The sequence below is a fragment of the Sorex araneus genome, chromosome 3, assembly GCF_027595985.1.
Source record: "Sorex araneus isolate mSorAra2 chromosome 3, mSorAra2.pri, whole genome shotgun sequence".
NCBI classification, from domain to species: Eukaryota; Metazoa; Chordata; class Mammalia; order Eulipotyphla; family Soricidae; genus Sorex; species Sorex araneus.
Window position 1 is genome coordinate 139,167,277 of NC_073304.1, and position 71,815 is coordinate 139,239,091.

At 47.3% G+C, this 71,815-nt stretch overlaps 1 protein-coding gene and 1 pseudogene across 2 annotated transcripts; both read right to left on the reverse strand.

Annotated features, from left to right (window-relative positions):
- Window positions 1-240: 240 nt before the first annotated feature.
- OVOL2 (ovo like zinc finger 2) lies at window positions 241-36,554 on the reverse strand. 2 transcript variants are annotated; one of them, XM_055132361.1, is made up of 4 exons: window positions 36,473-36,554; window positions 35,086-35,306; window positions 17,596-17,785; window positions 241-973 (listed from the first exon to the last, which is right to left on the reverse strand). In XM_055132361.1, exons 1-4 carry the CDS (start codon window positions 36,525-36,527, stop codon window positions 663-665), a joined length of 777 nt encoding a protein of 258 aa, XP_054988336.1. In that variant the 5' UTR covers window positions 36,528-36,554; the 3' UTR covers window positions 241-662. The 2 variants fall into 2 exon arrangements, with proteins under 2 accessions (XP_054988336.1, XP_004614460.2); XM_004614403.2 differs by lacking the exon at window positions 36,473-36,554 and adding an exon at window positions 36,045-36,266.
- Window positions 36,555-67,559: 31,005 nt separating this feature from the next.
- Window positions 67,560-69,610, reverse strand: LOC129403640 (craniofacial development protein 2-like; annotated as a pseudogene).
- Window positions 69,611-71,815: the final 2,205 nt, after the last annotated feature.

A 71,815-nucleotide genomic window follows, 5' to 3' on the forward strand; every position in this document is an offset into this window, starting at 1 on the left:
CTCTCTCTCTCTCTCTCTCTCTCTCTCTTCTGTCAAGGATCATACCTGGGCCTTATGCATGCAAGGCATGTACTTTACCACTGAGCCATATCCCCAGCCCCTGTGCGTGTGCGCTCGTGTGTGTGCATGTGTGTGTGTGTGCATGTGTGTGCGCACGTCTATGCGCATGCACGCACTCTGTCCTAATTAAGAAATATTTCACAAGAGCGTTTCATTTGTTAAAATAATTCCTGCAACCGCTTTCAAATAATAAAATTCATTTTACTTGCTCGTGTAGCATTTCAAGTGGAAATACAAGGCACCATGAAATGATGGTCTCTCTAAGAACATTTCCACTTCTGTGTGAAAATCCTAGACAAAACAAAACAAAATAAAACAAAACATCGCCAGTGCTCACAGGCAGCCACTGTAGCCAGTGCAACCAAGTCCATGGACTCGACCGTCCAGCCGGACAGAAGCTGTGTGGCCTGAGGCTATTATTATAATGGAAACGTCAGAACACACCCAGACACCGGATACCCCCCACCAGACAAATGAAACACTTGAAATCAGAGTCAGTGAGGGGGACTCTCAAACCCCCTACCCATGTAAACGCTGGCAACGGTTAGAGTCTCCTTGCCCCCTCCTCTTTTTCTTCTTCTTCTTCCTCCCCCTCCTCCTCCTCACTTGTCCTCCTCACTCAGGTTGGCATTCCCCTGGAAGGTGGCGGTCAGCTTGTTTTGCAGGAGCGCCGCCAGTCTTTTGGACGTCTTCTTGAGGAAGGCGCTGCCGGGGTGGGCCTTGTTCACGTGCAGGTACAGGTCCTCCTGGGCGGGGCCCGTGTAGCCACAGTCCTCACAGACGTAGAGCTTGTCCCGGCGCTGCTTGTAGGCGTACTGCTGCTGCACTCCGTGGATCTTCTTCAGGTGAGACTCCAGCGAGCAGCGCTGGGTGAAGGCTTTGTTACAGATGTCACATTTGTAGGGGCGGATTCCTGCAAGAGAGAGGGCCAGGCATGGTCACAGTCCAATCACACTGTTCCAACGCAGGAGCTAGTCAAGGCATTGTCTGCATCTCTGGAGACGTGATACATAGTGATATTTCAATAAATATCAACATAGTCTCAAACACCTTTTCAGTCCTCACTGGTATGAAGCTAAAAATCAACCATGACAAGAAAACTAGAAAAAGAAAACTACAAAAATCCCAAAATGTGGAGGGAAAACCACATGTGAAGAAATGGTCCCATGCTGATGAACAATTCTTGGATAAAGAAAAAAATCAGTACTATCTGGAGACCAGTGGAAATGTAAAGATGACTGGGGGGAGGGGGGAAGCAACAGTATAACAGACAGGGCACAGGGCAGGCCCAGGTTCGATCCCCAGCATCCCATATGGTCACATGGTCCCATGACCACCATCAAGAGTAATTTCTGAGTGCAAAGCCAGGAGTAACCCCTGAACATTGCTGCATGTGACCCAAAATGAAAGAGAAAGATAGAAAGAGGGAGAGAAAGAGGGAGAGGGAAGGAGAGAGGGAGGAAGGGAGAGAGGAAGAGAGGGAGGAAAAGAGGGAGAGAGAAAGAAAGAGAAAAAAAGAAAGAAAAAAGGAAGGAAGGAAGGAAGGAAGGAAGGAAGGAAGGAAGGAAGGAAGGAAGGAAGGAAGGAAGGAAGGAAGGAAGGGAAAAAATGAAGAGATGAACTATCAGATCCTATAAGATACAACAAAAGGGGCCAGAGCCATAGCATAGCGGGTAGGGCACTTGCCTTGCCCACGGCAGACCCGGGTTCAATCCCTGGCATCTCATATGGTTCCCCCAGCACTACCAGGAGTAATTTCTGAGTGCAGAGCCAGGAGTAATCTCTGTGCATTGCTGGGTATGACCCAAAACGCAAAGAAAAAAAAAAAAAGTAGTATTAAGAGAAAGTTCATAAAAACGCAAGCCCACGAGTACAAACGTCTCAAATAAACCATGTAACTGGAAAAGAAGCCAGTGGGCTGAGCACGTGCTCTACTGGTACGAGGCCAGCGGCTGACCTCAGGCACTGCACCGTTGGGCACACAGCAGCCGCAAGCACTGAGTCAGAAGCCCCTAGCACTGAGTCAGAAGCCCCTGAGCACTGCCAGGTTTGACCCCAAAATGAAACAATCAAACCAACAGCCAATCTCACCTCAAAGTTCAAGGGACAGAAAAGGACAAAACTCAACAGGCTGAGGGGCCTGAGCAGCAGCAGGGGATAGGACTCCCGTCATGTGCTTGCCCATGCGGGTTTGATCCCTGGCACCCAATCCAGTCCCTGACACCCCTGAGCACGGGCCCAAACCAAAAGCAAAACAAGATAAAATTTCAAACACTCGCACCTCAGACACAGTTAGAATCCCACAATCTTCCCAGGGAGCAAAGAGAGTGTAGCATTAAAAGCCTTGCTCGTGCCAACCCAGGTGTGGCCCCAGCACCACACACGGCCCCTGAACCTCTCCAGGAGTCCTGGGCAGACTCAGAAGAAGCCCTGATTGGGCTTAGGCATGGCCCCCAAACAAACAAACAAGCAAATGAAAAATCGAATCTTCCTAGGTTAGACGAGGGAGAAATACATAACTTAAACAGATGAATCAGAAGCACAAAAACTGGAAAACAGTAATCAGAAATCTCCCTAAGCACAAAGGCCCAGAGACCTGGAGATGGGACCGAGCTGCCCGTTCTCGGGGGAAGGAGCCCAGCACTGTCCCACGACCCCAGTCTGAGAGCACCGACACCAAGCGCACAGCCCCCCCAAAAAGGGGGGGCCAGAGCAATAGTAAAGCGGGGAGGGCACTTGTCTCGAGAGCACAGAGCTGGGATTAAATCCTCAGCAAAAAACCCCAAACCAAACAAACAAACAAAAAACCAAAAATAGTCCTAAACCGGCAATGGGAGATAGCAACAAGGGGCTAGTGCTAACACTCAATCCCCCAGCACTGCCCCCAGCAGTGAGCCCCGGAGCATTTCTGGGTGTGGCCCCCAACAAACAAGCAAATAACAAATAATGGCACAGACATGGAGAAAGGAAACCTTTTTTTTTTGTTTTGGGGGGATTAACACCCAGCAGTGCTCAGGGTTTACTTCTGGCTTTGTATTCAGACCTCATTCCTGGTGGGGGGAGGGGGGGCAGACCCTGGGGTTGGCTGCAAGTAGGCACACGGAAGGCAGCCTTTGTGAGTTGTGAATGGTTCACCAGCACAGAAATGAGTACAGAAGCCTTCCTCTCCCCACAGCCCCAGTCAGCGTAGGAACTGATGTGACTGAGCAGTGTGACTCTAAAGTGTGGAAGGTGACACCAGGAGATTGAGGAGAGATGTGTGGCATCACCTCCAGGAGCACGGAAACAACCTCCATGTGTGACTATGGCCTAATGGAGTGGCTGTGCATCAACTGCTCTCAGAACTGACATTTCAGCTCTGACGGAATGCACGAATCAACATGCTCTTTGTGGGCTACAGTTTGTTCTTTTTAAAATTTATTTTTAGGGGATGGAGAGGAATAAGCCCTGAGGATCATTGGGTGTGCTCCCCTCACCTCCACCAAATAAACAAAATTAATTTTTATTTATTTAGTTTTGGATCACACTTGGCAATGCTCAGGGTGTACTCCTGGCTCTGTGCTCAGGGATCACTCATGGCAGTGCTCAGGGGACCATATGTGGTGTTGGAGATTGAACCAGGGTCAGCTGCATGCAAAGAAAGCACCTTACCCCCTGTACTCTCTCCCTGGCCCCTTCATACACTATACTTTGCAGCCTACGTATGTGGTCGGCTACATTTTAAGTTTGTGTAATTGTATTTGATGACACTTGCACAAACAGATTTGCCTAACAATGCATTTCTCAGAACTTACCTTCACCATTAAGCAACACAAGATTATGTAGATACAATAAAATATTAGTCATCCATTAAAACGAAAGCCCTGCCTTCAGCAATCATATCGATAAACTTTGAGGGCAGTGTGCTAAGTCAAACGATGACAAAATAATGTGATTTCCTTCCATATAGAATCCAAAAATGTCAGTCAGAGAAGCAGGAAGTAGGAAAGTTACTGCGAACTGGAGTGGGAGACAGAGGCTGAGAAGTCAGCACGGCCAAGGGCGCACTGCAGGAAAGTGACCAGGGCACAGAGGGTGCAGACACAGCTCTACCAGCCAACTGGACAACAAAGAAAACACAGTAACAAAAGCTTACAAGCTGGGCTGCAGCAATAGCACAGCGGGTGGGGCGTTTGCCTTACACTGGTTCATTCCCAGCATCCCATATGGTCCCCTGAGCACCATCAGGAGTAATTCCTGAGTGCGGAGCCAGGAGTAACCCCTGTGCAATGCCAGGTGTGACCTCCCAAAATAAATAAATAAATAAACAAACAAATAAATAAATAAATAAGAGCTTATATGCCTTGGAGAGAATTTTTCTTCTTCATACTTATAAGCCCTCCCCCACTACCCTTTTAAACCAATACACTGAGATTTGCAAAGTTGTTCATAACAGTCATGTCAGGCATACGATGTTCTAACCAATCCCACCACAATGTCCCCTTCCCTCTCCAATCTCCCCAGGTTCCTTCCCACCCCCCTCTCCCAAGTTGATCCCCTTGACAGGCATACAACAAATTTATTTCATATTAATTGGTTCAATACAATTTGTTTGGTTGTTTTTTTTGCTTTCTGGGTCACATTCAGCCACGCACAGGGGTTACTCCTGGTAATGCTCGGGGGACCATATGGGATGTTGGGAATCAAACCCAGTTCAGCTACGTGCAAGACAAATACCCTTCCGGCTGTGCTATCGCTTCAGCCCCTGGTTCAATAAAATTTACTTTTTTGGGTCACACCCAGCAATGCACAGGGGTTACTCTTGGCTCTGCACTCAGGAATTACTCCTGGCAGTGCTGGGGGACCACATGGGATGCTGGGAATCGAACCCGGGTCGGCTGAGTGCAAGGCAAATGCCCTACCCGCTGTGCTATTGCTCCAGCCCTGGGTTTAATAAAATTTAAAGGCATGTTTCTATGCCTTTATGTCTAGGTTTGACAGTCATGAAAATAAACATGGTGTCCGACTGTTCCCAATATCAAACCCTGAGAAAAAACACCCAGTCGCAAGAGTTACTTGGGCGGTGAAACAAGTGCCTGTAGAGGAGTTAGGTGGCTGGTGCGGGGAAGGAGCCCGGCTAGGGCCACCATGCCAGCTCCTTACCGCAGGCAAGCAGGCAAGGGGCCAGAGCTCGAGGCCCACAGGCCAAGCCACTGATGCTCACGCTCAGCCTCATGCAGGGCAGCCCTGCCTGGCACCGCGTCACCATCGGGCCCGTCTGCCCTGCCCCCAGGAGGGAGCGAGGGTCCGGGTGAGAACGCCTTCAGGCAGCCACAGGTGGAGGCAGCTGCCACACAGGCAGGGATGCCCAGGAACCGCTGAGGCTGGGGCGTAGTGTCTGCTCTGGTTTGAAAAGCAGTTCCAAGTGCGCCTGATGCCTGCGCTGGCCTACCAGCAGGGCGGCTGCCTCCTAAACGGAGCCTCGCCTCCAGGAGCTGGGCCTTGTTAAGCTCGTTCCGGGCTCTTCAGACCCAGCTCCTCCTCTGAACATTTATCTCACTTGCTTGTCTCGATGTTTGCTTGTCTAGTTTTACTATAGAGAAGCCCGTGTTCCCTCTCAAACATGTACTTCTCTTTCTCTCTCCCTCACATCTTTTTAAATAAGTTTCAATAAAACCTATATAGCTATACACACACACACACACACACACACACACACACACACACACACACACACACACACACACACACACACACACACACACACACACACACACACACACCCTCAGTTCTGGGGCCAGAATGATAGTACAGTAGGAAGGGTGTTGGCCTTGCATGTGGTTGACCTGGATTTGATCCCCAGCATCCCAAATGGTGTCCAGAGCACCACCAGGAGTGATCCTTCAGTGCAGATCCAGAAGTAAAACATGAGCACAGTCAGGTGTGGCCAAAAAAAAAAAAAAAAATTATTATCCCTATTTCCACCAGGCAAGGGGGACTCACCTGGGCTGCATGAAATGGGAACATCAGGAGACACAAAGGTCTAATTGAGACTCTAAAAGGACTAATGGAGCCAGAGGGACAGTTCACTGGATAAGGTGCTGGCCTTGCTCACAGTCGGCCTGGGCTGGAATCTGCACACTGTAAACGGTCCCAGAGACTATGGTCAGAAGCATACCCTGAACTCCTTCAGGTGTGATCCCGAAACCCAAAGAAGGTTCAGGGGAACTTGGTGTCACATGAGCATGGAAACCGTGATGAGGGAAATTCTGCTGGGGGAATACGGAGCATTCAGCCCATCTAGGAACAGAGGAAAGAGGACCAGGGCCTGTAGGATCCCCCAGACCCTGTCCAGACCCCAGTGCCGCCCTGCCGGGAAAAACCCTCACCCCAGGCCAATGACTGGCTGCTTGGGCAGTGGGATTAGGAACTCCCGGCTCCATCTCTCTGTTCCCACCTTCCAAGTGCCTGGATTAGGGAAGATGGGTGAGGTATTCATCTCAGGCAAAAAGCTTAAGAGCACACCAAAACATACTGATCAAGATACACGTTGTCTGATAAATACTATCTTAAAAATATTATCAGGGCCAGAGAGACAGTGCAAGGTGAAGGCACACATGCAGCAGGCCTGAATCTGCCCCCAGCAGGGTGGATGGCCTAGAGCCCCACTGAAAGGGTTCCCTGAGCAGAGAGCCAGGGGCAAGTCCTGTGAAACGCCAGGAGAGGCCCCAAATCAAAAACACCCAAATACCTCCAAAAAGACTATGGTGAATTTACCAAAATTGTAAATAGAGACCAGGACCAGAGAACAGAAAGTCCTGAGCACGCGCTGTGTATTGGGAGACAGCTCTGTCCATGGCACCCAGGGTTCCTTAACACCGTCCAAAATATAAAGACCAACAGGAGAACAAGGACAGGGTCCATCACCAGTATGTCAAGCCATGCACAGTGTAAGGTAAAAGGGAAAATGCAAACCCATAGAGATATTGGTAAACACTGGGAAAAGGCGGGAGAAGGTCCTGGCCACACAGCACCCCATGCTCACAACCACTCCTGGCAGGGCTCAGGGACCAGACAAGGCGCAAGGATGGAACCAGGGCTGGTCAAATGTAAGACCAGCATCTTAATCCCTGTACTCTCTCTCTCTCTAGTCCTTAATAGCAGAATGGGCTGAGCTTGTGTTTTCAGGGTGGAGACTGGGGTTCTACTCCCAGCACCACATGGCCCCTCCAGCACAGAGCTGGGCGGTGCCCATGAGGCTGCTAGGTGTGCTTACTCCCCAAAAAGAGTGACCTTTGAGAGCTTAGGTCACACCTTGTGATGCTCAGGGGTTATCTTTGCTCTGTGCGTAAGAGTGAGCCTGGTGGTGCTTGAGGGACCTTCTGAAGTGCTAGGAACTAAATCCCAGGCTCTTATAAAGTATGGGCTCCAATCCTTTGAGCCACTTCCCCGCCTCTCCCGAGCCTTGTTTCTCTATACTCCATCTAGGAGAAAGAACACCCAGAATTTGTTCTCCTTCTGACTCATTTCACTTAATAGGACAGCCACTAGTTGTATACAAGTTGTAGCAAACTGCAAGATTTCATCTTTTCCTATAGCTGAGTTGTATTAATTGTGGATATAAATGACTTCTTTATCCACTCATCTGTTATTGGGCACCTGGGCTGTTTTCAGGTTTTGGCTATTGTAAATAACACTGCGGTAAATGCGGGAACCCTTTCTGGGTAGTACGGAAAGGAAACAGATGTCTTTCTATTTTTCAATTTTATCTTATTCTTTATTTTTTGGTCCCCGGCCAGTGGTGCTCAGGGCTTACTCCTGGCTCTGCACTCAGGGTCACTCCTGGAGATGTCAAGGAATCATATGGGGTGCTGGGGGACAAATCTGGTGACCACTTGCAAGGCAAGTGTTCTACTCGCTGTTCTCTCTCTAGCAGGAATGTCTTTCTATTTTAGTCTAGTTTATTTTTCAGTGCAGACATTTTTTAGTTTGACGTAGTCCCAAATATATTTTTTTCCTCTAAGTTTCTTTGCCAAGGAAGTCAACTTGAAGCCATAAAGACTTCTGAAGCCATTATCATGAAGTTCTGCCTATTTCGCTAAATGCGTTTTTTGGAGGGGGTGGCAGGTGGGGGATGTGGGGTGAGGAATGAGGCGGGTGAGGGGTGTGGGGTGGGGAGTGAGGTGGGTAGGGGGTGCAGGGTGGGAATGAGGCAGGTGGGGGTACGGGGTGGGGAGTGAGGCAGGTGGGGGTGTGGGGTAGGGAGTGAGCAAGTGGGGTGTGGGGTGAGGAATGAGGTGGGTTCTGGGTGGGAGTAAGTGGGTGGGGGTGTGGGGTGGAGACTGGGGTGGGGACTGAGGCGGGTGGGGGGTGTGGGTGGGGAGTGAGCCACACTCGGAGGTGCTCAGTGCTTACTCCTGGCTGTGCATTCAGGGATTGCTCCTGACAATGCCTGGGAAGAAGCACCTGGGGTGCAGGGTTTGAACCCAGGTCAGCACCACGCATATTAAGCACCCTTTCTGCTATATTATCCTCTAGCCCCATGTCTTTCTCCTTTTGTTGATGTGATACGTTGTATTAGTTGACTTAAGTGCATTGAACCATCCTTGTATGGCTGGAATAAATCTACTTAATGGACTATGACCTCTTTAATTCTGTTAAGGACTATCAAATTCAGTTCAGGAAGATACTGTTGAGGATCTCTGCATCTATGTCCATCAGGAATATTGGTCTGTAATTTTCTTTTTTAGTGTTGTTTTGGCCTCAAGGTAATACTGGCCTCTCAGACTCTGGAAGAACTTCTGTTTTTTTAACTTTCCAAAGAGGTTAAGGAGGGCTGGAGCGATAGCACAGCGGGTAGGGCGTTTGCCTTGCATCCGGCCGACCTGGGTTCGATTCTCAGCATCCCATATGGTCCCCTGAGCACCGCCAGAAGTGATTCCTGAGTGCATGAGCCAGCATTAACTCCTGTGCATCGCCAGGTGTGACCCAAAAAGTGAGAGAAAAAAAAAAAAAGCTTAAGGAAAAGTAGTAGGTTCTCTCTGAAGGATTAGGAGAATACCCTAATGAACCCATCTGTACTGAAGATTTTATTTTGGGGTAGACTTTTGATTATGGTTTCAATACCAGTAATTAGTCTATTCAGGTTTCTTACTTCCTCCTGATTCAGAATTGGGAGGTTGTAAAACTCCAAAAATTACCCATTTCTTCCAGGTTTTTCAAATTGGGGATATAACATTGTTCATAGCAATCTCTATGATCTTTTCTACTTCTAGGGTACCTGGTAGAACTTCTCCCCTTTCATTTATGATCCAATTTATTAGTTTTTTATTTATCCCATGTATTTGTCTTCATGAGTATAGCTAAGACTTCCCTGGCTTTAATGGAAGAAAACTTCAAGAGCTGGATCCAAATCCCATACCTCAGACTAGAGATGGAGAAAGCCCTGCTTCAGCTCCCACCCTCTCGTCACATCACAGTCCATCTAACTTGGGTCTCATGAAGGATCCAAGGACAAAGGTCAAACTGGGATTTGCTTGTTGAAAAGGAAGCGTCTCAAGTCCCACCTCTGGTTTGAAAACACAGATTTCTGGGCCCATAAGTGTATTCAGGCTCTGATAATTTTCATTTTTTGTTTGTGGGCTACACCTGGCAGTGCTCAGGAGTCACTCCTGATGGGGCTCAGGGGACCATACGAGGTGCTGGGGATCGAATCTGAGTCAAGTGTGTGTAAGATAAGAGCCTTACCTGCTGCTGAACTATCGCTCCAGCCTGGTAATTTACATTTCTAATAAGTTCCCTAGTGCCGAGGTGAAGCTGCATGTAGGTAGCTAAACCCCTCTAAGGACTACAGGTCCCAAACAATGGAAACTGGGTGTACCAACACCACTTTGGCATCAGAGGCAGCGGCACACTCCACCTGTTTCTTTTCTCTTCAAGGCTCAATGCACCCGTTCCTTAATGGTGACTCACGGAGGCAGGGGTGGGGAGGGGTAGGAGGAGAGCCACTTTTGTACTGTATAAAGATGATAAAAGAAGCCAAAATGAGAGAAAATTATTCCCCCCACTCCCACCCAGCCCCTTGAACAAATCAAGTGGCTTTCGTTCCCCTCGGTCTGCACCGAGAGTGCACACACCGTGCCGGCGATGCTCCTGGGAAAGCCACTGCTGGCTGACCGTGATGCGAGACTCCAGCCACTGGAGCAAAATAAAGGCCTGCACTCAGTTCCACACATTCAGAAGAACTGCCAACGCCTAAGAAACTCCTTCCTAAGCCTCACCATGAGGCACATGATAGGTGCTCGGAAAAGACACGCTGAGGGCTGTGGGCTACCTGGCCTTCCAGCTGGCGGCTGGCTTCCGCTCTCTCAGTAGCTCCAACAACAAACCTGATTCCAAACCCACAGCCCACCGAGAAACAGAAAGCCACTAGCTGGTCCTCTGAATAGTTCTGGGAAATAGCCCCGTAGTTTCAGAACATCTTCACGGAGAAACTGGCACACACTGATGCCAGGCTTTAGCAACTGCCAGATTCCTAGAAACGGACATTTCTAACCTTCAGGCCACCCCAGTGGTGACCTTAAAAGGTGACCTGGAAGTTGTTGCACTGCTTCGCCTGCCCTTTGTGAAGGGGGGCTGCCAAGAACGAGTCGGGGTGTTTACATTCACCCTGCCTGCCCCTCCTCACTTACTAGGTCTAGAGACAGAGCGAGTGAAAAGCTTGGACATAAACAGATTTCTTCGACAGGGGGTATGGGAGTGATGACAGTGGTCGGGGCCACATCTGGCTGTGCTCAGGCTTACTCTGATCTTTATGCCCAGGTATCACCCAAGCAGGGCTCCACGTGTGGCACTCAGGGATCTCTCCTGGCTATCATTTGATCAAGCCCAGGATCAAACCCAGGCTGGCTGCAAGCAAGACAAGAGAAACCCAAAGCGGCTATACATCAGAAATCAAAGTTAAATTTCCGATGGGGCTGGAGAGATAGGACCCGGGCCCAATCCCCAGCACTGTCCATGATCCCTGGAGCACCACTAGGAGTGACTGCTAAGTACAGAGTTGGGAGTAAACCCTGAGCATTGCTGCACTGCCAGGTGTGTCCCCCCATCCCACCAAAGAGTTAGACTTCTGAGACCATCTTTGAACTGACAACCCAGGGGAGGAGAGGTGGGTATAACTCGGCTTGAATAATGGGTGAAGCAAAAACCGAGATGGAAATGGAGAGAGCAGCCCCTGAGGACACGCCCTCTCAATCAGGGCAATTCTGACTTGCAAATCTGTACCTCATTCAGCTGCCCCTACTTCCCGGAGGATCCCCGCCCCCGGCTAAGACCGCAGAGGACAGGAAGGAGTCCTGGACAAGTGGGAGTGGCGTCACACTGCCGACCCACCTTAGTTCTTGCCCTTTTCTGGAAGGAGAAACCAGAGCTAAAAAACACCAGCCCTGTGCAGACTCCCATGACCTACCTGCGCCCACAGAGACAGGCCCGAGACCCCAGAAATGCCAGGCCAGGCACCCATTCTCAGATGCTCACCTATAAAGTGGCTCCCATTTGGCACAGGGAGAGAGACTTCCTTTGGTTTTCCCTTCATGACCCTCTCCCCCCTCCCCCCGCCGCCCCCACCACACTACTTTTAAGCTAAGAAGTAGAACAAATAAAAACCAGACAAAGGAGAGACCGTTAGGGGCAACTCCCAAGAGAGCAGTCCACTGCTGGGTGGGAGTGACCCCATTCTTCTCCCCTGCTGCCCCCTTCCAAATTTCTCCCAATTTGCTTTTTCCCCAATCCCGTCAGTCCTTCCACTAGCCGCCAAACAAAGGCAGCATTGTCTTCTCTTCTCCAATCAAGATGGATTTGTTTGCCTTCTAGGCCTTCTCAAGGTAGCTGATGGAAGATAAGGCCAGAGGGCACTGGGCGGGCGGGGCAGAAGCTGAAGCTTGGCCGCAGTCCCCGCCTCACTTCTCTGACCTCCTGCTTCTCTCTCTGGAATCTAGAAGCTTCCTTTATTCCAGTCAGAGCTGTACAGGGGTTGTACCCCAAAGGTGTCAGCCACCAGGAAGCATAAGCAACTATAAACAACTGGAAACGGAACACACATCCAGGACTCCCAGCTCACTCTCCAAGTGGCACTGCAGCACTGTAGCACTGTCGTCCAGTTGTTAACCAATTTGCTCGAGCGGGCACCAGTAACGTCTCCATTGTGAGACTTTTTGTTACTGTTTTTGGTATATCGAATACACCACAGGTAGCTTGACAGGCTCTGCCGTGCTGGCGGGATACTCTCAGTAGCTTGCTGGGCTTTCTGAGAGGGACAGAGGAATCGAACCCGGGTGGGCTGTGTGCAAGGCAAACCTGCAGTGCTATCGCTCCAGTCCTCTCCGAGTAAAAAAGTAAAATATCTTCAATAAACCCTGTGCCTGTCTAAGGAACAGATAGTCACGTGAACAGAGTGGGACAGAGTGCCCAGACCACGCATGACACACGCAGCCCTCAGCCAGTGTGACCGTGCTGCCGGGCTGTCCCCAGCTGCTGCACTCTGGTGAGACTCCCGTGTCTAGTGTGAGGACGAGTGCACAGACTGGAGCAGGCAGATTTAGTTATTTTTACTAAAACTCACACCTCAGGGGCCAAAGATCCCTTAAAGGACTGAAGCTAGGGTTCAAGCCCTGACCCCACATACCCGCCAGCACACCAGGAGCAACATCTGAGTCCGGACACAGGTCCCCTCCCCACCAAAAGCTGCTGCTCCTTCATTTATTTTTATTTATTTATTCATTTTTGCCCTTTTATTTTGGAGGGGGGATCACCCCCGACAATGCACAGGGGTTACTCCTGGCTCTGCACTCAGGAATTATCCCTGGCGGTGCTCAGGGGACCATATGGGATGCTGGGAATCGATCCTGGGTCGGCTGCATGCAAGGCAAACGCCCTACCCGCTGTGCTATTGCTCCAGCTCTGCTGCTATCCCTTCAGTGGCTGCCATTCTTAAGAGCTATGCCAGCAAGTTTAAATTTAAACATCATTCATTTATTCACTGGGTTTGGGGCTACATCCAGTGGTGTTCAGGGTTTACTCCAGGCTCTGTGCTCAGGGGCCACTCCTGGCAGGACTCGAAGAACCAATATGCGGTGCTGAAGATAGAACCTGGGTCAGTCACAGGCCATACAAATGCCTTGCATGCTGTATTATCCAGTATCATAATTTTTTCCCTTTTTGGGTCACACCTGGTGATGCTCAGGGGGTCTGGCTCTGCACTCAGGAATTACTCCTGGTGGTGCTCGGGGAACCATATGGGGTGCTGGGGATCGAACCCAGGTCAGGCGCATGCAAGGCACGCACCCTACGCACTGTTCTATTGCTCTGGCCCCTCAGTAGAAGAGTTTGTTTCTAACAACACCGATCTGTGACAGTCTGAAGCTAGCCACGTGTTTGCAGGTTTATTTTCACAAAATGTTAGGGAGTTTTTCTGCACTAGTTTCTCTCTTCCAATCTTGAATCAGATGTCACTGGACTAACATCCTTCCATTATCCATCTCAGTCTGTCTGTCTCTCCCTCCTCCACTCTCTGACTTACTTTATTCTTGGTGACTTACTTTATTCTTACTCTATTCATATCCAAAAATGAATTAATCTTCTCTTTCATCTGCTTGGATATTAATGTGAGGCGTTTTCTGGCTCTGGTTTTTCTGGTCTTTTCCAAGATGCTTCCTGAGGCTGGAGTCTTTCCTCAGATGCCCTATTCTCTTCAGCGCTGCAGGGGCCAGGAGGAAGAGAGGGGCAGGGGAGGGCTTAATGCTGATTCTCAACCCCAGTGCCTTTGCCTCCTTGTCGTTAGTGTTGCTATCATCCTCAACAAAGGCATGGAATATCAAATAAGTCTACATTAGTCACAGCCCGGGCTAATCGGACTGCAAGCAAACACACCCTTCTCCCAACTGTCTACAGTATTTGTGTTCACAGTGTCTGTATCTTTGCTTCTGGTCTCGAAATACAACATTTACTTGCACTAGGTCAGTAGCAATCAGCCAAAATTCATATCTTGGTCAAAGGCAAAGCCAAGTTTCTAGAACTCTGCTGAGACCTTTTAGAAAGAAGTGAGATTGCAGGGGCTGGAGTGATAGCACAGCGGGGAGGGCGTTTGCCTTGCACTCGGCCGACCCGGGTTCGAATCCCAGCATCCCATATGGTCCCCTGAGCACCGCCAGGGGTAATTCCTGAGTGCATGAGCCAGGAATGACCTCTGTGCATTGCCGGGTGTGACCCAAAAAAAAAAAAAAAAAAAAAAAGAAGTGAGATTGCGCACATGCACTAATGGGAAAGGAGCCTGAGAACCCCCATTTTTTGCTCTTATTTTTACTGAATATTTTTTGTGCGGAGCTTGGAAAGTCAGGCCCCTGGTGCCAGAACACCAGCCCATTTCCCAGCTCTAGGCACGGGGCAATCTCAGAGTACAACTCCTCCTTCTCGTCCGTTACTACTCGGAGGCCAGAAAACAGGCTCACAGCATTTCTATAGATCTTACCTTGTATGCAGCTAACCCTGGTTCGATCCTTCATATTGTATATGGTCTCTGAACACCGCCAGGTGTGATCCCTGAGTACACACCCAAGCCCTGAGCACCAGGGGGTGTGACCCCCTCCAAAAAAATCAAAGATACAAGAGATTTAAACATTGGGGGTCAGAGAGAGTAAGGGGAGCTTCCTCTATATAGTCAACTCAGTTCCATCCCCAGCACCACGAGCTTCCCCCATACACACTCCCTACTACCTGTGGGCATGACCCAAAAGCCAACAATCAAATTTTTTTTTTTTTCTTTTTGGGTCACACCCAGCGATGCTCAGGGGTTACTCCTGGCTTTGCACTCAGGAATTACTCCTGGCGGTGCTTGGAGGACCATATGGGATGCCGGGGATCGAACCCGGGTCGGCCGCGTGCAAGGCAAACGCCCTAAACGCTGTGCTATCTCTCCAGCCCCAACAATCAAAATTTTGCGGGGAAATTGGAAGGAAAGTTTAGACACCTAGGGTACTGACAATGTCTATGATTCCATAAACTTGTGACTAGACTGAAAAGAAACAAAAATAGACTCTATACTTTTTTGTTTGGGGGCCACACCCCGCAGTGCTCAGGGGCTACTCCTGGCTCTGCACTCAGGAATCACTCCTGGTTCGGTTTCAGGGACCCTATGGGATGCCCAGGATCAAACTGGGCTGGCTGCATGCAAGATAAGTGGCCTGTCTGCTGTGCTACTGCAATGGCCCCCGAACTGTTTACTTTTAAGAGGATGGAACTTAAAGTACGTGAATTTGAACTTAATGGTAAAATGTGGCCAGAGATGTGATTCAGAGATAGAACCTGCCTTGCATGTCTGAGGCCCTGGGTTTGATCCCGTCACAGAAAAAAACTTTTTTTTCAACTCACAATGAAAAAATAAGTATCTTCATAAGCACATAGGTCAGGTAAGCAGGTAGATGTGCATATTTACATTACATATGCATATGTGTGAGAAATAAAAAGAGGAGAGAGAGAGGGGAAAAGGGAGGGTGGAGATGAAAGAGGGAAAGAAAAAAATAACAAAAGATATGTGGAGGGAGAGAGAAGGATGAGGGAAGAGATGGGGGGAATGGAGAAGGAAGGGAGAGAGGAAGAGGGAAACGTTAGTGTTGATTTTTTTAATGGCAAGCTACAAATTTCCTTTTGGTGCTGTCAGACAGATATTAAAGTGCAAACCAGAACCCAAAGAGTACAGTAGGGAAGGTGTTTGCCTCCCCACCTTCAATCCCAGGCACTGGCTCCAGGAATGATATCTGATCACAGAACTAGGAATAAACCCTAAGTACAGCAGGATGTGGCCCACCTACGCCCACCCCCCAAATTCAGAAAAATTGAAAATGGAGGATGCCAAGATGTGATCCCGGGGGCTGCACGTGTGTGCGGCCTCTCCGCAGCTCCACGAGTGTGACTCCAGACGCCAGCTAAATTTTTCAGCATGGGCAGCTCCTTGCAGAATGTCTCCAGACTGAGAACTAAGCCGTGGCCCCATGCCCGCCCAGGAGGGGAAAGGTATTTCTCTCTCTCTCTCTCTCTCTCGCCTCTTCCTTGCCGGGGGTGAAGGGCGTGGTGACCGCCATATTATGAGGACCACAGATGGGGTTTAAAAGCTTGCAATGATCCAATACCTGGGAGAAAACTCCCTGGACTTAGTTGCTAAAGTACAGAAATCCAAAACCTCGTATCTCTTCACAACAGGTCTGACTCTAGTGGGGTGGGTACTCCTAACAATAATAGTGAGGTTTGTATTGAAATACTGAATGTAACCATAGTAAATAGAAAGTAAAGTTAAATTTATCAGTTACCAGGCGGGGGGGGGGCGGGGGGGCGGGATGGGAGGTGTACTGTGTGTTTTTTTTTTTTTGGTGGTGGTGGGATATGGGCACTGGTGAAGGGATGGTTGTTTCAGCATTGTATAACTGAGACTTAAGCCTGAAAGCATTGTAATTTTCCACATGGTGATTCAATAAAAAAATAAAAATTAAAAAAAAAAAAGAAAGAAAATGGAAGGCACTTTGTGCTGGTATGTGGCGTGCTTGACTGGCTGAGGCTGGGCCTTGCCTGTGCTGGAGAGACAGTGAATGGGTAGGATTCTTGCCTTGCACACGGCTGACCCGACTTCAATCCCTGACACCCCATAGGTCCCCCAGCCCACCAGCAGTGATCCCTGACTGCGGAGCCCGGAGTTAGCCCTGAGCAGTGGTAGGTGTGGCCCTACCTCAAGCACTCTGATCCCTGGCCAAGGAACCAGGAGTAAGCCCTGAACACAGTCCTGTGTAGCCCCAAGCCCACCCCAAACCACCCTCCAAAAAGAAGGGTCTGGGAGAGGCTTCTCTGGGCACCGCCAGGACTTTGTGAAGCTACCCAGGACTCAGAGCCACGCTTCGTAAGCAGGGAGGCTGTGGCCCGCCAGGTGCAAGCAGGAGATGAGTCAACCCTAAGGGAGCAGAATACCCCCGCTCCGAGCAAGGGAGGAGCGTGATGCTTACTTTTACCCACTTATTTCTCAAGAAAGGAGCCCTGCCTCTGCCACCAGTGGCCCCCAGGAGCCACACAGGCGCAGTCAGCCCCAACCAGCTCCATCTTAGCCTCTTGCTACTCATTCCGGACAGTGTTTAGATCTGAGCCTCATGGGAACTTTTTTTGGTTTTGGCTTTTTGGGCTGGCGCTCAGGGATTACTCCTGGCTCTGCACCCAGGAATGATCCTGGCGGTGCTCGGGGGTCCACATGGGACGCCGGGGATGAACCTGGATGATCAGCGTGCAAGGCAAATGCCCTGCGGGCTGCATCATCGCTCAGGCCCTCGCTCCTGGGAACCTGAATCTTGTCATCCCCACTCCTCGCCTAGGGTTGGGCTGAGAGGGGGCATGCCCACGCTGATGCAATGGGCATGCCAGGAAGGGAACCCAGAAAAGTCAGGCCCAGGAGCCTCGTCCAGCATCCTACCAGAAGCCCCGTGACAGCAGCCCACGCTCCCGGCGGCTGCTTGGGGGCCTCCTCACCTGTGTGCGTGCGGACGTGCCTCTTTAAGTCGAAGGTGTCATTGAAGCCTTTGCCGCAGAAGGTGCACAGGTGCCGCTTCACCTGGTTGTGGCACTTGAGGTGCCGGTTGAGCATGCGCTGGAGGCGGAAGCCCTTGCCGCACAGGTCACAGCTGTGGACCGCCGGGTCGCTGCAAGTCCCTGTGGTGAACTGAGGGGAGAGACAGCGGTGAGGGCCCCACGGGGCTGTTCCCTGCCCACCTCCTGTCCCTCGGTCAGGGCTGCCGGGTCTTCTGCCCCGAAGACCCCCAAGCGGAGTTTGGCCTGGGAAAGGCAAAGCACCTCACAGTCCTCCCGATACTCACTCCCTCTGTCCGCAGAGCAAACCCTGGAGTGCTTTCCCTTCTTCTTTTCTTCTTCTTTTTTTTTATCTCGTGTTGGTGGGCGTACCCCCCAAGCATGCACTGTGAGTCACCTCAGGCCTGCTGGGCATGGCTCTCAGGTGAAAACCACTCAACGATTCCCTTCCCAAACAGCTTCTCCAGCTGACACAGCCCTGCCCACTGTTCTCTGTACCCCTGAGTCAGTGCCACTCAAACCCCCAGTGCACAGGAATCCCCTGAAGATACTGTTAAATGCAGATAAATGAAGATATTATAACCTGGTAGAGGTTAGATACTGCATCTCTCTCTCTCCTCTCTCTCCACCTCCCTCTCTCTCACTGGAGTTTGGGCCACACCCAACAATGAACAGGGTTTACTTCTGGCCTCTGTGCTCAGGGATTAGTCCTGGCCACACTTGGGGGACCATATGTGGCTGGGGAATCTCACCAGGGTCAGCCATATCTAAGGCACGTGCCCTAACCTGGCACCAACTCTATAGAAACTGCTCCATTGCTAACCAGCTTTCGGGAGCTCACAGTCCTTGCACCCTATACAAGACTTGAGACTGAAGCACTGATTCTCACGCCGCTCCAATTTTTACTCCATCTCATTTCAGAGAATTCGTCTAGTTTCCTCAACGAAACACTTTCAAGCCTCTGATACGCGTGGACTTCCTGCACCCAACACCTGAGCCCAGCCCCACATCCACACCTCGTCCAAAGCCCTCATAGGCAACGGCTCACATGTGGCGTTGGAAGGGAGTCCAGAGAGGCTTGAGACCCCGGGACCAGCCTGGGAGAACAGTGCAAAGGGTTGGAGCACATGCTTTGCAGGGGGGAGGCCTGGATCCATCCCCTCATGGTTTCCTGAGCACTGAGCAAAGAGTAGCACTGCCAGCTGTCTCCTCCCCCTCGAAATCAAATGACAAACAAAAACCAATCAGCCGACTCATTCTCATCTGCTCAGAGCTAATCGGTCTCACTTGACACCATCGAGTCCATGATCTGTGACAAGTCCTGTGCTCAGAACCAGCAGAAGGCTGTCACTCCAGAAGCCGCAGTCCAGTCACCAGATCAGACCTGTCAAGAGGTCACTGACTATTTTTTTGGGGGGGTCACACCCAGCGGTGCTCATTACTCTGGGCTCAGAGGTCATTCCTGGAGACGCTTGTGGGACCATATGGTGTCTGAGTTGGTTGCTTGCAAAGCAAGCATCCTAACCACCGTACTATACCTCCAGCCCTGGTCACTGCATTGTTGGAAGCCTCCAGAGCAATGCGTACCTTAGAGCTGCTCCCACTTCAGACATGGGTAGCTAGGAATGGGCCTCCTGAAGAAACTGAGCCCCTTAGCCCAACAAACAGGGAGAAGAGAAGATGGAGCAGGCTATTCCAGAGGGCAGAGAGAGTCCAGTGGACACAAAACTCCAGCCCTCTGATCTCTCTCCCCACTCTGTTGTAGGGTCTTATGCTGCTCTTGAGTTTCTCTGTATGTTGCCACAGAGAGAGCAAGGTGCTAGCCATGTATCCAGTCAACCCTGGTTCTAGCCCAGGCATTGTGTAGGGGCCTCCGAGCCCTGCCAACAGTGATCCGGAGCACAGAGCCAGGAATAAGCCCCATGCATCTCTGGGTGTGGTCCCCAAACCAAGTATACTCTAGAGAGGGCAGTGGGAGACAGTGTGGACGTCAGACTGGCTAACCTGCACCTGGGGAGCTGTCAGTGAACAGAACTGTGGTAGCAGAAGGTGAAGTCCCTCCTAGGGCACCTAAGTAGGTGACTCTATTGAGAGAGTGAGGAGAGACACTGGGAAATACAGAACAATCATAAAGATAGAGTTTGATGGCTTGGTTGGGTGGCCGCCTTCGATCCCCAACTACATCAACCCTCAAAAACTGCATCTGTTGGCATCCCCTCCCTGGGTAGGACGTGATAAAATCTCAGGGACACACCCCATCGAGGCTTTCCTCTCACCAAGGTCAGGGCGTGGTCTCCTCTTGTCACACAATCCCCATTCTCGTCCTTGCTTCCGTTGAAGGAATATAATAAAACTAAATATGGCCCAACTCTTGACAAACTAAGTCCTCTGAGCTTCTCAACACTAATTCTACAGAAGATAAAAATCAATTGAGGGGCTGGAGCAATAGCACAGCGGGTAGGACATTTGCCTCGCATGCGGGCCAACCCGGGTTCGATTCCCAGCATCCCATATGGTCCCCTGAGTACCGCCAGGAGTAATTCCTGAATGCAGAGCCAGGAGTGACCTCTGTGCATCGCCCAGTGTGACCAAAAAAAAAGTCAGTTGGGAGGTAGAGAGAGGATAACCCTCCAGGACAGAGGGCTGCACTCTGCGTGTAGGCCTGGGTCCCACCCACAAGACCACAAGTGTTCTCAGCACCATCAAAAGCAATCTCCTAACGAAGATCCAGGAGTTGCTTTGAGAATCTTTAGGTATAGCCCCCAAACAAAAAATAAAAAAAATAAAACAAAACAACAGAATAGAACAGAGACAACTGACTCTGAGACCCTGAATTAAAACTGTGTAGCACGCAGATGGTCTTTGAAAAGTTCAATAGAACGTAATGTCACACTCGCCAACTAGAACCTAAACCTAACACTTGTTCCCGTTAATCCTTTCAGTACATTTCTATTTTCCAAATGTTCTCTGTGTAACATAGATATCCCCTATTACTGCTCAGGATGAAATCTCAAATCACTGGCATTATTTTCTTTGAAAAGAATAAAATCTGGAAGGGCAGCAGGCATTAGAGATTAGTAATAACTTAAGGGCACTGAGAGCCGATGAGTCTTCCAAGACACAGAACACATTTTAGGACAGAGGAGGAGATGATGGAGGGAGCAACTGGGAACTGAGGGTACCACATTTTCAGAGGCAACTTTCCTTTGTTTTCGTTTTTGTTTTCTTTTGTCTTTTGTTTTCAGGTTTTGGGGTAGTGCTCAGAGCTTACTTCCTGGCCCTGCACTCAGCGATCACTCCTGATGGTACTCTGGGGTGCCAGAGATCGAACCAGAGTTGTCCAGGTCCGGGGCAAGCACCTTACCAGCTGTACTACCTCTTCAGCTCATTCTTTCATTTTCTTAGAGCGAAAATAGAAGTTCTCTAAGCAAAGCTCAGTCAAAGGAAATTTTGCATTTCTCCACTTTCATATACAGTATGGAAAATGGAGTGACCACAAAGCGATTTATTTAAGAAATTTCCTTACAGCCAGAGAGATAGTATAGGGATCAAGATATTTGCCTTGTACATTGTCAACCACTGTTCAATTCCTCACCTCACATATAATGCCCCTAAGCACCCCCAGTAGTGATCACTGAGCACAGAACCAGGAGTAAGACCTGAACAAAGCCAGGGGTAGCTGCCCACCCACCCAAAGGAGCAAATCACCCCTCAGAGGACTGGGGATGTGGCTCAGTGGGACAGTGCCTGCCTTGCATGTGTGAGACACAGAGTTAAAACCCACTGCTGCAAATAAAGGAAAAAAGAAATCTTTAAGTTATATTCTTCTATTTATGAAGCACTGCTTGCCATAGAGTTCTAAAACCAATCTAGCCACCTGACATTAAAAAAATTATATTTGAACCCATGAGAGTCTCTGTTAAAATATTTAAAAGAGTGGGACTGACAGCAGACAGGGCATTTGCCTTGCACACAACTAATTGGGGTTCAACCTCCAGCACCTCATTTGGTCCCCTGAGCACTGCCAGGTGTGGCTCAAAAACAACAACACAAAGATGTAAAGTATGAATAAAATATTAATGATGAAACATTCTGCCTGATAAAGCCAGCTTCTAACAGACTATTTAATTCCTCAAAAAAGGAAGGAATAATTGTAGGATAAATTCCTAAGTACAAAGTTTATCCCACAGAGTGTATTCACAGGTCATGTCCCTGCACGGTCCTGGTCTGTCTTGACAAGTGACTGGACATGACCAGTGTGCTCCCACTGGCGCGCTGGCAAGTACTGCACAGCGATGGTTCGCTCTAGCACGTAATCACAGCAGCCTGAGAGAGGAAACCCCGGTCGTGAACAGCCGTGTGGGTGCTTACACCTTGGATGTCCAGCTCAGTCAGAGTCCCAAAGAGTCTAGTCCCACCTATCATCCACCCCAAACTCCAAGAGAGACTTCAGGAAAGGATTGCCCACTGGGCCCAATCATTTCACTGAGCCTGAAAAATATAACCTAAAGTTTGATTATTTTGATACACTGGGATTTACAAAGTTATTCATGATCAAGTTTCAGGCATACAATGTTCCAGCACCAACCTTTCATCAGAGTTCACTTCCTCCACCACCGTCATTGCCCCCCCATCCCCCAGCATGCCTCTACGGCAATATGGTTTACAATACTTTGTAACTGATAAGGTTTCATGCAGAACATTACCACCTTCTAGTACCTGTTCTCTTTCCAGAATGACCACTCCCAGCACCCTGTGTCCCCCTCCCAGTCCTCTCCCACCCCTCTCCACAGCCCCCGGAGCAAGATTCCAACAGAAATGCGTTCTCACATTGTTTCTATTGCCTTTGGGCATTTGTTATTCTCCACTATGTTCATAAAGTTATTTTGTTATAGGTTTTTTTTGCTTTTTGGGTCAGACCCGGCAATGCACAGGGGTTACTCCTGGCTCTGCACTCAGGAATTACTCCTGGTGGTGCTCAGGTATCATATGGGATGCTGGGAATTGAACCCGGGTTGGCCGAGTGCAAGGCTAATGCCCTACCCACTGTGCTACTGCTCCAGCCCCCATAAGGTTATTTTGAATTTAAAAATCATTTGGGAGGCAGAAACAGATAACTAGAACAGTAATCCGCATTCTCTCTTCTCTCCCTTAGCAATAAAACCCAACCCAAGCAGATGTGAAGCAATGCACAGACTTCATCCCTGCTTTGTGCCAATATCCATGTATTTTGACACAAAATTAATTATTCATGTGTCTAATTACAGGGAACCACTCCAGACCTGTGGGGGTGGTGGTGGTATTTACACCAGGCTACCTTCCTAAAAATCTTATCTTCTGAAAAGTCTCACCCGTAATCCAAAATTAACACTTTGCAAAAGGCTTACTAATGAAATGGGGAGTTACCAGGAAGGTGGGAATGACATGACAAAGGCCTGAAGATTAATTCAGCTAAAGGAAATGAAGAGAGTGAGCACTTTTCCAGCCCCTGGCTTGGCACTACCCTGCCTGCTATCCTGCTCTCTGCATGATCTCAGCTTTCATTTTAAAAAACACACAAAGTTCTCCTCTCGTTCGAAAAGCAAATCTCTATTGCAAAAACAAACCAATCATTGTGTCAGGGCTGCTGAAAACTTGAGGAGCATCTGGGGAGGCAGAGACTTTGGCTGACCCTCTGCTCAACTTCAGAACTGGTGACAGTCACTTGACTGTCAAACTTTTCTTGTGAGGTGCTGAGTTTGAACCCAGGGACTCAAATATGTAACTCAAGTGCTCTACCACTGAGCAATGTCCCCAGTGCTTATGTGTCAAACTGCTAAAAGAAAAACAAAACTCCTTTACTTTCTGTTGATGTTTTCATAGCCAAACTCATGAAACAAACGACCCGTTTCCTAAGAGAAGCTATAGAAAGTCCTGGCTACTTCTGGACACATAGGTGACACTCTCACAGATACATTTGCTATGCTGGAATATTCAAGATGTCCCATACAAATTGTTCCAATTCTCTTAGGATTAAAAAAAAAAAAAAGCTCCCCATCTTGGGCTGGAAAGACAGTGCAGCAGATAAGGCCTTGCATGCATCTAGACCAGGTTTCATCGCCAGCACCACATATGGTCCCCAGACCCCACTGGGAGAGATCCCTAGGCACTACGCCAGAAGTATCCTGAGCACCGCTAGGTGGGGTCCCCAAACAAAACAAAATAAAACAAAAGCAAAATTCTCCACTTTCTCCAGAGAGAGGGCTTAGCACGTGAGTGTATGCTTGGCAAGCAGGAGGTCTAGGTTTAATCTTCAGCATTTAGTTCCCAGAGAAAAGCTCAGAGCTATCCCTGGGCACATAGCTGGAAACAGCCTCCAAGCACTGCCACATGTGGACCCAAATCCTGTCCTCCTGGACCCCTCCTAGTTTCACATTGCTACTCATTTCCTTGGCTTCAAAACTCTGCTATTTGGTATAATGAAGAATCTTCTCAGTGCAAAAATGATGATGGGTGTAGGATGACATTACTACAGATGGGAATGTATTCCTTATATATATTCTGTATAAAAGAAAAGAAACTAAGGCTCAAAGAGTTGGAACTTGCTTGTGGTCACACTGAGATTTTTTTTGTGGCTTATCTACAACACTTCTGTAGGGAATGCCAAGAGGACTCAAGGGCTAGAGTCCGTGCTTCACTGGCCTGAAGCCAGGGTCTGATTCCCAGCGCTGCACAGTCGCTTTAAACATGACCAGGCCAGGACTCCTGAGCAGTGCACTGGGTGCAGAACACCACTGGCTATCACACAAAATAGAACAGAAAACAAAACCAAAAAATTGTGCCTCTACACTCTCCAGAAGGCAAACAAGTCTGAGTCTGGTATAGAGTATGGAAAAGAGTACTGCTATATTCTCATATCACGGAAAGACACACCTTCAAATCCCTTTATAGTTAAGTGTTAGTACTAAAAATACATATGTCGGGGCTGGAGCGATAGCACAGCGGGTAGGGCATTTGCCTTGCACGCGACCAACCCGGGTTTGATTCCCAGCATCCCATATGGTCCCCCGAGTACCACCAGGAGTAATTCCTGAATGCAGAGCCAGGAGTAACCCCTGTGCGTAACCCCAGGTGTGACCCAAAATGAAAAAAGAAAAAAGATACACATGTCAAAGAATGTGTGGAACAATGAAATACAAGAACACTAAAAGAAAAGGGATCATCAGCTTGGGTTTTGCCACTAACAACTGTGAAATTCATTGACACTTCTCTGGGCTTTACTTTTGACTTCTTAAAAACTAAGAAGATGGTGTCAGAGAGACAGTACAGTGGGTAGGGTGCTGGCCTTGCATGCAGCCAACATGGGCTTGATCCATGACATGTCATGATGGTCCTGTGAGCCTCACCAGAAGTAATCCCTGAGCACAGTGCCAGGGTCAGCCCTGAGCAGTGCTGGGTGTGGGCCCAAAGCGAACAACCAAAACAGTACAGTAGCACTGCACTGTTGTCCCATTGTTCATCGATTAGCTGGAGCAGGCACCAGTAATGTCTCCATTGTGAGACTTGTTGTTACTGTTTTTGGCATATCAAATACAACACAGGGAGCTTGCCAGGCTCTGCCATGCGGGCAAGATACTCTCAGTAGCTTGCCGGGCTCTCTGAGAGGGATGGAGGAATGGAACCCGGGTCAGCCGCATGCAAGGCAAACACCCTACCCATTGTGCTAAGTGGTGGTACTCACCAAAAACAGATAGATAAATAAATTAATAATAATAAAATTAAAAGAAGAACTGGACCAGACAAGTTTTAAAGATGCTGGTAGTGGATGGATACCACCAGTATATTCCTTCCCCTATACTGTAAATGCCAACATGCTAGAGAATACATCTCCCAGATTCCCTTTCAGCTGTGATTTTGATTCATTTTTATTACTATTATTTTATTACTATTATTATATTATTAGTCTCCTGCCACTGCACCTGGCTCTCTTTATTGGGGCCCCCCGGGAGGGGCCGGTTTGAGTTTCCCTCCCCACGCTGAGCAGAGCCCCAGCAGCCAAAGACCTCCAGAACTCAGTCACTGCCATGCTCATGGCCCCTCTCCACACGCTTAGACAAGCCTCAAGCATGAAGGAACCAGCAGAGGAACCCAGGTGTGTGGGACCCAGGGCTGAGATCTCCAAGCCTGCTCAGATCGGGACTGGGCCTCCTCCACCAGATCCCCCATTTTCCAGTACCTGGGCAGTCACACCCACAAACTGCCCCTGGCCCATGTAATCCCATCAACAGCCAAGATCCAGAGATTCTAAAACAAAGCTCCCGAAAGACCTCTTATTGTCTAGTTCTCCCTCTTGGGGAACCCGGCAAGCTACTGAGAGTATCCTGCCTACCCGGCAGAGCCTGGCAAGCTCTCCATGGCGTATTCAATATGCCAAATACAGTAGCAATGATGGGTCTCATTCCCCTGACCCTGAAAGAGCCTCCAATGCTGCACCGTTGGGAAGGACGAGTAAAGAGAGGCTGCTAAAATCTCAGGGCTAGGATGAATGGAGATGTTACTGGCGCCCACTCAAGCAAACTGATGAACAACCGGGATGACAGTGATACAGTGACAGTGATATTATTAGTTTGGAAGCCACACCCAGCAGTGCTCAGGGATTACTCCTGGCTCTGTACTCAGGAATCCTTCTTGGTGGGCTCAGGATCCATATGGAGTGCTGGGAATCGAACCCCAGTTGGCTGCATGCAAGGCAAGTGCCCCACCTGCAGTGCTCTCTCTCTCTCTCTCTCTCTCTCTCTCTCTCTCTCTCTCTCTCTCTCTCTTGTCCCACAGCTATTATTTTTGGTCTCACCAATTGCAGGTACTATCAAAGATTTGAAATTAGGACAAGAGAGATACTATAGGGGTTAAGGCCTTAGCTCAGATAGAGAAGGGAACACCAAGTAGAGGATGTTGGGAGGACCCATTCGGGTTGGAAGATGCGCGCCGAAAGTAGACTACAGACTGAACATGAAGGCCACTCAATACCTCTATTGCAAACTACAACACCCAAAAGGAGAGAGAACAAAAGGGAATGCCCTGCCGTAGAGGCAGGGTGGGGTGGTGGGGGATGGGGTGGGGGTGGTGAGAGGGATACTGGGAACATTGGTGGAGGTGAATGGGCACTGGTGGAGGGACGGGTAAACGATCACTGTATGAGTGAAATGCAAACACAAAAGTTCATAAGTTTGTACATCCTGGTATTTTCTAATAATTTTTGTTTGTTTGTTTGTTTTGCTTTTTGGATCACAACCAGCTGATGCTCAGGGGTTTCTCCTGGCTTTTCACTAAGGAATTACTCCTGGGGACCTTGCATGTGGCAGACCCTAGTTCAATCTCTGGTATCACATGACCCTGAGCCCACCAGAGGTCACTCCTGAGGACAGAGCCAGGAGTAGCCCTGAGCATCACCCAGTGTGGCCCTGAAACCAAAAAACAAAACAAAGGCTTGAATTTCGGCCTGAGTGAACTGGACAGACAGGTATGTGGTAACTGTTCTGCGCGCCACACAAGCGGATGAGGCAGTTACAGAGAAAGCCACTGAGCTCCAGAGAGCGAGTCCCACAGTGTCTATATGGGGTTGTTCCTGGGAGGGCAACCAGTTTTTCTTTACCCAATTCATTACCCTAGAATTAATCACACTGCTTAAGTCTGTTTTAGTGGGTTCTGTTTTAGTGTCCCTAAAACCAGTATCCCTGTCAACAGCAAAAACCCACTTCAGGGGCCGGAGCAATAGCACAGCGGGTAGGATGTTTGCCTACAGTTTACCCAGGTTTGATCCCCAGCATCCTATATGGTCCCCTAAGCACTGCCAGGTGTAATTCCTGAGTGCAGAGCCAGGAGTAACCCCTGAGCATTACTGGGTATGTCCCCAAAACAAACAAACAAAAAACTCCACTTTACCTAGACTGATACCACAATCCAGTCACAGCCAGGGATATGGTTCAAAAATACAAGCTTCAAATGAGTGAGACTCTGGGTTTAACCCCAGGGACCACAAGTAAGCAATAAAACCATATAGACAATAAGAAATCAAAGTGAGGCGCACATGCTGCCTGAGCCCATGTGCTGCTTGTGCCATGTGGCCGAGCACATGTGTCGCCCGCATCTCCCCCCTTGAGATGTGTACTTTCATGCTTTCGTGTCCAGTGCTAGGATGTGTGTAGAGCTCTCTCCATCTTTGGAGGAGCCCGCGTTCTTTCTTGAGCGCGTTACTCCTACTGGTTTTCCTTTTTCACTTATCCCTTCCTCCTTCCCTAAGACCTTCTAAATAAAGTCTGTTACTTCAAAAAAAAAAGAAATCAAAGTGATACATACACTCCTATCCTCCACATCCCTCCATCTTTAATTCATTAATTTTACCTTTCCTTGGCTTTCATTCCAAACATTTTTCCAGATCTCCCTTTTCTTCTGGCTTGTTTTCCTCCTGTGAGTGCTGTCTTTTACACTGAGAAATACTGATTCTTGCTCTGCATGCATCTCTCTCTCTCTCTCTCTCTCTCTCTCTCTCTCTCTCTCTCTCTCTCTCTCTCTTTCTGTGTCTCTCTCTCTCTCTCTCTGTCTCTTGTAGTAGTTGGGGGCTGGGGGCCATTGCTTTGAGGCCATACCTGGTGATACTCAGGATTATACTCAGGAATTACTCCTGACTCTGTACTCAGGAGTGCCTGACGATGACTTGGGGGGACCCTATGGGGTGCTGGGGATTGAATCCTGGTCAACTGTGTTCAAGGCAAGTGCCCTACCCTCCATACTATCACTCCAGTCTCTGCCGCATTTCTGTTCTCTATTAACGTATGTCCTCTCATGAATCAGGCTTTATTGCACCAGGCGCTGAGGCTACAAGTCTAGTAGGAATGTTCCCTTGTTCCCTGCCTTTCGACCCCTGATAGATGTGAAGCCAAGAAGAGTCAGCCAAATATATAACTAGGGCATGGTCAATGAGTTACCATAGGATGGGAGAGACTGTATCCAATTCTGTCCTTGGAGAGAGAAGCTAATTCATTCTCTCTCTCATTCTCTCTCTCTCTCTCATTCTCTCTCTCTCTCTCTCTCTCCCTCCCTCCCTCCCTTTTTGGTTTCTGGGACACACTGGCTGTGCTCAGGGATTAGTCATGGAAGGCTCAGGGGACCATATGGGGTGCCAGAGATCAAACCTTGGTAGGTAGTAAGCAAGTGCCTCACCTGCTGTATCACCCTCTGGCCCCTGGTAGTTTTTTCTTTAAACAACTTTAATCTGTGACTCATGTACTGTAGAACTGTCGTTCTGTTGTTCATTGATTTGCTCGAGTGGGCACCAATAATGTCATCATTGTGAGACTTGTTGTTACTGTTTTTTGTTTTGTTTTGTTTTGTTTTTGCTTTTTGGGTCACACCTGGCGATGCACAGGGGTTATTCCTGGCTTTGCACTCCTGGTGGTGCTCAGGGGACCATAAGAACCCGGGTCAGCCGTGTGTAAGGCAAACACCCTACCCACTGTGCTATCACTCCAGCCCCTGTTGTTCTTGTTTTTGGCATATTGAATACGCCACAGGGAGCTTGCCAGACTCTGCCATGTGGGCAGGATACTCTCAGTAGCTTGCCAGGCTCTCGGAGAGGGACGGAGGAATCGTACCCGGGTCGGCCGCGTGCAAGGCAAACACCCTACCCGCTGTGCTGTCACTCCAGTCCATGACTCGTAACAGCACTTATAAACTATTTCACAGAGAAACCAAATAGTACACTAAAGGCAGACAATATTCCCTATACTCTCTCTACTTTTGGGTATGAGCACTGGTGGAAGGATGGGTGTTTGATCATTGTGTGATTGTAACTCAAACATGAAAGCTTGTAACTATCTCACAGTGATTCAATAAAAATAAAAAAATTAAAAATAAATTTAAAAAATAGTACACTAAAGGGAAGTATTACTCTACAGAGGTCAGCTTATAAGTGAATGACACAAGGCTGGAGTGAGAATGCAAGGTTAAGGCACTTGATTTAATGCAACCTACCCTCATTCAATCCCCAGGACCACAGATGGTCTGCTGAGTAATGACAGGAGTGACCAGGTGTGGCCCCCAAATCACAAACAAATACCAATTAGAATGGTAACATTTTGCAATTCTAAATAACCTGAAATATTCAGAGCCAAAGCACCAACAACTGCTAATATCACAGACAGAGAACCAAATACTGGGGCCAGAGAGAGTGCAGCGGGGAGGGCGATCGTCTTGCACGTGGCCAACCCGGATTCGATTCCCTGGCATCCCATATGGTCTCCTCAGCACTGCCAGGAGTAATTCCTGAATGCATGAGCCAGGAGTAACCCCTGTGCTGTGCATTGCCAGGTGTGACCCAAAAAGCCAAAAAAAAAAAGAAAAAGAAAAAGAAAAAAACCACATTCTGCAAAATCCACATTGCTAGAAATTCTCTGAAATAAAATAAGATCTCCTTTGTAATTAATTTGGGAGGACATAAGAGACAGAGAGGAAAATGTATAAATGAAAAGAACTGAAGTTTCAAATACAATGTAGAGACATGTATAGACATTATGTGTACCTGATTCAGCAAGCTGAGGGAGGTAGACAATGAATATATATGACAAACAGCAACAAGAATCCCATCTTAATGTGGGTATGATCGCATACTTTGGTACTTATCATGGTCACGTTCTAAGACACTTACGGTTGAAAGAGCATGGTATGAGACATGCATCAAAACCATGTGTCAGGGAATAGCAAGCAGGACTGGCCAGGATTTAACGGATGTTGGCATTGGGCACAGATACTCAATTTTTGAAAGTCACCATCATTTAAAAAAAAAAAAGAAGAAGGGAAAAGGAGTATATACCACATTCCACATCTGTCACTAGAGGAAGATAGACTATAGAGGTAGGTGAAAGACCAGGAATATGGCCAGAGAGACAGCTCAGTGTACTGTCCTTGTTCTGCCCGTCGGAGGCCCTCAACCCCACCTCCCTCCAGCATGAAGGAACCCTCGGCCCCCAAACAAAAAACAGAACAGAAAGAGAACACCAAGAATACGACTGAAAGAACTATACACTCAATTCCTTTACAATAATCTTTGGGGAAAGCTAAAGAAAGGGAGAACAGATCGGTATGAGGTGAGGCAAGAAATACATTTGCTAAACTATCCTTGCACCAGGTCAATTTCAGGGCCTCAGAGACAGGGCAGTAGGTGCGGCACTTGCCTGGCATGTGGCTAGCCTGGGATGGTCCCCTGGACCCTCACCAAGGTTGATTTTTGAGCACAAAGCCAGGAGTAAGTCCGGAGCCACACACTAGGTATGACTCCAAAAAGAATGGGCAGCTTCAGTCCACTCACAGATTCAAATCAGGTACTTCTTATACCCGACAAGTCTGTGAAGGACAGCCCTAGGCAGGATCTCTGCTGGTCTCTGCCCCACACAGCTGGAGATAAGCACAAAAGGGATTTAAAGGGACCTGGCAGGGACCTCTCCGGGCAGACATATCTTCCCTGGGGCACATCACCTCTCCATCAATCAGCTTTGTAAGTTACGGAATCCTCACCCAGGGAGACAGTTTCATAACCTGCCCCTAGCACAAGTCAAAGGCAGATGGGCTGGGAAGGGCCGCATTTCCCAATCAGAGTCTACACTCCTTTCCAGATCACTCCGATTGGTAGAGCCTCTGCCCCCAACAAAAGCAGCACAGCCCTGAAGCCTGGATGCTGTGGGTCACTGTCAGCAAACTCCCCAGTGCATGCGAAAGGAACTAAATATTCTGCATCCATGATCTTAATTAGGCTACACAATACTTTTTTTTTTTTTTTTTTTTTTTTTTGCTTTTTGGGTCATACCCATCGATGCACAGGGGTTACTCCTGGCTCATGCACTCAGGAATTACTCCTGGAGGTGCTTGGGGGACCATATGGGATGCTGGGAATCGAACCCAGATCGGCCACTACAAGGCAAATGCCCTACCCGCTGTGCTATCGCTCCAGCTCCAGCTCCAGGCTACACAATACTTTTTAATACTTTCTTTCTCTCTCTTTTTCTGGGTGGTGGAGGAGGTGAGGGAGGCACACAGCGAAGCTCAGGGCTACTCCTGGCTCTGCACGTGGGAGTTACTCCTGGTGGTGCTGGGACCATACGGAATGACAGAGATTGAAGGCAAGTAAGCACCCTACCAGCGGTACTACCTCTCCAACCCTTACCTGACACCCTTAGAGTCGCTATTATTTCTACATCTTACAGATCAGGGAACAAAGGCTTGGAACAGGTAACAACTCACAAACAACTGGTAAGATGGACCTAGCTCAAGACTTCCTTCTCAAAAACTTCCCAGAGCAATTCCTCTGTCCCCAGGAGCGCCTGCCCCTTCTAGAGAGGCCCCTTCCTTCCTGACTCCTCACCCACTCTCCCTGGTTCCAGCTGGCCACCCTCTTCCAGTCACCATAGTTTTCCATTTCTCTTTCCCTCCCTCCACGTTTTAATTCCTTCTATTTAAAATTTTTTTAATTGAATCATAATGAGATACAATTACAAAGTTGTTCATGATTGGATTTCAGTCATATAATGTTCTAACACCTGTCCCTTCACCAGGGTACATTTCCCAGTTTCCCTCCCACTGCCCCACTTTCCTTTCGGGCAATATGGTTTGCAATACAGATACTGGGAGGTTATTATGTATATCCCTTTACCTACTTTCAACACTCCAGTATGACATTAAGCATCAGTTTCTCTTTTAACTCAAGCTTTGGGCTCATCCTGTCCCAGGCTAATGCCTCTCCTGGAGTTAGATAGTACAGGGTATAGACACTTGCCTTGCATGGAGTCGACCCAATCTGCAAATGGTCCCCTAAACCTCGCCAGGAGTGATCCTCAATCAAAGCCAGGAGTGAGCCCCGAGTACCACCACCCCAACAACAACAACAACAAACACAATCCTGCCTCTCTCCCTTCTTCCCAACCCTCAAATGCCAGACCAAGAAAACCTTTCCCACTTAGAACTTATCACATCTTTGCTGGCTGAGCATCAGTTTCCTGTAATGCAGTTAATTACTATTTGTGTCTCCCCACCAACTCAAATCATTCAGGCTAGAGTTATGGCGCCACCCACTGCGTCTCACTCTTTCTTGGAGCAGGGGATACAGGCCTGGCAGTCTTTGGGTGTCATTTCCAGCAGTGCCTGGGGGACTATGTGGTATGGTGCCAGGGATCAAATCAAGCACTATGTCCCAATCTTTTTTTTTCAAGGAGTGGGGGGCACACCTGATAGTGGAGATATTACTCAAAACAGTGTACGTGCTTAACCACGTGTAAGAGCTTAACCTTTGCACAATCTCTTAGGCCCCTATGTCCCAATCTGAAGTCATTCTCTCAATGCATGAGGCAGGTATCATTACTCTCCCCATTTTAGAGACAAAGAAGTTGGGGTTCTGAGGGGTAAGTAGTTTATCAAAAACCCCACAACAAGGGGCTGGAGCGATAGCACAGCGGGTAGGGCGTTTGCCTTGCAGGCGGCCGACCCAGGTTTGATTCCCAGCATCCCATATGGTCCCCTAAGCACCGCCAGGAGTAATTCCTGAGTGCAGAGCCAGGAGTAACCCCTGTGCAGTGCCGGGTGTGACCCAAAATAATAATAAAAAAAGAAGAAAGAAGTAACAAGTCACAACCTAGAAAATCAGTTGTTAAAACAATACATCATGCAGGGGCCACATCCTTGGGTAGGTTTCCTTATCCTTCAGGTAAAGAAACGAATTTTTACAGAGTTCAGCACGTTCTATTTACACAGAACTCTAGAACTACACAATGTGCTAATCGAATTGGCAACTTGACCAGTCCACTGAAAATAAGCCAGAGTCAAAGCCAACACCTCTGGATGCTCCAAGCAAGAAATCTCCTATTGTGGAGGGAAGCAGAGAGGGAAAAGGCATCTGTGAAGTCCTTAGAAAACAAACAAAAACTCCTCAGGAAACTGTTAACGGTTCAGGAGCAAACTCTAGACTCCACCCCCACTCCAGGGTGGGAAGAGTTTATGGCCGCCAGGATGGAAGGAAATACAGAGGTTTTCTCCATTCCCTAATCCCAGGCTCCAGAGGCACTGTTTGCCCAGGGCAGGACAGACAGATCTTCTGAAAAATTGGTCAAGGGACCACATCTTTCTCCTCAACCGCTTTTCCCCCCAGGGTAATCCGGGCAGCTGGGGGTTGGGGCAAACCGGCAAAGGTAGATCTCAAAACAAGGCTTGCAATTGTCCTACCAGCAAGGTGATAAATATGCAAGTGGGCCACTTTGTAGAATTTCCTGGAGGGCAGAACTATCAGCTTCAGGCAAACTGTCCCCTCCCATTTAACCCCATCAGGCCTAGAAGAAAGTCAGGACAACTAATTTTGAACCTTACCAACATGCTAAGCAGCAAACCCTACCAGTCAGCAGCAGCCTTGCAAGAGCCCTTTCCAGCGGATTCCAGCCCAGCCTCCAGGCTCAACGCATAAACAGATAGAGCCCAGCCGCCCAAGCCTACCTCGAGGCAATGTGCTGGGGCGGAGGGGGGTCGGGAGCAGGCCTCGCCCAGGAAAAGTCATCTGCGCTTTCCCAGGGCTCCGCAGAAGCTAGGGTTGGTTCCCGCTATTCTCCCAGCCCTTTTCCGTCCCTCGGCCTCGGCCAGCGGGGCTCTACCGGATTGTCAATAAATAGCTACACCGCAAAGTGGTGGTGGTGGTGAGGGGGGGGGGGTCACGCGATATCTAACCCGCACCTCCCACCCTCTTCCCCCCAACCCGGCCTGTATGCGGCTGGAACTTGAGGGGGGGTTCCTTACTCTGGGGACGGGGGATCTCTGAGCGGTGATGCCGGCCAGAAAAGCACCGATGCGCCAACAAGTCTAGAGTTGGGGGTGGGAGTTTGAAGAGCCCAGATAAAAGGGAACGAACTCTCTGTCCACCCGGCGGGCGGGAACCTGAGGCTGTGCGCCTCCACTCAACAAGGTTCCAGAGACCTCACAAACGAAAGGACCCGGTGAGGACCTCGTGGTTGGGGGTACAATACGTTATTAGTCTCGATTAGCTGTGACCCCCGAAAAGCCCCCGGTGCGACTCGCATCGGCCACGGACGCCAGACCGCAGACCAGGCCGGCCGCGAAACTTTCCGTGTGGCCGGGAAAGAGGAACGGCTCCCGGGGAGCCTCGGTCCTGCCTCTCCCGCCCCAGAAACCCCGACGGCCAGGCCACTGCCGCTCCGCTCACAGCGGGGCTCGGCCTCGGGGCTCTGGGGCGCAGCGGCGCGGGTGGCGCGCGGAGGCCGGGCCCGGGGCAGGTGCAGGGCGGCGGGCGCGCTCGGGGCGCGGGTGCGGGGCGCGCGGGCGGGCGGGCGCGGCGGGGAGGGGCGCGGGCCGGGAGCCCGACGCCAGGGCGTGGTGCAGGTGGCGACGGGGACAGAGTCGACAGCGTACCTTGATTTTCGACCTGGCGACCGGCCGCTGCTTAGTGTCTGGGAGTGCGGTCGTGCCTTCCGCGTCGCCGGGCTCGGGGGTTTCAAGCTCGGGGGCGCGCGGGGACGAGCTGCTCTCGGCGCCTCCAGGCTCCCCCGCGCTGCTGCTGCCGCTGCCGCTACTGCTGCCGCCGTCGCTGCGACAGTCTTCGGGGGGGTCGTGGAGCAGATGTCCCAAAACCACTGCGGAGGGAGGGGCGGCACCCCACACACCGACACACACGCGCGCGCACACAAGCGTACACACACGCACACGCATGCACACACACGCGCGCGCGCACACACACACACACACACACGCAGAGTCAGGCCCGCGCGCCAGCGGCAGTTTGACCCGCGGGCTGTGCTGCCGCCCCGCCTCGGCCCCGGGCACCCCGCCAAGTGGGCAACGCCGCGGGGACTGCAGTGAGCCCTCACGCGGGTCTTCCGAGCTGACCGCGGGGTCCTGGCGGCCGCTTCTCGAGCCCCGTCCCGCGTCCACGAGGATTGGTGGGCCACGCGCCCCGGGGACCCCATGCGCCCAAGTTTCCTCTCCTTGGGAAGGGGCCGGGGGAGGGGGCGCAGAGTGACCTCTCCCCACGGAGCCCCACAGGGCTTGCCCGATCCGCGTGCAGCCCGACGAGGACGAGGCGGGGGTGGCTCTGCTGGCCTGCCATTCGCCCGGCTGGGCCACCCCGGCCCGCCCGAAGCCAACGGTCCAGCCGCCGGGCAATTAAAGACACCTCGAGGGGGAAGGGAGCAGGTCGCCCGGGCTCGCCGCCTCTCACTCACGGTCCTCCGGCACCGCGGGGGCCTCCTCGTCCCCCTCCCCTGGAACAGGGGTCTCGAGAGGGCAGCCCCGCCGCCCAGCCCCGGGAGCCGGCCGCCCCCGCCCCCACCCCGGAGCCCCGCGCCCAGGCCGGGCCCCCGCGCGGCGCTCACCTGGGATGTAGGTGTCTGCCCTTTCCTCATCCGGGAGCTCATCCCAGCTGCGAGCCGAGACCCCCAGGCTCCTCCTCTTCACCAGGAAAGCTTTGGGCATGTTGGGGCCCCCTCCCTGGACCGCGGTCCCTTCCTCTTGGCGGTCCCCGCTAGGGGCGGCGGCGGCTCGGTCCCCGGCTCCCGGCGGCCAAAACCCACCTTCCCGCCGAGTCGGCCCCCTTCCCCCGCTCCCCACCGCGCCGCGGCCCCGGCCTCTCCCCCGCACGCCCGGCGGCTCCCTGCCTCGCCGGCTGGGCGACACCTATGCCTTAAATCGCGGGTGAGACCACGCCGAGGAAAAAGTTTCATAAGGTGGAATAGAAAAGGCACCAGGAAACTTAGGAGTGAGCATGCGCCCTGCAACATAACGGTGTCAACAAGCTCGCTACCTGTCCGACCGGTTCCGGCGGCCGGGGCTGCCTGTTCCAGCCCTTCCTTAGGCATGAATGTTTGCAAAAGAATTTAACGTCTGATTCTTCCCCCCTCCCCTTTTTAAAAAGGGAAGAATGTTTTTTAATCAGCCCCCGCCCTATTCCCCAATTCAGGCACCCCAGGGCCAACTCTTGGAGGTAAACCCCAGGTCCGCTTGCCAGGGCATCCCTCGCAAGAGTTGGAGCCTCCCTTGCGAATTGCACCCCCCTACACCCCCGCCCCGAATGCATTTGTCTCTAGCAAGCCGGAAAATGGCTCGGTTCCTCTGGACTTTCTGGATCGTTCCTGGAGCTTGTTAAAATCTTGGCTGGCAGAAGGGGGAGACAGTGGAAACTCGGCGCACTTAGATCTGGTTAAGGGGGCGGTGGTAATTCAGAGCCTTGAGCCCCTATCACAATGGAACCCCCAAATAAAGTCAAGAACAATGCAATTTTAAGTTCAGTCGCTTTCGAACAATTGTTTTGAAATAAATTGATATGTGCTCTACAAGCTAAGCAAAACGACTTGGGTGTTTTGTTTTTTGGTTTCTGCCAAAGCAGCTCCAAGACCCCTTCAACCCCCCACCACCACCACCACCAAGTAAAATACAGAACGGAAACAAAAGCCAAGTGCATGTTATGCAAAAGTAATTTAGAGGGGGGAGGGGAAACACCAAAAACTTAATCCTCACCCACTCCCAACTATTACCTGTCCTAAACTGGCTGCTCCCTATATATTTTCTGGGGCTGGGAAATACCTTTCCAGTAAATCAGAAAAACGAAGATGGGCTGACTGCCGCAGGTGACTGGAGAACTTCCCCCCACCCCCCACCCCCATCTCTCTCTCTCTACCTGGAGGGGTGGGGGAGGGACAGAAGGAGCGAGAATCGGTAAGAGAAAGACGCCAAGTTTTTCCGAGCAGTCGTGCCCACGTCGGGGACGCGCCGCCTCTCCCGCCGCCGCAGCTTTGCGTGCGCCCTGGACGCGGAGCGCAGCCGCCACGGGCGAGCCCGGCGCCCCCCTGCAGCGGGTGGGGAGCCGAGTGCCAGCTGACGGCGGCGGGGAGGGGGCTGCAGGCGGGGGCGCTCTGGCCAGGGTTTACCTGGCGCCGGAGCTCGCCCACCAGCCAGACTCACCTGTCTGTAACCCGACCCGCTGCGCGCCCAGCTCACCCGCCGGGTAATCTACACAGCGGTTTCCCAGTCTCTTCCGCCCGGGAATGGCCCTTGGGGACACTGCAGCCTGGTAACGGATTTCTCAGCTAGATTGGAGAATTCTCCCCGCGCACGGAGAGGGGGCGCAGCTCTCCCGCTCCGGGGATGGGTCGTATCAGCTCAGCCTCCGGGGCGCTCCTCAAGGGGTCAGGCTTCGACCTGATCGGGACTAAAGATCCCGCCCGCCCCTCACCGCCACCCCCACCCCGACTAGAGGAGAAAGATTTTGATCCCGCTGAGCCACCCCGAGAGCCGAGGGGTGCCGGACGAAGACTCGCCGAGCGGCACCGGAACTCGCCTTCTTTCCAGTCAAAAAGGCTGATGGCGCTGCTTTGGGGAGACTGTGAAGATATTTTTGTCTGTCACCAAATTGGAGATTTTTTAGAAAGAGCTTGGCTGAGAGAAAGTGAAAAACAGAGCCGTTGTTTTAAAATGTAAATCACTCCCAGTTCTCATGGAAGTTTAAAAACTTCACTTGGTTCCAAAGTCCTACAATAACAAAAAGTCAATCAATCCCATGAAGGGTCCCTCCCCGCCTTTCTACTATGTTTCAAATCAATGACTCTCTGAGCTATTTTATCCATTAAAGTTTATAGAACACTGGGATAAAAGGCTAAAACCCTCAAAAAAACAATCCGATGTTTGGGAGATTGGGGGTGAAAAATAATAGCTACACTTTCAATGATTGTTGACTGCGCTGGATTTGCTGGCTGTTTACTGGGAGAAGAGAAATTCTAATGTATTATGTTCTTCTCTTGATCAGGCCACAAGATTTTACCTTTATCACTTTATGGTCCAGAAATCAGTTTTGCAATTTTTCTCTGTATAAGGTCTTCGAAGTTTTACAAAAGGTCAGGTTATCCCCTAAATATAAAACAAGAAATGAATTCTTGGGGACAGAGCAATAATTCAGCAGGTAGGGTGCTTGCCTTGCACATGGCCCACCTGAGTTAGAGCCTCGGCATCCCATATGGTCCCCTGTGCATCACCTGGAGTGATTCCTTAGTGCAGAGCCCGGAGTAAACTCTGCACAGAGCCAAGTGTTTACCCATCCACCCACTCCCCACCCAAATAAAAGAATTAATGGTGCAGAGAGATAGTATAGTGGGCAGGGCACTTGCCCTGCAAGTGGCCAACGCAGATTCAATCCCTGGCACCACCATGTATGATCTTTTGAACCCTGCCAGTAGTGATCACTGAGTGCATAGCCAGGAGTAAGCCCTGAGTACTGCCAGGTGTGGCCCCCTCAAACCACACCAAGCAAACAACCAAAAAATAGAAATGAATTCAATTTAAAAGAAAAATTCTTGAAGCAGAGAAGAGACTGAGGCATGATAAGGATGATAAGGTCACTGCAGAGCATTCTAATATGTATGTATCAGGTGCTCCTTGAACACAACTAGATCTTTCAAAGAGCAACCTTTCCCTCCCTCCCTCCCCTTCACTTAGACAACAATGAAGCCTTTCCTTCAGCTTTATGGAAATGTTTCCCTGCCCCTCCATAGGTGGCATCCCCCACCCCTCCATTCTTCCCTTGGTGGTGGGGCTGCAGAGACCCTCAGGGTTAGCTGCCCAGCCTCTTCCCTCTGGCAATCTTCAAATGCATACAAGTAGCCTTAGGTGTTCTCATTTAAGACTTCTACAGTAATGTATAATCAGGTTCAAAACAGGTTCAAACCTGCTCAGTCGCATCCTTAAGTACAGTTAGAGAGGGATATTAAGATGTTGGGGGTATAGAACTATGTTTTCATTTTATTTATTTGTTTATTTTTGTTTTGGGGCCATGCCCAGAGATGTTCAGGGCTTAATCCTGGTTCTATACTTAGGAATTACTCCTGACAGTGCTCCAGAAACCATATGGATGTTGGAAATCAAACCTGGGTTGACTACATGCAAGGAAAATACCCTACCCACTGTATGATCACTCTGGTCCCCCAGTTCCCATATTTTAAAAATTGATTTACTTTAAGCAAAATATTATTTTGTTGGGGCTGGAACGATAGCACAGCGGTTGGGTGTTCGCCTTTCACGAGGCCAACCCGAGTTGATTCCTCCGCCCCTCTCGGAGAGCCCAGCAAGCTTCCGAGAGTATGGAGCCTGAGCGGCAGAGCCTGGCAAGCTACCCGTGTGTATTGGATATGCCAAAAACAGTAACAATAAGTCTCTCAATGAGAGATGTTACTGATGCACGCTCGAACAACTTGATGAGCTACAAGATGACAGTGACAGTGATTATTTTGTTGAATGACTGATTGATGAAACTATGGAGGCTGATGGGTATAGCAAGAGAAGGGAACTTTATTTCTTGGTCTCTCTCATTTTTTCTTTCCTTTTTTTTTTTTTTTTTTTTGCTTTTTGGTTCATACCTAGTGATGTACAGGGGGTTACTCCTAGCTCATGCATTCAGAAATTACTCCTGGCTGTGCTTGGATGACCATATGGGATGCTGGGAGTCAAACCCGGGTCGGCCGTGTGCAAGGCAAACACCGTACCCACTGTGCTCTCTCCAGCCCTCATTTTTTTTTTTTTTTGGTGTGTGTTTGTTTCACACCCAGCATAGTTGAGGACTTACTCCTGGCTCTGTGCTCAGGGGTACTCCCGGCAGCATCTGGGGACCTTATTGGATGCTGAGGCTCGAATCCTGGATAGCTGCATGCAAGGCAAGTGCCCTGCCCTCTATACAATCTTCTGGTCCCTTTTTAAAGAATCTTGATGATTTCCTCCTTGACCTCTAGGGCTCTTCTCTGTACTTGCATACTTACAGCGGTTCAGCCTAAGCTGGTCAGCCAGGAGCTTCTTGCAAATCTTGTTGGCCTTCAGATGTGGCTTGCTTGTTCCGTGGTCATCTGCTTGTTGTTTTATTCAACAAGCTGCACTTTATCTTTAGGTACAGGTTATGATCTATGTGGCCATCAACCTTTTTATTAGATTCATCTTGTCTTCAGAGTAGCAAGCATAGAATCCTCTTTTTCTTGGGTATTCAAGCACTGGCACTGCCTTACGAATCCTCTTATGCAGGCTCTTCGGACAGGCCAAGGACTTTTCTCAACATCAAGTCGAGGAAGGTACAATTACAGGCTCCTAGATTATCAGCCTGTCTTTGAGCAGCTTCTGCATCTGCTGATGAAAATTGACTCTGGCAATTTCATTAGCTACATTAGGGGCCAACCAGATCCATTTTATTAGTTACATTAGGGGCCAACAGTAATGTGCTTACTTTGCATGCAGCCAATACAGGATCAAACCCAGCACCCCCTATGGTCCCACAAGCCCATCAGGAATGAACTCTGAACACAGAGACAGTAGTAAGTCCTGAGCAAAGCTGGGTATGGTCCCCCCCACCCAAAAAAAATAATAATATTAAAAGTAGAAGAGGCTGGAGAGACAGTACAGTGGATAGTTTACTTGCCTTGCATGTGGCCAGCCCCAGTTCAATCACTGGTATTCTATTTGATCCCTCCATCACCACCAGGAATAATTCCTGAGTGTAGAGTCAGGTGTAATCCCTGAGCACCATCTGATGTGGCTCAAAAACCAAGAAACAAAACAAAAAAAAAAGGATTTTATATTGAACTTGGTCCTATTTTATATTGAACTCCCTTGGCAGGGAGTTTCTTTCTTTTCTGCTTTTCAGTCAAGTTTTCTGTTTTTTTTTTTTTTTTTTTTTTGCTTTTTGGGTCACACCCAGCGATGCTCAGGGGTCACTCCTGGCTCTGCACTCAGGAATTACCCCTGGCCATGCTTGGGAGACCATATGGGATGCTGGGAATCAAACCCGGGTCGGCTGCATGCAAGGCAAACGCCCTACCCGCTGTGATATCACTCCAGTCCCAAGTTTTCTGTTTCTTAAAAAAAAAATTGTATTAAATCTACAGATAATTTAAAAAATATTCAGTCTTTCAATTCATTTGTATGGTAAATCTTCCATTGACTAATGGCAGTCACACTGTCACACACACAGGCAGTCACACTGTCATCCCGTTGCTCGAGCAGGCACCAGCAACATCTCTCATTGAGAGACTTATTGTTACTGTTTTTGGCATATCCAATATGCACTGGTAGCTTGCCAGGCTCTGCCATACGGGCTCCATACTCTCGGTAGCTTGCTGGGCTCTCCGAGAGGGGTGGAGGAATGGAACTCGGGTGGGCCGCGTGAAAGGCGAACACCCAACCGCTGTGCTATCGCTCCAGCCCCACCATTGACTAATGCCTTCTTTAATGTCTTCCAATATAAAGTTTTCTAACTTTGTCCACAAAGAAGTGGCACTACACACACACACACACACACACACACACACACACACACACATATTTAAAGTGGAGGCGGAGGCGGGGACTGGAGCGATAGCACAGCGAGTAGGGCATTTGCCTTGCACACAGCCGACCCGGGGTTCAATTCCCAGCATCCCATATGGTCACCCGAGCACATCCATGGGTAGTTCCTGAGTGCAAAACCAGGAACAACTCCTGAGCATCGCTGGGTGTGACCCAAAAAGAAAAAAAAAAAAGTGGAGGCAGAGAGAGTTTAACAAGTTGGGTGCATGCACCTCCAACAGAGTATCACTGGGAGTGTCACCAAAACCAAAGCAAATGAAAAATATTTGAACCATCTCTCTGACCCTAACAGATGTACTTCAATAAAAAGCTAAAACAAATAGTCTTGGCCCAGAGAGGTGGCTCAATGAACTGAGTGTAAGCTTAGCATGCAGGATACCTGAATTTAATCCTTGGCATGGCACGGTTCCCCGAGCATTGTATGATCACTCTCGCCCCAATATACAATCCCTTTAGAATGAATTTATATGGAGGTCAGTTAAGTAGTCCAGTGGGTAAGGCACTTGCCTTGCACATGACTGACCCAGTTTGATAACGAGCACCACAAGTGGTCTCCAAGCCCTGCCAGGAACGAACCCTGAGCCAGAGCTAGAAGTAAGCCCTGAGCACAGCCAGGTATTGCCTAACCCCTGCAAAGTTATTTTTATTATGGTTTATCAGAGGCATGAGCAAGGTTGGAATTGAGAGAGGAAGCAGCAAAAGAGGATACTGAAGATATAGTTGAGATTATGATATATAGGTAAGATTTTTAAATGAAAGTGCTGCCTTGGGGCCAGAGTGATCATACAGCGGGTAGGATGCCTGCCTTGCATGCGGCAGACAAGATTTGATCCCCAGCTTCCTTTATAGTGTCCTTGAGCACAAAGCCAGGAGTAACCCCTGAGCATTACCTGGTATGGCCCCAAAACAAACAAACAAACAAACGAACAAACAAACAAACAAGTAAATTATGGTTTATGCAAAAGATAAGTAATTTTTCCATCTCAAATATAGATTTAATTAAGCTAACCAGTATTATTTTTATTTAGACTGTTAATTACTTATTTTCCTTTGAACAAACTGCTTTCTTGGTTTAAAATATTTCTGAGTGAAAAATCTCTATATTAAAAAAAGATGTCTCTTGAGTGGTAACAGACACACCATTTTAAAATCATCCAAAAACACATGAACTGAGAAAGCTTGCCTTCTCTCCTGCTTACTATTCTTCCTCTCCACCAAAACACTGTCTATGTCTTACAAACAATACATGACTTAAACTTCTCCTATTTTAAAAATTTTAAACAGCAACATAGTATTCTGTTATTTAGCTACATCATAACTTAGCCAGGACCTTATTCTTTTGCTATTAAAAACAATGTTACAGTGAATAATTTCTACAAGATACTTTATGTATATATGTATATGTGTATATATGTATATGTGTATATATGTATATGTACATGTATGTATATATACATATTGGACTGGAGTGATAGCACAGCGGGTAGTGCATTTGCCTTGCAGGTGGCCAATCTGGGTTTGATTCCTCCGCCCCTCTCGAAGAGCCCGGCAAGCTACCGAGAGTATCCCGCCCGCACGGCAGAGCCTGGCAAGCTACCCGTGGCGTATTTGATATGCCAAAAAATAGTAACAAAAAACAGTAACAATAACTCTCACAATGGAGACATTACTGGTGCCCGCTCGAGCAAATCGATGAACAATGGGACCACAGTGCTACTTTGAAAAATGATAAGTGTGGGACTGAAGCAACATGGCAGTGGGTAAGGCACTTGTATTGCATGGGGCTGACCTGGATTTGTCTTAGCAGCCCCCTGGCCCTCTCAGGAGTAAACCCTGAGTACTGCCATGTGTAGCCCCAAAACCAGAAAGGAAGAAAAAGTTATTTTGCATGACAAACTTCCAGAAATAATAATTCTGGGTCCAATGATAAATACATATGTTAAGTTTTTGATATATATTGCTAAAGTGCTTTGCATATATATCATTAAGTAGATTGTAATTCCTATGAGGCAAGGGAATTTTTTTTTCTTTTCTTTCTTTTTTTTTTTTTTTTTTTTTGCTGTTTGGTTCACACCCCAGGTTCAATCCCAGCCTTGCATGGTCCCCTGATTACTGCCTGGAGTAAACCTCAAGCACAGAGTTGGGAGTAATTCCTGAGCACCACAAGGCATGAATGGAATCTAAAACTGACGTGGGGAAAAGGAGGTATAATATGGAAATTCAGAATTTAAAAAAATAACCTGGAAACTTACAAAAATAAGACATTTAAAATACTAATTAAAATTAATGATATCTAACATATTTCTGAGATTAGTTTCTTTTTTTTTTTTTTTCTTTTTTTTTTTTTCTTTTTTGGGTCACACCCGGCGATGCACAGGGGTTGCTCCTGGCTCTGCACTCAGGAATTACCCCTGGCGGTGCTCAGGGGACCATATGGGATGCTGGGAATCGAACCCGGGTCGGCCGCGTGCAAGGCAAACGCCCTACCCGCTGTGCTATTGCTCCAGCCCCTGAGATTAGTTTCTTAAAGGCCAGGGAATCATAGAGATTTTAAATTTAAAGAAATATAGGAGGGGTTTTTTCCCCACAATTATAAATTAGTCCACCTTGTGGATATAGCATAATATAGAAATTAGCTATTTTAAATATACTTTCACAGCAATAAAAAACTAGGCTTATTAGAAATCTACCCTTCCAAGGTTAAATTATATAAACACAAAGATGAGATGATTTTAAGCTATTGCAGTTTCTTCAATAGTAGATGGAAACTGGAGATGTGACGTCAGTGATAGAATAACACCCCTACCATGTGCCTAGCCTTGGGTTCAAGTCTTGGAATCCTGTGCCCTCCCCCGAGCACTGCCAGCTGGTGTCTTATGTCCCCCAAGCACCACTGGTCAGATTATCAGACTTCCAGCTCAAGTACCAGACTGTCAGAACTCTTGGTCCACAACCACTGTTAGTTTTAGATAGACAGATTGGGGGCCAGAATGATAATACAGTGGGTAGAGTGCTTGCTTTACACACAGCTGACCCGGGTTCTATCCCTGGAACCACATACGTTCCCCGGGGAGATGCACAGAGCTAGCAGTAAGCCCTGAGCTCCGCTAGATGTGGTCGATAATAAACAAGATGGATTAATTTTTCTCTAATAGTTGCTCTGCTTAGAGTCAGAACCAGCTCAGTCTGTCCCGCTATTCCTCTGGCTTCTTGTCACTGAGCTGCACAAACATGAACTTCAGAGTCAGACCCAGAGGTGTGGAGCCAGTGGTACTAGCTCCAGTCTTTCATGCATCAGACTGCTCTGATCTTTCATGAAGTGATGGTGACATGGTAGAGTGACAACTACATTTGTGGTGCATTAATGAAACTCTCTAGCTGTCATGCTGGCTTTGGGCATTTTAGGATGAGACTGAGCAGACCCCCTTTTTCTTCACTACCTACTGAAGACTTCCATAGCTGGCAGAGACATCTCCTAAATGACCCTTTCAAAGAGTTTTCTTATCTGATTTTAAATACTCTCATCTTGATTGTTTGTATATCCCCTTCCTTATAAAGAAAACCCTTACCTAGTTGTCCCTCTGCCCATACTGGCATTGGCATTGGTTCCTTTAAGTCCTGAGAATTTTTGTCCTGAGGCCAAAAAGAGAGTACAGTGGGACAGTCATTTTACCTTGCACACAACCAACTAGGCTCAGTCCCTAGCACTGCATAGGTCCTCCCAAGCACAGGCAGAGCCAGGAGGACGTCCTTAGCACAGGTGGGTGTGGCCCAAAAGTGAAAAAGAAAAGAAATTATTAATCTCCATAGGTAACCTATGGAAGAATGGGGATTTTTGCATTGATATAGTAACTTGTCAGGGGCTGAAGCGATAGCAAAGTGGGTAAGGTGTTTGCCTTGCACACGGCCAACCCGGGTTCGATTCTTCCGCCCTCTAGGGGAGCCCAGCAAGCTACCAAGAATTTCTTGCCCGCATGGCAGAGCATGGCAAGCTACCCGTGGCATATTCGATATGCCAAAAACAGTAACAACAAGTCTCACAATGGAGATGTTACTGGTGCCCGCTCGAGCAAATCAATGAGCAATGGGATGACAGTGATACCGTGATGGTTTGGGTAACATGGTTATAATAGCATTAACATTTATGGTATTGACTGCAAAATTACTGCATCCGACCACCACACCGAAGTGTCCAACATGACCCACCAATTTAACATAATTCTTTTTTTTTTTTTTTGGCTTTTTTTGGTCATACCTGGCAATGCACAGGGGCCACTCCTGGCTCTGCACTCAGGAATCACCCCTGGCGGTGCTCAGGGGACCATATGGGATGCTGGGAATCGAACCCGGGTCGGCCGAGTGCAAGGCAAACGCCCTACCCTCTGTGCTATCTCTCCAGCCCCAATTTAATATAATTCTTAAAAAATAGTTCAAAAAAAAGGATTTTTTTGTTGTTGTTTTGGGGTCACGCCTGGCAGTGCTCAGGGGTTACTCCTGGCTTAACACTCAGGAATCACTCCTGGTAATGCTCAGGGACCCTATGAGGTACAGAGATGGAACCTGGGTTGGTCGCTTGCAAGGCAAACGCCCTACCTGCTGTACTATCTCTCTGCCCACCCCCTCAAAATCCTTTTTTTCCTTCTTTTTTGGGTCACACCCAGTGAAGCACAGGGGTTACTCCTGGCTCTGCACTCAGGAATTACTCCTGGCAGTGCTTGGGGAACTTTATGGGATGCTGGGCATTGAACCTGGGTCAGCCCTGTGCAAGGAAAATGCCCTACCCACTGTGCTATTGCTCCAGCCTTCCCCCGCCAATTCTTTATGAGTGATCTGACTGACTTGTCCTCAAATTTATACACACACACATATTTGGGGAGGGTTTATGCCAAATCTAGTTCAGGACCAACTCCCAGCTCAGTGCTCAAGGGTTGCTCCTTGTGGTGCCAGAGGCGCATGCAATGGCAGACTTAAACCCAGGGCTCCTTCATGTTCCAACCCTTCTAGCTAACACCCTAACCCCTTTTTAAAATGTTATTGTAGGATTTATTTTACATTTAGTTTCCTCCCGCAACCCTTTGTCATTGTTGCTGATGTTTGTGCAATGCCTGATTTTGTCCCTGCACATTTTCAGCTCCAGGGCTGGCCGGGTGCTTGCATGCTTGACCGCGCACACAGAAATTTGCACTCCTTTGCTGCTAGGTTCTGAGTGTTTATTTATTTGTCTTGCCTTTTTGTTTGGGGGGCCATATGTGGCAGTACTAAGATTTACTCCTACCTCTTTGCTCAGGGATCATTCCTGGCAGACCCAGGGACCACATGAGATGTTGGGCTGGGCACGTGAGCGACAAAGGCCTCCCTGCTGTACTATGGCACTGACCTTTAGTGTCACGTTTTCAGAGGAGGCACAAATGCTGGTTGTGGTGCCTACTGCATGTCTCTGCATCGCTCAGACCAGGCTCCCTCCCTGGAGGCAGAACTTTCTGGTCATGGTGCTTGCACATCTTTTAGCTGTGGTGTTCTCTGGGTGGGGTGACAGACCTTTGGGTGGTGCTGACACACAGATGTGTGGCTGCATGTCAGAAACAGTTTGTAGTGATGAGGATGGCCTGCAGCAGAGCTGCCAGGCTCATCCCCAGCAACACGGGACACCGGCATTTGAACGAGAAAATATGAAATCATATTCTTACAAGACAGGCACTCTAAGCTTTCCCTGTGGCCACAGAACAGATTTTCTGGGCTACCCCTTTATTTTTTTTAGGTACCTGGGATCAAACGTAGGCTAGGGCCTTACCTCACACATGCAAAGCTTATGTTCTACTGCTGAGTTACATCCCAGGACAGAATTTTTCTCCTACCATTTTACCCTCCCTTCCCTTCCCTCCCCTTCCCTCACCTCCCCCTCCCTCTTTCTCTCCTTCCCTCCTTCCCTCCCTCTCTCCTTCTTTCCCCACTTCATTCCTTCCTTCCCTCCCTCCCTCCCTCCCTTCCTTCCTCCCTCCCTCCTTCCTTCCTTCCTTCCTTCCTTCCTTCCTTCCTTCCTTCCTTCCTTCCTTCCTTCCGTCCGTCCTTCCTTCCTTCCTTCCTTTCATTCTTTCTTTCTTCCTTTCTCTGTTTCTTCCTTTCTTTGCTTCTTTCTTTCTTTATTTCTTCCTTCTTTTTTTTCAGGGGGCACACCTAACTTTGCTCAGGACTTACTCCTGGCTTTGCACTCAGGGATCACCCTGGCAGTCTCAGGGAACCATATGGGATGCTGATAATAGAGCCAGTGTCAGCCACCTGCAAGGCAAATGCCCTACCCACTGTATTATCTAGCCCTGCCCCTCAGAATTTCTTATGACACACAAAAATCATTGAATGAATCTGGCTGCAGGAAAGTGATCAATGACTTTTTAATCAGAGACAAAAAGAGGAGAGTAAGAAACTTAACTACACATTCAGACAACTTTTTTCAATGCTCTTAACTTCTAAGTGATTAGAATTAAGATTATATAAAAATTCATTATAAACAAGTAAGAAAAAAGCAAACCTAGTGGACAAACAACAAGATACATATAAGCACTTCCCAGAAGAGAGAGCATGAATGGCCCATCACATGTAAAAAGATGTTCAATCTCCCTTGAACATCAATTTCATAAACTGTAATACCGTTGTAACATCTTACTTAAGCTTTACTAATAATAGTAATGATAAAAATTGTCTAATTTCAGTCTAGAAGAGATTCGAGCACTGAAATATCCCAGGTGGTATGGTCTCTGGGCTGAGATTTCTGGAGCCTTCTTTGGATGGGGTGGGCCAAGTCCCTTCTCTGCATAGTCTCAGGCCCCCCACCCCCAATTTAGACCCTTCAACATACAAACAGCCCAGGGTCACAACTCTATGACTAATTTTGAAAGACACCAAGTTGCTGAATCATCCCAGTTCAACGAATCCAAGGGCGTGTAGCTGCATATGAGGATGTGCAACACCTCTAATTTCACATTCTCATGGAGCACAGCAAATTAGATGAGAATGTTGTGTAGAAGCCCACTAAGCTCAATGAGCGAAAACAATAACTCAGAAGGCACAACTAGCCCCAAATTCAGCAAATCCTCAGACAATAACTTTATTGAACACCACTTTTAGATATATGTTGTAACAAGCAATATAAAGTTAATTATTCTGTACCTGTTAAGGGGCACACTTGGGGTGGGAAACTAGGGAAGTGTGTGGGAAACTAGGGAAGTGTGTGGGAAACTAGGGAAGGTCACACTGGTGGTGGGATTGGTATAGGAACATTGAATATCTAAAACAACTGTATTATAAACAACTTTGTAAACCATGCTGAAAATAAATTGTTTTAAAAAAATTTCAGGGGGGCTGGAGCGATAGCACAGTGGGTAGGGCGTTTGCCTTGCATGCAGCTGACCCGGGTTTGATTCCCAGCATCCCATATGGTCCCCCGAGCACCGCCAGGAGTAATTCCTGAGTGCAGAGCCAGGAGTAACCCCTGAGCATTGCTGGGTGTGACCCAAAAAGCAAAATAAATAAATAAATTAATGAAAATTTAAAAAAATTAAAAAATTTCAGGGGTCGGAGTGATAGTACAGTGGGTAGGGCATTTGCCTTGCATACGGCCTGACCTGGGTTCAATCCCCAGCATCCCATATGGTCCCCCAAGCACTGCCAGGAGTAATTCCTGGTTGCAGAGCCAGGCGTAAACCCTGAGCATTGCTGGGTGTGACCCAAAAAGAAAAAAGAATTCAATCTCTTAGTGAACAGAAAAATGCAAATTAAAATTACAATGACACATCATTTTGTTTTGTTTTGTTTTTGTTTTTTTTGCTTTTTGGGTCACACCCGGCGATACACAGGGGTTACTCCTGGCTCTGCACTCAGGAATAACTCCTGGCAGTGCTCAGGGGACCATATGGGATGCTGGGAATCGAACCCGGGTCGCCCACGTGCAAGGCAAATGCCCTACCCGCTGTGCTATTGTTCCAGCCCCACAATGACACATCATTTTATGTTTACCAGCCTGGCAAATCTTTAGGAGATGGGTTGCGGAGTTGGATCACCCCTGGACATGGTGGGTCATCCCAGTGGGAGACAGGGCATCAGAGAGGACCTGGAACTGGACCTGGGGCAGAACATGTACCCTAACCCTTTGAGCAACACTCCCTTCCCCAGCCAAAGACTGGCAAAAATTAAAAATTTGACAATACCAAGTGTTTGTGAAGATACCTAGTATACTGCTAATCAGTGTGCTTGGCTGTGAAAGGAAAGGAAAGATGTGGGTTCATATGAGGGAAAAGATATCTAGTGTAGGAAAAGTTTTGTTTGATAGGGGACCAAATGGCAGCAGTCCTCCTTATCTATCATAAAGTGTTTCATAAATCTCTTTTGAATTTCCTTTCATTTCTTGTCCTCCCTCTCAATTAATTTGTCAAAGAAACCAAGTTTTTTATCTAATAAGATGATTTCAGTCTATTTTTTTTTTTTTTGCTTTTTGGGTCACACCTGGCAATTCACAGGGGTTATTCCTGGCTCTGCACTCAGGAATCACCCCTGACAGTGCTCAGGGGACCATATGGGATGCTGGGAATCAAACCCGGGTCGGCCGCGTGCAAGGCAAACGCCCTACCCGGTGTGCTATTGCTCCAGCCCCAGATGATCTCAGTCTAGAGTGAACTAATTCTCTCCTGTCCCCAGATGCTAATGTGTTTTATAAACTGGCTGTTGGAGTCTACAAGTTTGAACATACTCAGGGTTGTCTGTAGAATGTATCAGCTGGTATTGAGCACCTTAGAAAAGATGTAGAAAATATCTTGTCCTTTATTTGTGACTTTAGTATTCATTAATTAGTGAACCTTGTCTACAATTATTTCCTTAGGAACTTATACATTGTTGGTGCTCTAATTTTTTGGAAGAGGCATAATGATCACCACACCAAATAATGCTCAAAGGGATTACTCCTGGCTCTGTGTGTGTGTGTGTTGGGGGAGGGCGATAGTGGAAGTGCTCAGGCAGGGAATCAAACCAGGGCTTCCTGCATGCAAAACATGCACTCAGCTTATTCTGCTCTTCTTTAGCACCTGATGCTCTAATTCTATCATTCCTTCTATATTGCTTGGGTATTATCTGAGGGGAGACTTCCTCTCATCAACAATATCCCCTGAGATACAGCTTGCAAAAAGAGTTAAGTTAAATTCTTTATTCCAGAAGGGTCATTTTATATTGGGGACATATTTGAGAGTCATCTAGGCTTTAAACTTCTACACACATGGAAGAAATGTCTATTCTCCTACGTTTAGATGAAGGTCCTTCTGAGGATCCAAATCTGACCCTCTTGAATGAACAAAGCCTCTATCTCTTCATTCCTCAACCCTTTCCTTCTATATCAACCATATCTCCCAAAATACTGGATTAATCCCCTCAACAAGCCATCATTCAGTTATCATTCATCTTTAGAAATACTCCCTTACTGTATGCCCTTCAGCTTCTCTGACTCATATTCAGGGCTAAGCATGGGAGAGCATTTCTTCTGACCAGTTTCTCAAAGTGCGGTCAACAGCAGCAGCAATCTTACTAGGAATTTATTAGAAATGCAAATTCCCAGGCACTTCTGCTGAATCAGAAACTTGGCCCAGAAATCTGGGTTTTACGAACGTGGCAGGTGATTCTGATGAGCGCTTGAATTTGAGAACCACACCATACACTCTCCACCCTCCAACTGTTTGCTAGTTCTTGCACAGAACCCGCTGAAGCCAGGTCCTCAAAGCAAGATCCTGGCTTTTGGTTGGTTTTGGTTTTTAGCTTGTTTCTGTTTGTTTGGGGTCCATACCCAGTGGTGCTTAGGGCCCACTCCTGCCTCTGTTCTCAGGGTTCATTTCCAGCAGTGTGGGGGGACCATATGCAACCCAACCTATGCTGTGTTGACCATGTATGAGGCAAAAGTCTTACCGCCTGTACTTCCTCTCCAGCCTAGTTTTTTTTTTAATCTTCTCTGTCTATAATATCTCCCAAGGCAATCTTAGCTCCTAGTGCTGAATTTCATGACCTCCAGAGTTGTAGGTCTCGTCTACAGCTGCCCCAGAGCTCCAGATTCACTTGGTCCCAGTTGTTTATTTTCTATTTCCATCCAAATGACTCTGGAAATTTCCAGTAAAACTGAAAAAGCCTTGCTATTTCCCTTCATTTCTCCTTCCCCATGTTCCCCATCTCAACAAATAGCTTCCATTCAGCAACCCAGCAAGAAACCCACAAATGATCCTTAATTTTTTCCTTCCTGTTGCCACCTTTCCACATGTGGAGGTGGGGTGGAGAGTGTATTTTGGATCCCACTGAAACAGGAGCAGTGCTCGGAGGCTACTCCTCACTGGGTGCCAAGGGACCATATTCAGTGCCAGGGATTGAGCCAGGGCCAACTGCATGTAAGGCAGGTACTTACTCTTGTATGCTCTCGCGGGACCTCCTTTGACATTCTTCTTAATTAAATTAAATTAATTAATTTATTGTTATCTTGGCCACACCCAGCAGTGCTCGGGGCTTAATTCTTGTCTCTATGTTCATGAATCACTCCTAGCAGGGCTCAGGGGACCATGTACGTTCCTTGGATCAAACTCAAGTTGGTCCCATGTAAAGCAAATGCTCTACCTACTGTACTACCTGCTATACTATAAGCTCCATGCCCCTCTTTTTTATTAAAAAATTTAAAAAATATTTTAAGTACTGTGATCTCCCTTCCACATTCTCTCTTTTTCTTTTGACTGGGATGGGGGGGGGCTGTTTGGGTTTGGGGGCCATACCCAGCAGTGCTCAGGGCTTACTTATGACTGTATTCAGGGATCATTCCTGGAGGTGTGCAGAGACCATCAGTGGAGCTGGCCTCATGCAAGGCAAACACCTTACCCCCTGTACAAACTCTCTGCCCCACTTCCATATTACTAATTTACTTTGCTATGTAATAATTTTCCAATTCTGGGAATGACAATGTTGGAGAAGTTATTACCCCACTTACTGTTCCATTCTACTGCTCCATCCTTTCTCTTCACTCCTCAAATATGGTGTGCTTGGCGACTCTATGGAAGGGGGAAATAAAAGCACCTTAGAGGAGAAACCTGACAAGCACTTCTTCAGCCAAGTGATTGAGATCAGTGCCAACAGCCATAAGGCTCCTGGATGATGCACTCGGCTGTGATATGGCGAGACCGGCACTTCAACCTTTCTCTCCAAACCTAGAACCCCAATGTTGTTATCTGTGGGAGGGCAAAATCCTACAGTGCTCCGGGGTTAATCCTACTTAATGCATTTAGAAATAACTTCAGTTGGTGCTAGCAAGTTTGGGAGGTTGAACCTAGATCGACGGTGGGCCTGGCAAGCACCTTATCCACTTCAGCCCCTAAAGCCCAAATTTAATTATGAGAAAACTTAAGTTCTAACTGATGGATGTCCTACAAAATTCCTACCTGCACACCTCTACCCTGACAGTGTTTTCAAGAACAGGAAATGATGAGGGGAAGAGATAGTGTAACAGGTTGGGTACCTGCTTGTATGTGGCCACCCAGGTTTGCTCCCTGGCATCCCACATGTCCCCTGAGCTTCTACAGGAGTGATTCCTGAGTATAGAGTCCCGAGCCCTACCAGGTGTGGCTCACCCCACACTCCCCAATCACGCTCCCTCAAAAAAAAAAAAACAGAGATAGTAAGAAATTGTCACAGTAAAGAGCAATTTCAGAAAGCATAGAGACTAAATATAATATGGACCCTGAAAAGAACAGAAGAGGTAAACATGATATCTGAGTTTACATGAAAAGTTGAAAGATATCAAAGCATGAATTTGAGTTAAAAATAATGTATCAGTATCTATTAATTAATCTAGCACATGTACACTATAACATAAAATGTTAATAACAAGAAAATCTGCGTGTGTGTTATATGGGAAAACTCAGTTTTGAGTTTTTTTAAATCTGAAAATAAGGATTTATGCGGACAATGTTCAGATTATACCAGGTGGTCCTCAGGGCCTACTCCTACTTTGTGTTCAGGAATCATTCCTGACCGTGCTCAGGGACAATGCTAGGACAGTGAGAGACTTTGAACCTGGCTTGGTCCCATCAAGGCAAGCAATAAGGATTATTTTTCAAAAGAATTATAACATAGGGACCAGAGAGAGCATCCAGTAGCCATCCAGGGTTCACTGCCTCGCACCCTGCATGGCCTCCCAAACTACCAAGAGTGATACCTAGACCAGACAGACCCAGGTGTAAGCCCTGAGCACAGCTACGTGTGGCATAAAAAACAGGGGGGGAAAGGTGGGGTTGTAGAATTAAAATTTAAATACCCATTTGATTGATAATTTTTTTTCTCCTGGCTCTATGCTCAGAAGTGCTGAGCATCAAACCAGGCTTGGCTGCCTACAAGACGTGCACCTTACCCTTCGTATTATCATGTGGCTTCTAAGCAAAATTATTTTTTAATTATTGAATCACCATGGAATACAGTTACAAAACTTTCATGATTGTGTTTCAGTCATACAATGGTTAAACATCCATCCCTCAACCAGTGCACACTTTCCACCACCGATGTCCCCACTATCTCTCTTTCCATCCCCACCCCACTCCACCTCCTGCCTCTGTGGCAGACAATTTCTTTCTTTCCTTTTTTTTTTTAAATAATGTAGAAGTACTGCTATATAGTCAGCCATTGATTAAGCTGATTGAATTGGGCATGAACTCCACATTACTTTTTCTTTTTTTATTCAGAATGTTAATTTTATTTTATTATTTTATTATTATTTTCCCCCACTCCTTTTTTTTTGATTCACTGTGAGATATAGTTACAAAGCTTTCATGTTTGAGCTTTGGTCATACAATCATCAACCACCCATCCCTTCACCAGTGCACATTTTCCAGGACCAAAATCCTCAGTATTGCCACCCCCACCCCCGTTCCAACCCTTCCCCTGCCTATGTGGAAGACAATTTCCCCAATACTCTCTCTCTACTTTGGTTACATTCGATATTTCAACACCAATCTCACCACCACTCAAACCTGCCAAAGAGGCAATGCCAGACAATTTGTTTTGTGTTGCTTGTTATGGATAGAATATAATGTCTAGGAAGTTCTGCCTTGTTCTCTTCTGGGAGCTTTAGTTTATCATCTCTGGGTCTTGGCTGTTGATGAGATTAAATGGCACCAAGGGCAGTTCATGGGCATGACTGCCAAGCTTCTAGAAAACTGGAGACCTGGGGGGAAGAGGCCCAGTCCTGATCCAAGCAGGCTTGGAGATCTCAGTCATGGGTTCCTGCATACTTGGGTTTTCCTGCCAGTCCACTCTTTGGTCAGGTTCATCCTGTCTTGAATGAGGCTTGTCCCCTTTTGGGTAAGGCTCGTCCAAGTGTGTGGAGAGTGGCCTTTCGCATGGCGGTGGTTGGATTCTGGAGGTTTTCAGCTGCTGGGGTTCTGCTTGGGGTGGGGAAGGAACTCAACCCACCCCCCCTCCAAGGTGCCTGGTGAGGACAACCTGGTGCAGGTCAGGAAATTCTCTCTTCTGGGAGCTTTATAGTCTTTGGGTCTTGGCCTTTGATGAGATTACATGGCGCCAGGTGCAGTTTGTGGGTGTGACTGCCAAGCTACTGGAAAACTGGGCGTCTGGGGGGAGGAGGTTCAGTCCCAATCCTAGTGGGCTTGGAGATCTCACTCAGGGGTTCCCGTGTACCTGGGTTTTCCGGCCAGTCCACTCTCCAGTGAGGTTCATCTCGTCTTGGGTGAGGCTTGTCCCCTCTTGGGAGAGGTCATCCGAGTGTATGGAGAGCTGCCTTGAACATGGTGGTGGTTGGGTTCTGGAGGTTTTCTGCTGCTGGGGCTCTGCTTGGGGTGGAAAGGCGACTCAACCAGCCACCCTCCGAGGTGTCTTGGTGAGGACAGCCTGGTGTGGGGTTAGGAAAGTCTGCGGTGCTCTCTTCTGGGAGCTTTAGTTTATAGTCTCAAAAACATCAATTTGCTGTTGATGAGATTTCATGGCGCCAGGGGGTGGTTTGTGAGTGTGACTGCCAAAGCTACTGGAAAACTGGGGATCTGGGGGTTGGAGGCCCAGTCCCAATCTGAGTGGGCCTGGAGATCTTAGTAAAGGGTTCCCACCTACCTCTGTGCTATAGGCCCTAACTGTGTCTTTTGATCTCTTTTGAGATTTATGGGTCTCTAAAATAAGGCCAATAAGTGAGCTTATATAGCTGAGTCAGAGGTGATTTGTGGGTGTGGCTCCCACATACCTAACTTTTGGTCGTTTAATTTTTTGGTAAACTTGGCCCTAAGTTGTTGGGACCTGGCCAAAGGCACAGCAGAAATTTTGGGGTATCTGGAAGGCACCATCAGGCTGCTAATGCACCACCCCGCAGGTATAGGTTGACCTGCTGGCGGCACCATACCCTTGTGGCAGACAATTTCCTTTTTACTCTCTTTCTACTTTTGGGCGTCATGGTTTGCAATAAAGATACTGGGAGGTCAACATGTTTGGTTCTTTTTTTTTTTTTTTTGCTTTTTGGGTCACACCCAGCAATGCTTAGGGGTTACTCCTGGCTTTGCACTCAGGAATTGCTCCTGGCAGTGCTTGGGGGACCATATGGGATGCCAGGGATCGAACCCTGGTTGGCCGTGTGCAAGGCAAACGCCCTCCCCGCTGTGCTATGGTTCTGGCCCCCGGTTCTTTATTTTTTTCTTCTTGGCCTACACCCAGAGATGCTCAGGGGTTACTCCTGGTTCTGCACTCAGGAAATACTCCAGACGGTGCTTGGGGAACCATATGGGATGCCAGGGATCAAACCCGGTTGGCTGTGTGTAAGGTAAACACCCTCCTCACTGTACTATCACTACGGCCCCCATATTTGGTTCTTTATCTACATTCAGCACACATCTTCTATCCCGAGTGATCCCTCCAACCATCAACGACTTAGTAATCCCTTCTCTATCCCAGCTGCCTTCTCCTTCAGCTCATGAGGCTGCCTTCCAACTATGGGGTAATATTCCTGGCCCTTGTCTCTAGTGTCCTTGGGTGTTTGTCTCATATTATGTTATTTTATATTCCACAAATGAGTGCAGTTCTTCTATGTCTGTCCCTCTTTTTCTGACTCATTTCACTCAGCATGATACTCTCCATATCTATCCACATAAGCAAATTTCATGACTTCATCTTTTTTTTTTTTTTTTTTTTTTTTTTTTTTTTTTTTTTTGCTTTTTTGGGTCACACCTGGCGATGCACAGGGGTTACTCCTGGCTCTGCACTCAGGAATTACCCCTGGCGGTGCTCAGGGGACCATATGGGATGCTGGGATTTGAACCCGGGTCGGCCGCGTGCAAGGCAAACGCCCTACCCGCTGTGCTATCTCTCCAGCCCCCATGACTTCATCTTTATTAGCAGCTGCATAATATTCCATTGTGTAGATGTACCAAAGTTTCTTTAACCAATCATCTTGTTCTCAGGCAGTCAGGTTGTTTCCAGGTTCTGGCTATTGTGAACAGTACTGCAACGAACATACAGGTGCAGATGTACTTTCTACTGTGTTTTTTTTTTTTTTTTTGCATCTCTGGGATATATTCCCAGAAGTGGTATTGCTGGGTCATATGGAAGCTCAATTTCTAGTTTTTTGAGGAATGCCAATATTTCCAGAAAGTCTGGACCAGTCAGCATTCCCACCAACAATGAGACTCCCTTTCTCCCCACATTAATGTCAGCATTGCTGGTTCTTGTTCTTATTGATGTGTGCCAGTTTCTGTGGTGTAAGATGATATCTCATTGTTATTTTGATTTGCATCTCCCTGATGAGTAGTGATGTAGAGAATTCTTTTCATGTGCCTTTTGGCCATTTGTATTTTTTTTTTTTGAGGAAGTTTCTGCTTCTTTCTTTTCCCCATTTTTTTTGATGGGGTTGAAAGTTTTTTTTCTTATAAGGTTCTACCAGTGCCCTATATATATTGGATGGGTATTGGGTAAATAATTTTTCCCATTCAGTGGGCTTTCTCTGTTTTTTGGTCACTGTATCTTTTGAGGTGCAGAAGCTTATTAGTTTAATGTAGTCCCATTTGTTTATGTTTGTTTCCACTTGCTTGGTCTGTGGTGTTTCATCCTCAAAGATGTCTTTAGCTTCAATATCTTGGAGGGTTCTGTATACATTTTCCTCCGTGTACCTTAGGAATACAGGTCTGATATTGGGGTCCTTAATCCGCTTTGTTCTGACTTTTGTGCCTGGCATTAGGCAGGGGTCTGAGTTCAGTTTTTTGCAAGTAGCTGTCCAGTTTTCCCAACACCATTTATTGAAGAGGCTTTTTTTTGCCCCACTTAACATTTCTACTAAGCAAAATTATTTAATTAATTTTTTTCATGTCCACCCTTCTTCATATCTTCCCTCTTCCCTTTGTTATTGCTGTTGATGCTAGTTGTTTCTCTTTATTTCTGGTTTTATTATTTACATTTCTGGGGTGACAATACAATTGATAATGGTTTTTCACGGACATAATTCCTACACCACACCCACCACTGCACTCCTCTCCCTCCCGCCAAACATCCTGCTCCCCCTCCCTCTAACCAGTCACCAATTCAACTGTATAGGCCAGTTATGTTGCCTCTGGATTTTTGATGCTACCCTGCTGTATATCTTTCAGTCCCACATATGAGAGAGATTATTCTGTATCTGTCCCTTACATTCTGACTGTCTTCTGGTTCAACCTGTATGAGAAGCAATATGAATATTTCTCCAAAGAATAGGAATAGAAGTCCCATATGGTCCAGCAATATCACTTCTTGGCATCTATTCCCCAAACACAGAGATGTTAATTCTAGAGGATAAATGCACACCTATGTTTATCACCGCACTTAGTACAATAGCCAAGATATAGAAACAACCCAAGTGCCCCACTACAGATGAGCAGATAAAGAAGCTGTGATATATGAACTAATCTCATAAAAGATGCCATGCTGATATAATTCCCAGGTAAACTTGTCTCCAGGTGAGGACTCTGGGGCCTTACTGGAATGGTTGTGGGTTGAATTCTCACACTTCCTAAGCCCCACCAGCCCCACCAACACCCCATATCCTCTGGCAAATAAATGACTCAGCTTCACAGCTTCACTACTAATCTCAGAAGAGACATCAAGCTAATGAATTGACCCTGTTCGACAGCCCCTGGAGCATATAGCCATGTATATGGCAGTGCAACACCTCCAAATTTCACAATATTGACAGCCCAGAAGGAGCACAGCAGATTGGATGGGACAGCAGCAGAGAAGCCCACTAAGCTCAGGAAGTGGAAACAGAAACAGCAGGGGCTGGAGCGATAGCACAGCGGGTAGGGTATTTGCCTTGCATGAGGCTGACCTGGGTTTGATCCCCGGCATCCCATATGGTCCCCAAGCACTGACAGGAGTGATTCCTGAGTGCGGAGCCAGGAGTAATCTCTGAGCATCTCTGGGTTGACCCCCTTCTCAAAAAGAAAAAACAAACCAGTAACAGCAGACTCAGCTAGCAAAAGACAACTGAGGCAAGGACTTTGATAGCACCATTGTGAGATTTAATAATTTTCACAAATTTTCTTTTACTAAACATTTTTTTCATAATTTCACTTGCCATTTTTGTTGTAATAAGCAATATAAATATAAATTACTTTGTGCTTGCTAAGGGGGCAGACTTAGGGGATTGGGTGGCAAACTAGAGACATTGGTAGAGGGAAGGTCATACTGTTGTTGGGGTTGGTATCGGAACATTGAACACCTGAAACGTTCAACGTTGTAAATCATGGAGTTCAAATAAAGTTTAAAATTAAAGGAAGAAGTTGTGGCATATGTACACAAATGAATACTGTGTAGCTCTAAGAAAGAACAAAATTTGGGCTGGAGCGATATTACAACCTTGCACACTGCGGACCTGGGTTTGAGATCCAGCATCCAATATGATCCTCTGAGCCTTGCCAGGAGTGATCCCTGAGCACAGAGCCAGGAACCAGTCATGAGCACCAACGGGCGTGACCCCAAAACAAAACAAAACAAAACAAGAAAGAACAAAAGTATGCAATTTGCAGTAACATAGAAGATATCATGCTGAGAGTAAGGCCTGTCAGAATGATGTTAGTTATTTCAGTGATGGGGATGGGGACTACTCCCCTGACTGCAGATTTTCTTTTTTTTTTCTCTTTCTTTTTAGCGAAGCAAGAGTTTTTAATGAACAAAATTTACTTAGAAAGATATGAGGGGTGGGGTCAGAGAGATACTACCATAGATAAGGCTTTTGCCATGCACACATCAGTCTGGGGGATCCCCATATGGGAATATAGTTCCTGGAGTCCAGTAGGAGTGATTCCTGAGTGCAGAACTAGGAGTTACCCTTGAGCATCGCTGGATGTGGCCCAAAAACCAGAAGAAATAAAGAAAGAAAGAAAGAAAGAAAGAAAGAAAGAAAGAAAGAAAGAAAGAAAGAAAGAAAGAAAGAAAGGAAGGAAGGAAGGAAGGAAGGAAGGAAGGAAGGAAGGAAGGAAGGAAGAAAGAAAGAAAGAAAGAAAGAAAGAAAGAAAGAAAGAAAGAAAGAAAGAAAGAAAGAAAGAAAGAAAGAAAGAAAGAAAGAAAGAAAGAAAGAAGGGAGGGAGGGAGGGAGGGAGGGAGGGAGGGAGGGAGGGAGGGAGGGAGGGAGGGAGGGAGGGAGGGAGGGAAAGAGAGAATACATGCTCAAGAGAGAACACAGGCCTCTCAAAGGTGGAAAAAGGCCATAAACAAAGAGGCATAGAGACAAGCAAGCAAGATTCGTAGGAGGAAACAGGGCCCTGCAAGCCCCGGGTGACTCTCAGGAGGAGGTTCTATGCAATTCCTCCTTGCATCCTGCCTTAAGCTGTGCTGCTTGCACATGTGGCCCAGGTACTCACCATGGCTCATACTCCTTAGTTACAGAGCTTGCTGAGGGTCTCACTCTTGGCTGTGATGCCCACTGAGGGGACAGTGCACTGAGGTGTCACTCACAGGTTCAGCAGGGGCTGCACTCGTGGGCATGGCCCTTGCACAACTTGATTTCTTCAGTGGCAGTGTTCACTGAGGTCATACACCTGACTGCAGCGCGACCCCGGACGACTTGCCGAGACCCAGACTGCAGAGAGCAATATGGCCTGGCCAAACAGCAGAGCTGCCAGGTGTGCTAGAAATTTGAGCCCTTGGCAACAGAAAGTTAGTACTAAGCCTTGCACACAGCTCACCTGATGCAATCCCTGGTACCTCGCATGTGGTCCCCCCAACTCCACCAGGAGTGATCCCTGAGTACAGAGCCAGGGGTAAAGCCTGTGTACCTTTGAGCATGGCCCCAAAGCAAAGAAACAGCAAAGGTCTAGAGAGACAGTACAGCGGGTAACGTGCTTGTCTTGCATGCAGCACAAATCCTGGCATCCTATTTGGTCCGCAGACCTGCTAGGTATGGTCTCTAAGTGCAGAGACAGCAGTAAGCCCTGAGCACTACTAGGTGTTCCTTCTCAGCCCAAACTCAGAAGTTCCCAAACTTGATCAAGTTTTTGAATCCCCCAAAAGAGGTCACTAACACGCATTGTGTTTTCATTTCCATGTGTCCTCTTCTATTCCTTGAAGTAGTGTTTTCTAGTTTTATTTGTATAGGTCTTTTACCTCTTTGGATAAGCTGATTCTATGTACTTGATTTTTTTTTTTTTTGCTTTTTGGGTCACACCCGGCAATGCACAGGGGTCATTCTTGGCTCATGCACTCAGGAATTACCCGTGGGGGTGCTCAGGGGACCATATGGGATGCTGGGATTCGAACCCAGGTTGGCCGCGTGCAAGGCAAACGCCCTACCCGCTGTGCTATCACTCCAGCCCCTGTACTTGATTTTTTGAGGCATAGTGTGACTGAGATTTTAAAATATTTTAAAATATTTCTTTCTTATTCAATATTTGCATGGTCTGGAGTGATAGCACAGCAGTAGGGCATTCACCTTCCATGTGGCCGACCTGTGTTCAATTCCTTTGCCCCTCTCGGAGAGCCTGGCAACCTACCGAGAGTATCGCGCCCACACGGCAGAGCCTGGCAAGCTACCTGTGGCATATTGGATATGCCAAAAACAGTAACAATAAGTCTTATAATGAGAGATGTTACTGGTGCCCGCTTGAACAAATTGATGAGCAACAGGATGACAATGACAGTGATTCAATATTTGTATAGAGGAAAGTCATGGACTTTTGCATGTTAATTGTGTAACTTGCTACTTAATTATACAAATCTACTGTTTCTAGGAGCTTTGTTTTAGGGTTTTCCAACACGGTATCATGTCATCCTCAAATAGTGAGAGCTTGACTTGTTCCTTTCCTATCTGGATGCTCTTAGTATCTTTTCTTATGTAATTACTATGGCAAGTAAATATATTGAATTGAAGTGTAAATATATTGAATTGAAGTGGTGAGAGGAGGAAACCTTGTCTTGTGCCTGATCTTAGAGGGAAAGATTTTAGTTTTTTTCCCTTTGAGTGTAATTTTTACTGTGGGACTGTGGTAAATCACTTTGACTATCTTGAGGAGAGTTCCTTCAATTCACATTATGTTAAGAGGTGTTTTTTGTTTGTTTGTTTGTTTTATCACAAATGGGTGCTAGATCTTGTCAAATGTTTTATTTTTTGTCTATTGATATTAACATATTTTTTGCTTCTTCTTTATTCATATTACATTGACTTTTGTAAGTTAAACCACCATCCTTGCATTTCCGAGATGACTTCCACTTGGTCATGGTGTTTGATTGTTTTGATGAGTTGTTGGATTTGATTCACCATCCATGATTTAGCTAGAGGCTTGTTCCCAGTTGATGTTGTCCTCACTTTAGGACCTAGGTTGAAGGGTAAAGCTGCTACATTTCTCAAAGCTTTCCTCTCTTCCCCCCTTTTGCAGTGTGAGGGATTGGCAAATTTTTATTTTTAAAATTTGGCCACATTCCACAGCTGCCACCATGCAAACAACAGCCCACTACACAGCTTCATGACCAATGTCAGAAGAGGTGCAAACCAAGCTGCTGAAACTCATTTGTATAGCAGTCTTCGGGCTGAGAGCTCTGGTGAGCTCTCACGAGGGAGACAGCCCAAGACCCCACTCTACTGAAGCCCTGGCAGTTGCACCCACACCTCACAACTATCACTATGCAAACCATGCAAACATCTCACAAATAATCTCTGCAGAGACTGCAAGCTGATTAAAATTCTAGGCACAGCAGTGATTGGGCTGAAATTTCTAGGATCTTCTTGGAGTAGGAGTGGACAGTCTCCTCCCACCTCTCGCCTTCCACCCCCCACACCTGTGCTGCTGATAGCCCCAGTAGCGGCAGCCACACCACACAGCCACCAGGTAGGCAACAGCCCAGATTCAGAACTTCACAATTAATGTTGGACGAGATGCAACTCAAACCGATGAAGCTCATAAGTACACTAGTCTTTGGGCTGGAAACTCAGGTTGCCCCTTTGGGAGGACAGTGGACCGAGAATTGTCCCAGTACTACAGATCCTGGAGTTCCCGGAGTATGCAGCCCTGACATCTCCAAATTCCACAATATTGATAACCTACTAGGAGCACAGCAAATTAGATGAAAAAATAGTATAGCCAAGTAAGCTCAATAAACAAAAATATGAGACAGATGGCTCAAGTAGCAACAAACAGCTCAGTAAACCCTCAGACAATTACTTTAATAACTCATTTTAAGAGAATAATGTTCCTTAATGGCACTATTTTTTCAATAACTCCATATGCCATTTTGTTGTAACAAACAATATGAAATAAACTATTTTATGTGTGATAAGCCTTGGTAGGTGGATGGGAAATTGGTTACAATGGTGGGATTTGTGTTGGAGTATTAAATGCCTGATACAACTGTATTATGAACTTTGTAAATCACAGTGTTTAAATAAAGTTAAAAAATTTAAAAATAACAGGTGAGGATCAGGGAGGCTCAGCAGTGGAGCACTTATCTTGCATATGTGAAGAAAGTCTACGAACTCCATGACATAGCACAGCACTCAAGGTATTTATTTCACACACAAATACAACATACAAAATTACACAACTAAAAAGGCATTTTTTTTCCACAAAGAAATAAAATTTAGGGAAATATTTTTTAATTTTTATTTAATTAAAGAACGGAAATTTACAAAATTGTTGATAATTGGGTTTAGGAATACAATATTTCAACACCATTTCCTCCATCAGTGTCAACTTCCCTCCACCAGTGTTCCCATGCTCCCTCCTACCCCATCCCACTCCCTTGACAGTCACATTTCAAAGTTCTGTGGTTGTATTTTAGATCTCAAGCTTTCAGTGTTGTTGAGTTTGTGCTTCTGGTATGTAGCTATATCACTGTTCCACTTACCCGGTATAACAGAGACCCCCTAGCCCCTGTTACCCCGTTACTTCCTTTTCTCATCTTCTTCCCTGCCACTTTGATTTCTTTCCTTCTCTCTCTTCTCTTCCCTATACTTTGGGGCCAAAGATAATATAGGCATCCCCCCATTTACTACATTTTCTTATCCAGCTATTCTATAGACCACTGATAAGTGAGCTAAGATATGGAATCAACCTAGGTGTCCAACAACAGATTTATATATTATGAATATGTTGTATATGTTTTTCACAAGGTGAACATGTTATCATGGTTTACAGACAAGAAATAAAACATAATGACTATACCAGATGCTCTCTCATATTTCACCATCCCTCTCTCAAGAGTAAACACAACTCTGATTAAATCATCCATCAGTTTTGCCTATTTGGGCTGGGAAGGGGTCATACATAGCTAGTGATGCTCAGGGATTACTTCTGGCTCTGCACTCAGGAATTGGTCCTGACAATGTTTGGGGGGCCATATGAAGAGCTACGAACTAAACCTGAATCTCCCACATGTAAAGTAAGTGTTTTACCCACTGTACTATCTCTCCAGCCCCAAATTTGCCTATTTTTGAACTTTATACATTAAGATACTATACTTGATCTTAGCCAAAAGGCCGAGAGGGCTGGAGCGATAGCACAGCAGGTAGGGCGTTTGCCCGTGTGCAAGGCAAACACCCGACCCGGGTTCGATTCCTCCATCCCTCTCGGAGTCTGGCAAGCTACTGAGAGTATCTCGCCCATTATGGCAGAGCCTGGCAAGCTACCTGTGGCATATTCGGTATGCCAAAAACAGTAACAAGAAGTCTCACAACGGAGATGTTACTGGTGCCCGCAAGAGCAAATCGATGAACAATGGGACAATTGTGCTCTAATACATTAAGAATTGATAGAGCTCTGAAGCAACCAGAATGCTTCTATACTATGATATATGAACTTATCATGTCTAATTCGTTCATTCCACTTTGTAAGACTTATCATTGTTCTTGCACGTCATAAACAAGCAATAACATTTAATTGTGTGATTTTTGATATTATAAGTACTTGCTTACTCATTATATCATTAATGGACATTACTGCCAGTATCTGCCTATTCAGAGTACTGCTTCTGATACTAGAGTATATACAGTATAGAGTATATACAGTATACAGTACTAGAGTATATATCGTATACTCTATACTAGTATAACTAGTGTATATGTTGCATTTATCTTGATATTTAATTTGAGAGGCACAGTTGGTTCCTTGGGGAGAGTAGATGTATGCTTAGTCTGGCTACCATCAAACACTTCTCCAGAATGGCTGTACCTCTTTACACCTCGCAACCATTAGCAACGTGTGGAAGTTCTGGCTGCTCCACATTTCCATTCCAGCAACACATAGGACCTCAAGAAGTGAGTTCAGTCAAGTTGGACTTTGCTGAGAACATATGGACAAAATAATTTCTGTTTTCAAAGGTTACATGCTCTCTGAAGAGATGCATATAATGTATGATCTCATTCCCTGTTCTCTCATTCACTGGACCAGGGAGCTCAATTGGCAGCCCAACACATTTTATAACCCAGATATAAAACTATAGAGATTTTAGAGATAAAGTTGTGGATTTATTTAATTCTAGAAAAAAAGAGAACTAGGGTCAGAGAGTGAGAGAGAAAGAGAGAAAAAGGAGAGAAAGGGGAGAGGAAGAGAGGGGATAGAGAGCCCAGAAGTTTAGGTGATTGTTCTGCATGTATTTGACTCTGATTTGATCCCTGTCACTTGATATGGTCCCCTGAGAACCACCAGGAATGATCCTTGAGCACAGAGCCAAGAATAAGTTGTGAGCACAGCTAAGTATGGCCCAACTCCCCTCCTCAAAAGGAATATTCAACAACACAAAGCCAATATTTACCCATAAAAATAATTAGATGGCATTCATAATGAGTAGCTCCTAATATAAAATAATTAGATGGAGATCATTATGAGTAGTTCCTAACCCATCGTTCCCACCATTCCCTACGCCTAATATCACCAACCTGTTTCATTCATTTGTCTTAGCTCCACCATAGTAGATAATTAAGATTCAGTACACACAGAACTCTCCCCATGTTTCCTCCTGAACCTTATCAAGACGTCCGAAATGACCCACCAAGGGGCTGGAGCGATAGCACAGCAGGTAGGGTGTTTGCCTTGCACGAGGCTGACCCGGGTTCGATTCTCAGCATCCCATATGGTCCCCTGAGCACCGCCAGAGGTAATTCCTGAGCCAGGAGTGACCTCTGTGCATCATCGGGTGTGTCCCAAAAAGCAAATAAAAAGACCCACCAAGGTATGCCTAATGCTTGGTAATATATGAGGAATGTATCCAAAATATTTTCTCTGCTCTAAAATCACCTGTATCACCTGTTGTCCCGTTGCTCATTGATTTGCTCGAATGGACACCAGTAACATGTCATTTGTCCCGGTCTAATGCTAGTGTAGCCCAATGGTGTCTGCTCTCTCCAGGAACATGAAGAGCCTCAAACCATTCATTCAGGGTCTTCATGAAGAAGTCTAACCATCTTGTAGGTGGGTGGCCAGGCATTCTTTTGACATCCCGTGGAATCCAGTCGGTAATGGCTCTAGTCCAGTGGTCATCTCCAAATCGCATTACATGTTCGGCCCACCTGATTTTCTATGCCTTGGCAAATGAGGCAGTGTCCTGGATCCTCAATCATTGAAGAGGTCAAAACTCTGGATTCCTTCTCTCACTTCAGTGAAACATGATACTCCAAGCATAGCTCTTTCGATTCCTCTTTGGGAGACCCCAATAGCGTTCTCATCCTGTTTTTGTAGGGCCCAGGTCTCTGAGGCATATATTAGTGCAGGAAGAATGGTGGAGTCAAAAAGATATGTCCAGAGCTGGAGGTTCTTCATTCTCTTAACAACTTCTTCGACGTTCTTGAAGGCGTTCCACGCCGCTCTCTTCCTCCTGCATGGCTCTGGCACCAAGTCGTTCATCATGTTGAGTTCTTGACCCAGGTACACATGGCTACTCCATTCGGAGATGTTCATTCCATTGAGAGCAAATGGAACATCAGGGACTAGTTAGTTTTTCATGAACATTGTCTTGGTGAGATTCAGCTGTAGTCTGACCTTTCCGCACTCGCGGTCGAAGTCGGCCAACATTTGTGCCGCTTGGCTAATATTTGGTGTTATGAGAACGATGTCATCAGCAAAGTGGAGGTGGTGTAGTTGCTGACCGTCTATCTTCACTCCCATTCCTTCCCATTCCAGTCGTAGCATGACACTCTCGAAGGTGGCACTGAAGAGTTTCGGTGAAATGGTATCACCCTGCTGGACCCCTCTCTTTACGTTGATGATCACTTCCTTATAGAATGGTGAGATCCTGGTGGTGAATCTGTAATATAGCTAGAGGAGGATCCTAATGTACTGAGTTTGAATGCCCTGTTTAGCTAGGGCTTCGATGATTGCTTCAGTCTCAACAGAATCAAAGACCTTCTTTAAATCAATGAATGTTAGACAGAGCAGCATCTTGAACTCTCATGAAACCTCAATGAGCTTGGTCACCATGTGGATATGGTCTCTCATGCTGAATCCTTTTTGGAACCCACCTTGCTCTCATGGTTGTTCTTCATCTAGTGTTCTGCCAATCATATTCAGGATGACTGGAGTGAACAACTTGTAGACAGCAGACAACAGGCAGATTGGGTGATAGTTGTCGATGTCATGGATGTCTTTCTTCTTGTACAACAGAACGGTCCTGCTGGTTTTTCATAGGGACAGGACCTTGCATTCAGACAGGTAGCATGTGAAGAACTGAACCAGTGTATTGACAAGTACTGGCGGCAGATTCTCCAGGTCTTCGGGTCTGACCTTCTCTGGACTGGGTGCTATATACTTTTTTACCGACAAAATGGAATGTCAGATTTCAGAAGGGAGAATGCTGGGAATGACATATCCATCCTGCAGAATTTGGTATGTGGGCAGGTGGATGTGGCTATTGAAGAGATCTAAGTAGAAGTCATGGATAACCTTCTCCATTGCCCTTCTGGAAGATGTGCTAGATCCATCAGGACATTGGAGGGCAGTCATCTTGGTCTTGTAGTTGGCGAAGGACAGGTGAGCATTGTAAATACTTTTCTTGGCTTCTGATGCATCAGCCAACACTGCTGCTCTTCTCTCTTTGAGGTCTTCCTTTATCGCTTTTCTGTACAGCTTTGCAAGCTCAGACATTAGCTTGTGACTGCCTGAGGCTCATGCCAAAGCATGTTAGCAAATCATCAATAGTTTCCCAAGACAGGCATCTTTTTGTGGCTTTCTTACTCTCGACATTCCTCGCACAGTCATGGCGGTACTAAACCAGTCGATCATATTCCTCGTCAATGTTGTCAACGACGGCATCTTCCCATATTACCATAATAGTGCCAAAGTACTCCCAATTGGTGGTCGTTCTGGGAGTTCTTTTCCTAAACGTTGCAGCCTTTTCTCCCTGCTCCATGAAGTAGAATTTCACACAAAGGAGACGGTGGTCTGATCCTGTTTGGAATTTTGGGACAACAGCAACATCAGTCAGGCAAAACCATCGATTGAATATGACGTGGTCAATTTCATTGTGGAACTGTACACCGGGAGACTCCCATGTCCAGCGTTTAGATTCGGCCTTCTGGAACTCCGAGTTGCCATGGATGGTCTTGGTCGACATGATGAACTCAGACAGTCTCTCACCCTGTTCGTTCCATTCCAGGCCACGGGTCCTGATGTGGAGTTCTTCAGGTGACCTTCTAGGTCCTCTCTTAGGTTAAAATCACTGACAATGACATTGTAGAAGGTGTGATTTTCTTTATAGAACGTCTCCAGCTCCATGTAGAACTTTTCAGTTTCTTCTTCGTCGTAATTGGATGTTAGTGCATAGATGACAAAGATAGAAACTGCTGGTAATGAGCCACATCTATTCAAACACAAGCATCCAACTTGGGTTGTTAGGCATTTAAATGAACAATGCTCATGGCCAAGTTCGTGTTGACAAGGACACTGACACCACTGACGCCTCTACTGTCGCATGTTCCGAGGAGCAGTTCTTCTCCAGTGTTGAAAACAAGGTGATGTGATTGATGCCCTCTCATCTCAGTCAGTCCAATGACATCATACTTGATCTTCTGTGCTTGCACCATCAGGTCCTCGATGGATGCTTCAGATGCCAGCGTACGTGCATTGAAAGTACAACAGTCATTTTAGTCCTTCTTGGTTTTGGCAGCCTACTTCGGCCCTGAGATTTTATCAGCCTCTCCTTACTTGTCCTTCCCAGCGCTGCCATATTGGGAGCTCTTTCAGGGTCAGGGGAATGAGGCCCATATTTTTTACTGTCTTTGGTATATTGAATACATCATGGATAGTTTGCCAGGCTCTGCTGTACAGGCAGGATACCCTCAGTAGCTTGCCGGGCTCTCCGAGAGGGATGGAGGCTTTGGGGGCAGCCTCTAATCGCCCTTACAGGTGCTCCCAGTTTACCAAATGCAAGCTTTTGGTCAACTGGCATGTTGTAACAATCTGCATGCTGACAAACATGCACCTGCCTGAGTCTCTGGGCAGTAAAATACTGCTCCAAAATGCCACCACTAACATAACTTTTAGTTTGTATTAAGAATTTCTCTCTTCTCATAGATGTAAAATAAATAGAATAAAAATGTCTTGGAATAATGATATAGGAAATTGTGCTCCCAGTGGTGAATGGCTCCTATTCAGGACTAGAGTGATAGCACAGTGGGTAGGGCGTTTGCCTTGCACGTGGCAGACCCGGGTTTGATTCTTTTGTCCCTTTCAGAGAGCTTGGTAAGCTACCAAGAGTAACTCACCCGCATGGCAGAGCCTGGCAAGCTACCCATGGCGTATTCAATATGCCACAAATAGTAATGAGCCTCACAATGGAGATGTTACTGGTGCCCACTCGAGCAAATCAATGAACAACAAGACAACAGATAGTGCTAACAGTGCTAATGTAACAAACCACCCCAAGACTTAATGAGTTAAACAAAACCTCAGATGAAAGTTATTGTGTTAGGCTCAATGGCTCCAGGATGAAATACAATAATCTTCACACACCTTCCTCTTATGGTGGTGGGAAGGTGCAATGGTGGTGGGATTAGTGTTTGAATATTAAATGTAATGAATTATTGTGAACGACTTTTTTGTTATTTTCTTTTTGGGTCACATCCAGTGATGCTCAGAGGTTACTCCTGGCTCTCCACTCAGGAATTACCCCTGGTGGTGCTCAGGGGACCATATCGGATGCTGGGAATCGAACCCGGGTCAGCCACGTGCAAGGCCAATGCCCACCCACTGTGTTAGTGCTCAAGCTCCTGTGAACAACTTTATAAAAATAAAATAAAAATTTAAAAAAAGAAAATTATTTTGTTATTCAGCAACTTGATTAAAGAGCAGTGGGAATTGTTCATCTCTCTTCTATGACATTTGTGTCTCAGCTGGAATGGATCAGATAGTTGAGATTTTGTTGGAAGAACAATCCAGTTGGGTTTGTGTGTCTTGAAATCTTCAGTTGTTGCTGGTGGCTAGGTGGCTACGTGCAGTCTTCCTCTGCACGAGGTTATCGTAAGATTTCTCACAACATTGTTGTTTCAGGATGCTGTACTTTCTATGAGGACTAGTGAAAGCAGAAACTTTCAGATGTTCTTAAAGCATAGGCCTGAATCACATCAAGTCTGTTGCATTCAGCTGGTGTGTGTGTGCCTGTGTGTGCGTGTGTGTGCGTGTGTGTGTGTGTGTGTGTGTGTGAGAGAGAGAGAGAGAGAGAGAGAGAGAGAGAGAGAGAGAGAGAGAGAGAGAGAGTGGAGAGACTTGGGACTTGGGCATTAGCAGCTCTAATGATCCAAAGGTAGGTGATGGTTAGATGCAGGTGTGAGCCGTTAGCAACAGCACCTGCAGCAGCTGTGGGGCTGCAAAAAGGGTCCCAAGGGTCTGGGCAGAGGACCAACAGCATCTGCTCTAGAAGATGACTAATTTTTTCCATGATTTAGGACAAGTCTTAAATGTAATTTACATAATCACCCTAAAAATATTAAAATGTCACACAATCATCAAGATGCTGCCCAAATGCTGGTGAAGACCAAGCAATTGAAGCTCTCCTACGCCACTGTCTTTACCAGACTAGAAAGAGATTTGGCTGCATTTGCACAAGCTAAACATATGAAAAAACTATGATCAAACAATTTCATTCCTGCAAATATCCCCAATGCAGTGAGTGCTTATGTCCATCAAAAGGAATTCTATGTCAGCCGTTGAGAGAATGTACTATTGATGAATATCAAAGGAATTATGTGAGAAAGAAACCAGTGTCCAAAGGTTACAAACTATAACATTCTATCTATCTGACATTATGAAAAAAGATAAAACTATAGTTATGAAGA

What these genes read in the sequence shown, in the direction of transcription:
- OVOL2 (XM_004614403.2), bottom strand. Translation starts at nt 36,144, where the DNA reads ATGCCCAAAGCTTTCCTGGTGAAGAGGAGGAGCCTGGGGGTCTCGGCT. An exon ending in GGCAGACACCTACATCCCAG is followed by an intron (nt 35,307 to 36,044) that starts GTGAGCGCCGCG and finishes CTCCCTCCGCAG; the next exon opens with TGGTTTTGGGACATCTGCTC. An exon ending in TCGCCAGGTCGAAAATCAAG is followed by an intron (nt 17,786 to 35,085) that starts GTACGCTGTCGA and finishes CTCTCCCCTCAG; the next exon opens with TTCACCACAGGGACTTGCAG.